Source organism: Arvicanthis niloticus, chromosome 1, assembly GCF_011762505.2.
Source record: "Arvicanthis niloticus isolate mArvNil1 chromosome 1, mArvNil1.pat.X, whole genome shotgun sequence".
Taxonomy (NCBI): domain Eukaryota; kingdom Metazoa; phylum Chordata; class Mammalia; order Rodentia; family Muridae; genus Arvicanthis; species Arvicanthis niloticus.
The window spans coordinates 17,107,387-17,160,652 of record NC_047658.1 but is presented as its reverse complement, the minus strand read 5'-3'; the positions used below and the strand labels follow the sequence as shown (position 1 = coordinate 17,160,652).

The 53,266-nt window shown below is 40.1% G+C and overlaps 1 protein-coding gene across 1 annotated transcript; it reads left to right on the top strand.

Moving 5' to 3' along the window:
* The first annotated feature begins 12,523 nt into the window (after nucleotides 1-12,523).
* LOC117693869 (uncharacterized) lies at nucleotides 12,524-51,217 on the top strand. The gene is made up of 8 exons (XM_076932662.1): nucleotides 12,524-12,845; nucleotides 16,501-16,568; nucleotides 18,043-18,193; nucleotides 32,902-33,139; nucleotides 33,618-33,744; nucleotides 34,428-34,523; nucleotides 46,385-46,494; nucleotides 46,912-51,217. The coding sequence occupies exons 4-8, from the start codon at nucleotides 33,125-33,127 to the stop codon at nucleotides 48,688-48,690; spliced, it is 2,127 nt and encodes a 708-aa protein (XP_076788777.1). The 5' UTR covers nucleotides 12,524-12,845; nucleotides 16,501-16,568; nucleotides 18,043-18,193; nucleotides 32,902-33,124; the 3' UTR covers nucleotides 48,691-51,217.
* The last annotated feature ends 2,049 nt before the right edge of the window (nucleotides 51,218-53,266 follow it).

Genomic DNA, 53,266 nt, shown 5'->3' with positions numbered 1-53,266 from the left:
ATTCATACCAAGACACTCTTCTACAGGAAGACGTCATTCCATGTCGATCTGGGTAGAAGTTGTCTTAGTTAGGGTTTCCATTGCTGTGAAGAGACACAATGAGGAATGCAACTTTTTAAGAGAACAAGATTTAATTAGAGCTGGCTTACACTTTCAGAGGTTCAGTCAATTATCATCATGGTAGAAGCAAGGTTGTGTCCAGGCAGACATGGTGGTGGAGGAGCCAAGAGTTCTACATCTTAATCCAAAGGAAGTGAGAGGAAGACTGCCTTCTGCAGGCAGCCAGTCAGGGCATAGAAGGTTTCAAAGCCCACGTACACCATCCCTGACCTCAAGCTGTACTGCACAGCAATAGTGATTTACAAAAAACTGAATTGTATTTGTACAGAAGCACACATGTCGATCAAGAGAATCAAATGGAAGTCCCAGAAATAAACCCATATATGTAGGTACACTTGATTTTTGATAAACAAGGCAAAACTATACAGTGGGAAAAGAAAGCATCTTCAAAAAACGTTGCTAGTCTCACTGAATATCTACATATAGAAGAATGAAAATAGATCCATATTTATCACCCTGCACAAAACTCAAGTCCAAGTGGATCAAGGACTCAATAAAAATGTATATATTAAATCTCATAGAGTGTAAAGTGGGAAATACCTTTGAACACATTGGTAAAGGAGACAATTTCCTGAACAGAACACCAGTGGTTCAGTCTCTAAGATCAACAATTGATAAATCAGACCTCATGAAATTGCAAAATTTTGGAATGCAAAGGACACTGTCAATAGGACAAAATGGCACCCTACAGATTGAGAAAGGATCCTTACCAACCCTACATCTGACGGAGGGCTAATATCCAAATTTTACCAAGAATTCAAGAAGTTAGACACCAACAACTCAAATAACCCAATTAAAAATGGGATACAATGCTAAACACAGAATTCTCAACAGAGGAATCTTGAGTGGCCAAGAAGCACTTAAAGAAATGTTCAAAGCCTAGTGGAGCCCTAACATGTTAGTGATCCCAGGATAATGGGATGGCCAAAGGGATCATTTAGTCTGAGTCTATGTGACAATTTTTGTGTGTTCTATGGATAGAGAAGTGGAGCTGCACAATTCACTTCTGACAAAGAAAAATTGAATTTCAACACTGGACACCTTGCCAAAGACCAGCCTCAGTTTGAAGAGAGTTGCTGAGGAAGAGGTGTCTGGGAGTGGCTACTGGTAGTCAAAGTGGGTCCAGGTTGCTGGCCTATGTACTGCTTGAGACAGCTGTCCAGATTGCACTCTCTATGTTCTGCTTTCTCTGGAGATCTCCAGCTAGCTCTCTCTTTCTCTATTTTCTGCTCAAGACAGTTCTCCAAGCAGTTCACTCTTGCTCTTCTAAAAGATTCTCTAGTTATCTCAACATCACTAGCAGATAACAAGCCCACTCTTTTCTTTTACATATCAATCTAGTCATTTAATCCAGGTTCCCATTTGATTTTCATATGAATCTGCATCCATTGAGCACAGTCCTCTAATTATTAGGAAACAGCATGCACACATTTTCTTTTAATGCTGCAAAAGAATTCAGACATCATCCTGCCTCGGTTAAGCCCTGATAGTAAATTAGCTGGGTGGGACCTCATTCTGAAATTACCATTTCTACCACACCTGGGTTTAACCTTGCTCTGTCCTAGGCTAGCCCAGAACTCAGCAATCTGTTTTTGTAAGTATAAACAAAACAATTTAGCTGGGTGGGCTCTCCTGTGAGCTCCACTCCCTTAGTCTCTTTATCTCCTCCCTTATCTTTTGGCTCAGCTTGGCTGCTTTTGCCCCTTTAGATTCATGAAACCTCTCATATAGTTCATATTGTATCCTTATTTTTGAAAAAATTATATATTTTTGAACACTTTTTTATTGGATATTTTATTTACATTTCAGATGTTATCCCCTTACCCTATACCTGTCCTGTGCCCAGGAACCCCCATCCCATCCCCCCTCCTTCTGCTTCTAAGAGGATGTGCCCCCACCCACCCCCTCCTACCTCCCCACCCTCAAATTCCCCCACTCTCAGTGTCTAGCCTTCATGGGAACAAGGATCTCCTCTCCCACCTATGCCCGACAAGGCCATCCTCCCCTACATATACACCTGGAGCCATGGGTCCCTCCCTATGTGCTCCCAGGCTGGTGGTTTAGACCCCGGGGAGCTCTGGGTGGTTGGTATTGTTGCTCTCCTCATGGGGCCCAAAAACCTTTTCAGCTCATCCAGTCTTCTCTCTAACTCCTCCACTGGGAACCCCTTGATCAGTTCAATGGTTAGCTGTGAGCATCCACCTCTAAATATGTCAGACTCTGGCAGATCTCTAAGGAGACAGCTATATCAGGCTCCTGTCAGCATGCACTTCCTGACATCACATGTTTTTAAGAGTTCTTTTCCACAGCCTTAAGTGCTGTCTAGAAGCATTTACCATTTTGTAGAGACATTAGCCACACCTTGGCCTTCCAGACAGGGACTCTGTCTGATTATCATGGAGTCATTAACATTAACAGGGAGGACAGTTATTGATGGAGGAATGTCAAATATGTACATTATGCTAAAAGAAAAAAAAGCTCTTATGCCCTCAGCAGCCATCAATATTGGTGGAGGTCTTTGTCAGCTGTCCCTGTCCCAGGGGCAGGAACCACATCATTCTGTCCCTACCAAGGCCATGCAGGACTCAGCAACACCCAGTTATTTATAACATTGGTGTTTCTTTTTTTTGCTGTTTGAGACAGGATTTCTCTGTATAGGCCTGGCTGTCCTGGAACTCACTCTGTAGACCAGGCTGGGATAACATTGGGTTTTTATCTTGACGTTGTGTTGCAACTGTGCAGTGGTTCTTCCTTCTTGGAAGAAAAAAGTATGATGTAACTTCATTTTGATTTTTGAGGAGCCCACAGCTAAGAGAATAGGTATATTAAAGAAACACTGAGTCTTTAAAGTGTTGAAATTTTTGAAATAAAGACCTTTAAAAGTTGGACTGTGTTATATTATGATAAAATATTATCATATATATTATATATTATATATTATATATATAATATATAATATATATAATATATAATATATATAATATATATTATATATTATATAATATATATCATAATATATAATATATATATCATAATATATATAATATATTATGATAAAACATAAAATATTGAGAATAATGTAAAAAGCAAAGGTTAACATTTGGTAATGGTATATTGGCTGAGTTGACAAGATGTCAATTATAATATATGCATACACACACACACACACACACACACATACATATGAAATGACAAAACTGATCATTCTCTCAGAAGGAAAAACCACAATTCAAAATGCATACATCAGATTGCACTACAGGAAAATGTGTAGTGTAATTCCCTGCATAATAATCGATGTGGACATATGGGCAGGTAGTTCTGAGAAGCATTAGAAAGATGGCTGAACATGAGTTTAGACAGCTCTCTTAGTTAGGGTTTTACTGCTGTGAACAGAAACCATGACCAAGGTAAGTCTTAGAAAGGACAACATTTAATTGGGGCTGGCTTACAGGTTCAGGGGTTTCAGTCCATTAGCATAAAGGCAGGAAAATGGCAACATCCAGACAGGCATGGAGCTGGAGGTGCTGAGATTTCTAAATCTTCATCTTAATGCTGCTAGTTGAATACCTGCCTCCAGGCAGGTAGTATAAGGGTCTTAAAGCTCACACCCACAGTGACACACCTACGCCAACAGGGCCAAACCTTCTAATAGTGGCACTATTAGAATACTATTAGAATAACAGTAATACTCCCTGGGCTGAGCATATATAAACCATCATAATCCACTCCCTGGCACCCATAGGCTTGTTCGAATATATGGATCTATGGGAGCCATACCTAAACATAGCATAAGGCAGAATACATTTAGTCTAACGTCAAAAGTCCCCATAGTCTAAAACAGTCTCAAAAACGTTAAAACTCCAAAGTTGAAAGCCTCTTCTGAGATTCATCTAATCATGTGTAATTCCCAAAGCAAGATATGAAAACAGGCTAGGCAGTGGTGGCACACGCCTTTAATCCCAGCACTTGGGAGGCAGAGGCAGGCGGATTTCTGAGTTCGAGGCCAGCCTGGTCTACAGAGTGAGTTCCAGGACAGCCAGGGCTACACAGAGAAACCCTGTCTCAAAATAAATAAATAAATAAATAAATAAATAAATAAAGACATTTAATTGGGGCTGGCTTGCAGGTTCAGAGGTTCAGTCCATTATCATCAAGGCAGGAACATTTACCAACATCCAAGTGTGCACAGGAGATTCAGGGACTTGTCTTCAGTAGGTGTGATGGTTTGTACATGCTTGGTCCAGGAAGTTGCACTATTGGAAGTTGTGGCCCTATTGGAGTAGGTGTCTTACTGTGGGTGTGGGCTATAAGACCCTCATCCTAGCTGCCTGGAAGCCAGTATTCTGCTAGCAGTCTTCAGATGAAGATGTAGAATTCTCAGCTGCACCTGCACCATGGCTGCCTCCACATAAAACCATATATGCTGAATCTAATAGAAGAGACTGTGGGAAGTATCTTCAAACACATTGGCAGAGGAGAAAATTATTTGAACAGACCATCAATGGCTCAGGCTCTAAGATCAACGATTGACATATGGGAACTCATGGAACTGATAAGTTTCTGTAAAGCAAAGGAGACTGTCAACATGACACAATGTCAACCTACAGATTGAGAAAACATCTTCACTAACCCTACATGTGATAGAGGGACAATATCCAAAATAGATAAAGAACTCAATATGTTAGACTCCAAAACCACAAATAACCCAATTAAAAATAGGGTACAGAGCTAAACAGAATTCTCAACAGAGGAATCTACGATGGCCTGAGAAGAAGCTCTTAAACACACGTTCAACATCCTTAGTCAACAGGGAAGTACAAGTCAAAACCACTCTGAGACTCTACCTTACACCAATCATACTGGCTAAGACCAAAAACTCAAATGACAGTACATGCTGGCTAGGATGTAGAGAAATTCCTTTGCTGGTGGAATTGCTAACCAGTACAACTCCCCTCTGCCAATTAATCTGGTGGTTCCTCAGAAGATTGGAAATAATTCTACCTGAAGAACCAGCCATGTGGCTCCTAGGGCTCTACCCAAAAGATGCTCCACCATAACACCAGGTCACATCACATGCTCTACTACAATCATAGCAGCCTTATTTGTAATAACCAGAAGCTGGAAACTACCTCCATGTCTGTCAGCTGAAGAATGGACACAGAAAATGTGGTTCAGTTACACAATAGAATAGTATTCACCTAGTAAAAATGAGGACATCATGAATTTTGCAGGCAAATGGATAGAACTAGAAAACATCATCCTGAGTGAGGTAACCCCGACCCAAAAGGATATTCATGGTATGTATTCACCAATAAGTGCATACTAGCCAAAACGTGCAGAGTACCCAGGATGCAACCCACAGATCATAAGTTTAATAAGAAGGAAGTCCCAAGTAAGGATGCTTGAATCTCACTTAGAAGGGGGAACAAAATAATCATAGGAGGTGGAGGGAGGGTGGGACCTGTGTGGAAGAGGTGAGGGGGGAGGGAAAATGGTGGCAGGATCAGATATGGGAAAGGGGGAGATAAGAGAGAAACCCAGAGGGTCAGGAGAATGAATGGAAATATGCAGCTGTGGGGATAGGAGACATGGGGAATCTCTAAAGTTCCAGAGGCTCCCAGGAATCAATGGGGATGACCTTAGGTGAAATGCCCAACAGTGGGGACATGGAACCTGGAGAGACTACCTTCAGTAGATAGACAGGGCCTCTAGTGGATGTATGAGGTCACTAACCTATCTTCAAAAATTTTGACCCAGAATTGTTCCAGACTAAAAGAAAAGAGTGACACAAATGGAGCAGAGATTCAATGAAAGGCTGTTCAGTGACCGCCCCCAAATGGTATTTATCCCATGGGCAGGTGCTAAATGCTGACACTGTTACTAATGCCATGTTGTGCTTGCAGACTCTGACAGCAGCTGACTGAAACAGATGCAGACACTTACAGCCAACCATTAGACTGAGTTAGGGAACCCTTGTAGAAGAGTTATTTTCACTTAGATCCAGATTTTAAAAGGGGCTTTACAACTTAAAAAGCTATAATTAAGAAATATCCTTCACAGTACTGAACTGTTGCAGGTTTAGTTAATTCCATGCATACCCAATTTGGCTACCAAGAATAACCATCACAAAAGCCAGGACAGAAGAGCTGAGAAAGATTCCTTTCCTGTTGCAGGAAAGGAGAACCTGTGAGTTATTTCTAAAGCAATGCTTTTAAATTTTTTAAAAAATATTTATGTTTATTCTTTAATCCTTTTTTTTTTACAATCCAGACCTCATCCCTCGTTAGGTCTGACAGTCCCACCCCTCACAACAACCCCCTCCCCCCGCCGGCCGTTCCCCATCTCATAAGTTCTTCTATCATCCCCACCCCACCCCCATCTCCAAGAGGATGTCTCCACCCACCCAACCCCTACCCAACCAGGTCTCCCCACTCCTGGGGTCTCAAGTCTCTTGAGGGTTAGGTGCATCTTATCTCACTGAGGCCAGACAAGGAGGTCTTCTGTGTATGTGTGTTGGGCAGCTTCATATCAGCTGGTGTATGCTGCCTAGTTGGTTGCTCAGTGTCTGGTAGCCTCAGTCCTGTTACCCCTGCCCCAATATCTGATCATGTTCCCCCTTCCCCTCCTTGTCCCGTCCCACCCAGTTTCCTCCCTCCCTCTGCACCCCCCCCCACCATGATTGCTTTCTTCTCCCTCCCACCTGGGTATGAGGCATCCTCACTTGGGCCCTTTGGCTTGGATACTTTTGTGAGTCCTGTGGGTTGTGTCCTGGGTATTCTGTACTTTTTTGGCTAATAGCCACTTATTAGTGAGTACATACCATGCATGTCCTTTTGGGACTGAGTTACCTCATCCAGGATATTTTCTAGTTCCATTCATTTGCCTACAAAACTCATGATGTCTTCATTCTTAATAGTTGAGTAGTATTCTATTGTGTAAATAAACCACATTTTCTGTATCCATTCTTCCTTTGTGGGACATCTGGGTTGTTTCCTGCTTCTGGATAACACAAATAAGCCTGATATGAACATAGTGGACCTCCTGCCTCTGTGATATGGTTGGGCATCTTTTGGGTTTATGCCCAAAAGTGGTATAGCTAGGTCTTCAGGTAGATCTATTTTCAATTTTCTGAGGAACCTGCAGATTGATTTCTAGAGTAGTTGCACCAGTTTTCAATCCCACCAGCAATGGAGGAGTGTTCCTCTTTCTCCAGATCCTTGCCAGCATGTGCTGTCACCTGAGGTTTTGATTTTAGCCATTTTGATTGTTGTAAGGTGGAATCTCAGGGTTGTTTTGATTTGCATTTCCCTGATCACTAAGGACTCTGAACATTTCTTTTCTTTTCTTTTTTTTTTTTTTATCTTTTCGAGACAGGGTTTCTCTGTGTAACCCTGGCTGTCCTGTACTCACTCTGTAGACCAGGCTGGCCTCGAACTCAGAAATCCACCTGCCTCTGCCTCCCAAGTGCTGGGATTAAAGGAGTGCGCCACTACTACCTGTCCTGTTTTCATATCTTGCTTTGGGAATTACACATGAATCCCATTTCCTTGTCCTTGGTCAATGTCAGATTCCTGCCAAGTGGCCCCTAAAGCTTTCCACACTAATATCCTGTCCAGGTCAGCTGGAAAATCAAGTGGGACCCTTAGACCCTGTGGAGAGGACTGAGATGCATAAGAAAATAAAAAGGCACAGCACGTCAAAAAGTCTGATAAAGCTGACAAAATTTTTATTGTTCACACCAGTTATATACTCTAAAAACAGGATATGGGGAGGGACAGGAAAGGAAAGAGGGCTTTGCAGGTGAAGGAAGCGAGCTGCAGATGTGGGGTCTAACTAAGTTATTCTCACAAAGCCTTTCCGTTATCAAGGGTTCTAAAAACATCTATCTAGCAGGATGTTGTCTAAATCTAGAGATCAGGAGGAAGGGTTACTAAGGTGGGTTGCTATGAGGCCTTGTTTGAAGTTCTGAGAACTGTCAAGTGAATCATGGAAGGTAAGCAGAAAGAAGAATAGTAGATAGGAGAGCCAAGGATGAGTGTTTGCCAAGAGTAAGGCCTTTCCATGGCTTCCCACAATATCCAAAACATATAAAGAAACTAGATATTAAACAAGCAACTGATTCAACTGAAAAAAAAAAAAAAAACAGGGTAAGATCAAATTTCCAAATAGAAGAGTTCTAACAAAGTGAAACTCAGCTGGGCAGTGGTGGCACACACCTTTAATCCCAGCACTTGGGAGGCAGAGGCAGGCGGATTTCTGAGTTCGAGGCCAGCCTGGTCTACAGGACAGCCAGGATTACACAGAGAAACCCTGTGTGGAAAAACCACACAAAAAAAGGTGAAACTCAAATGGCAGAGAAACACCTAAAACATTTTTAGCCATTAGGGCAAGGCAAAACAAAACAACTTTGAGATTCCATCTTATGCCCATAAAAATAGTTAAGATTAATAACACAAGTGACAGTTACTGCTGCTGAAGACGTTGAATGAGGTAAAGACTCCTCTACTGCTGATGGGAGGCTTTTTGTTATATAGCCAGTTTGGAAATCAATATGGCAATTCCTAAGAATACTAGGGATCAATTTACTCAAAGCCTATATCACTCTTGGGTGCCCCGCCCTATCTCAAGGCTGTTCAAACATGTTCATCCTGTCTTTATTCATAATAGCAAGAAACTAGGAACAACCTGGATGGCCTTCAATTAAAAAAGAGATAAACAATATTATTAATATTATAATTATTATATAATATTATTAATAGTTGAGATAGTGTCCTGATAAGGGTAAAGGGAAATAATCAGAAAATAGAAAGCCAAAGATGAGGTACCTGGGTTCGGCTGAAGCCGCAGCCTGTTCCTCCCAGAGAAACACGCTGTGACAACAAACGGGAAAGATCCTGAGCTGTCTGATCCTAGTCCTGATGAATCAGGGCTTAACGTTCAAAAGAAATAAAAGAGTGTGAAAGAGAAATCAAATAAATAACAACAAAAAACAAAATGAAAAACTCAAAACCACAAATAAATAAATAAATAAATACCCAAATGATAAAACCATGGGAAAAGGGATTGAACGGATAATTTTCAGAAGACATACTTTCAATAAATATCTGTACTGTTATAATCTCCTAACATGTAAGGGAAATGCAGTGGCTGCGGCAGCGGAGCCATGGTGGGTGGTGATGCCACCTCTGCGGTGGAGAAGCTAGTTTCTGCGCGGAGCAGTTTCGTTCCAACTCAGAGAGTGAGAAAGAAGCAATGGAAAGCGCGCATGGAGTTCACCCTGCGCCACCTGCCTGACTACGGAGACCCAACCGTGTACTCATATAGCTACAGTGTACTCATATAATAAACTTTATTTATTTATTTATTTATTTTGGTTTTTCGAGACAGGGTTTCTCTGTGTAGTCCTGGCTGTCCTGGAACTCACTTTGTAGACCAGGCTGGCCTCGAACTCAGAAATCCACCTGCCTCTTCCTCCCAAGGGCTGGGATTAAAGGCGTGCGCCACCACCGCCCGGCTAAACTTTATTTTTTTAAAGATTTATATTTATTTCATGTATAGAGTACACTGTAGCTATCTTCAGACACACCAGAAAAGAGCATCAGATCCCATTACAGATGGCTGTGAGCCACCATGTGGTTGCTGGGAATTGAACTCGGGACCACTGGAAGAGCAGTCAGTGCTCTTAACCACTGAGCCATCTCTCCAATCCAAGGTCATATCTTTATGTGGCTTTAGCTCCAGTTCCCAGTGACCATTGATTTGATCCCTTGGACAAGCTTCTCCAGGCAATGAAAGACGGCCTGTCACAGAGGGTAATGGCAAGGTGGTGACTGTTGGGAGGGCAGAGCTCGGTGCTCACTGAACTGAAGCGTCTTCTTCTCAGATGCAGAAGGCTTCATCCATTCTAATCATCTGTGCAGATTAGTGAGGCTTAAAAACAAAATGCACTTTCCATAGATCGATTTTATTTTCTGTCTACAACCCCCAATAAAACAGCTTTTCCATGAATAAAAAATATAAGGGAAATGCAAATTAAACTGCTTTAAATTTCCATCTCATCCTGGTCAGAATGCCTCTCAAAAAAGGACAAGTTCTGCTTAGAATGTGAAGAAGAGGGAGCCCTTATTCACTGTTGGAGGGATACTTAGGTTGTGGCAATCCTAATGAAGTCAGTCAGGATTTTGTTGTTTTTTGGTTGCTTGTTTAGATGTGTTTCTGAGATAGGGATTCAGTATGAAGCCTCAGTGGTGGTTTCTAAAATTAGTAAAACCAGATCTATCTATCTACCGTGTGATCTAGCTAATCACATCTAGATATACATACACTCTGGGAATCCACATCATAGGAAAGAGATACTAACATACCCATGCTTACCACCACTCTTTCCACTATTTTCACAAAAGCAAACCAATGGAATCAGTCTATATGTTCATCAATACAGACAGATGTATAATGAAACTCTAGCATAACTTCAATGGAATTTTTTATTGGATCATCAAAAAGGAAACTTATAGAAAGATGGAATAAATTGGAAAATACGAGTGAGGTAATTGAGGATTAGAAAGACAATCACAACATGTCCTCTCTCACGTATAGATTCTAACTTCTGATCGTATGCATGTGCAGCTTCAGCTTCTGCTTCTCTTTAGTGACTCATCAGAGACTCACCGTCTATGAGGCAAGTGCTCCATCTTCTTGGTGAATGAGCTGGGGTTCAGGCTGCAAGATGGATGGGCACTGTGCCATGTTTACGGACTACAATGGTCACAGTAAGGAAAGAAACTCTGGAGAACACGGTGGTGCCTGAGATGCAATAAATGGGTATAGTTATCAATAACGATATGCTCACAAGTAAGAGATAAAAGAGGAAAATTGACATTAGTATAATGCTTTCACATAGTTTATTATAATTGTGACAGTGGTGACTGATAGCTGAGCCTAGTCTCTTGGGATTCCTGATCTCTATCTTTGACCATGAATCTGAGTTCCCTAAATCACCACTCCTGTACTCTGTTCTCAGTGGGAAGATCTAGGACCATCTGTGAACTGGCCATGATGACACATTGCTGTGTAATCCTAGCATTTGAGTGGTATAGACAGGAAGGTCAGAGTAAGTTCAAGGCCAGCTTGGTCTACATGGTTCTAGACCTTCCAGGGCTAGAATATATTTACCCTGTAGACACCTGTCATTACCATTGGCTTTAGCCTCATACTTTACATTAGGTCTACTGATTCATTTACAGCGCTGGATGCATTCCCCCTTCTCCCCATTTACCATGATTTCTATTGTCCACCTAGTTCTACACTGTTTCTATTATGCAACTTAAAAAGGAACGTTTACTTCTCAGTAAGAGGAGAGTTCTATCCTCTGGGGACCGTGAGATACACCCAGTCAGAAGTACTTGACGGTTCTTCTCATATTTTCACTCTAACTGTTCCATATGGATTCACTTTCCTGTTTCCTGATAACCGTTCCTAGTTTTCAATCTTTGAAAAATGAGAAAAGGTCAGGTGTGGTGGTAAACAAGTTTAATCCTAGCACGCAGAAGACCGAGGCCGTGGGATTTCTGAGAGTGCAAAGCCAGAATGATCTACATGGCCAGTTAGTTCCAAGCCTATCAGGCCCACAAAGTGAGACAATCGCAAAAATAAACGAGAACTCTTTTAAGGTTGGGTGGAAGTAAGCAGAAGAGGCGAAGAAAAGGAGAGACATCGGCTAAGAGCAGTTGCTACTCGTGCAGGTGTCCTGATTTCCATTCACAGCACCCAGATGAGGACTCAACATCATCTGTAACTCCAATCCCAGGGCTCCTACACTTTCTTCTGATCCCCACAGGCACTAGGCATGCATGGGGTGCACGATTGTACATGTAGGCAAAACACATGAAATCAAAATTTAAAAATAACTAGAAAAGGTAGGTTTAGGACGATACAATGTCACAGTCTCCTAGAAATAGTTACAAATACCTATAGTAAACAACTCCCCCGGCCTTGGCCTTGTGAGACCGCCTTGGACTTTCAGTGCATCACTTTCCACTGGCCTTGCCTGGTTGTAAGGAACTGAGGCACTTTGATGGTGGCTTCCTTATCCTTGGAGCGAGAGTGAGGCCGTGGCACTTTCTGAAAGAGCAGGAAGCACTAGATGAGCCATAGTAAGTATTGGCAAGATTTACCTCAGCCACTGGTAGCGCACAAGTGCGCTGTCCCACAAGTGGGAGGCGTCTAGACTGTGGTAATCGGGACAGAACAACCGGAAGTGACCTAGGAGGACACACCCTCTTGGATCTCAGCGTAGTTTGCTGCTAAGACAGCGTGTGCTCTGAGTCTGGACCATTGGAATTGTGGGTGTCTGCGGGCGGGCGGAGTTTGTTCCTGGCTCTGTGAGGCGCAGCGTGAGGTGAGTGGCGGTCAGGCTGGCAGGACACGGTGCTCTCGGGCTGCGGGTTGTGCTGCAGGTGGGGATCAGCCTTGGTGTCATTCTTCTCCGGCGGGGTTTCCCGTCCGGTGTGTCACTTCCCAGTGTGCACTGCTGTGGGATTTCGCCGCGCTGTTCGCGAACGTTGTGTGTTCAGGACACAGTTTGGGCAGGACTCAGTGAATGGGCGCTGCGGGATCCGAGCCTGGCGCCAAAGTGCGGTGCTTGTGAGGGCGACCGCGCTGCTTTCTGGTCCCTTAGTGTTTGAGTAGCTGGTAACTGGCCTGCGAGAGGAGAAAAACTCCAAAGAGTAAGTGAAAACTGGAAAATAAATTTATGTACATTTCCGCCCAAACTGGGACCAAACGTATCAATGCCAGCCTAAGCAGTATTAGCAATAGATTGCCTTTACTGAATAGAAGGAACTGCATGAACCCCAGGAAATAGGGGTAAGCTATTTAGTGTGGTCACAGTCATCCTAGCTGGGATTTAAGCCTTAGTGTTCGCCCCAGACAGCAGGTGTTCTGATCACTTCCCTTCCCTGTGTCATACTTCCTATATGAAGCTGGGGCTGAAAACAAAAAGGATTTTTTTTTTTTTAGAAAACTAAACCGAATTCAGTTTCTATTGCCAGTTTACATAACTATTAGGGTCCATTGCAGATGTGTGGCTAAGTCAACAGTCTGATCGGTGCTTGTGACCTGTGGGTGTAGTAAGGACAGGTGATTGGCAGAAGGGAGCAGAGAGGTGTTCTAAAGAGGTTTTAGGTCAGAAGCCTAGGTTTCTGCATCCAAACAGGCAAGGGCTAGCCTCAACCAGTATGCCTCCAGTAGAGACCAGTGAGGATGAAAGGCAGAAGGGGAGCTGGGATGTGGATGAGCAGTGTTGGGCTCCCAGTATCCACACTCAGACTGTGGCTTTGAGCTGCCAGGAACTGCAGTTCCTAGGAATCCACTGCTCCCTTCTGGCCTCCTGGTGCACACACAGACAGGAAAAACATCCCTATAAAATTATTATTATTATTATTTGGAATAGAAAGAATGGGCCTTTAAAAAAAAAGTTTTTTTAAAGTGAGCTACTTTTCCAACTAACATCCGCTCCCCCTCACTCCCCAACCTTTGGATAAAAAGGGAGGAAAAGCAGAGGATGAGATTCCATGCATTAAGCAGGAACAGAGTTAAAGTGACCTAGTGGCACCATTTTGTCCTTGGTACACAGGTCTGAGGTTAAGTTTAGAAATCAAGGATTATGTATTATAGTAGTTCAGCAGGTTGTGGTGCCACACACTGCCCTGTAATCTTAGCACTCTGCATGCAGAGGCTGGAGGATTACTGCATTATGGAGGTCGGGCTGGGCATGAAGTAGGTTAGGAGTCAACAGAGTAGAAGTAAGAGCCAAAGTGCAGAAGACATACATAATGCCTTTTAGTAAAAGCAGATGCGTGTGTGTGTTTCATTTTCAAGGTTTATTCTTATTTTACATATATGAGTATTGGACTGGTTATATATAAGTACACCAAGTGTGTGCCTCGTGCCCAGAGAAGCCAGAAGAGGAGATCTGAGACCCTGGAATTAGAGTTACAGGAGGTTGTGAGGCACATGTGAGTGCTGACCCTGGACCTCTACAAGGTCACCAAATGCTCTTAACCTGTGAGCCATCGTTTATGACTGACTTTGTTTTGTTCTCTTACTACAACAATTTTGCCAAGCATATGATGAGGGGATAGACATCATTTAGTTCAGGCCTGGTAGAGCCCAAGTTTGTCAAATTTCATATTGCCTGCCAGCCTCATGTCTATGAATGAAAATAGATTAGCTCAGGAGAACATGGTCATGCATGCCTTTGACATGTATTGTCCTTGATTTTAAAAGTTATTGAGGGTTGGTCTTATGCACTGTGTATTCAGATGCTGATTTCCGTGCCCTGAGATCTGCTTAAACCCCAGCCATAGGCAATGTCGTGAATTATTAAGAATCTCTTATATCAATGTGGTGTAAAGAATGTTCCCCAATTAACCCAAAAGAACTGAACAGCAAATGACTAGGCAGGTTAAAGAGGAAGATTAGACTTCCAGTCCCAGCCAGGGGTCCCAGGGAAAAGAGCAGGGGAAGGAGCTCACCATGAGGCAGGCGAGGGTACCAGAGAAGAAGGCCATGAGGTAGAGGAAGGAGGAGATTGTTGCTGTGAGTTCAGGCTGGAGGAGGATTTGCCAAGGGGGTTCTCCATGGGGACTCCCAGCTACACCAAGGAGCCAAGGAGAGACAGAATGCAAGTGACTCGGAGAGTATGGCTGGGAAGTAGCTCGGTAGCATCAAGGCTTAAAAGTTTTGCTCAGTTATTGTGATCAAAGCTTATTTAATAAATCAATAGGTCTCTGTCTCAGTTATTTGGGAGCTACTCAGGTAGAAAACCTTCCACTTTTAAATGTAATCGTATAAAAAGTCTTTGGTTTTGAAACTCCCAGTGACGGCGTGGCATGTGGTATGTGGTGCTTTCTTTGCCAAAGCAGACTGTTCACCTAACTCAATGAGTATGATGTTCAGTCTTCAGGTGTGGAGTTGACACGGTAGAGTCAGAGAGGAGATGACACCAAACATCTAATAATGGTGCAATTAAGTTTTCAGATGCCTTTTTAGTTGCTATTATTTTACATTCAGTTACCTAAGAAATTACTGTGTCCAAAAATCTGAGTTAATACAGGTTTATTTTCTTGCCTTCACTCTGAGTAAGGAGAAGCCTAGCGCTGCTGCAGGAGAGCACGAAGGCTCTCGTTATAGTTCTGCCTAAATCTCTCTTAAATGCTGGATTTTTGTTGTTGTTGTTACCTACACAGAGGTTGTTTTGTTTTTCTTCCTCCTACTGTGGGCTGCTATCCTTTTTTGACAGGCTCTTGGGATGCAAAGCTGGACGTTGGTGTAGAGGCCTACTCCTTTATGTTGTCCGTGCTTCCTATGACACAATGTTGGGATAGTTTGTCTTTAAACATTTTTAGGGCCTTTTAAAGTTAGGTTTCCACTTTTATTTCTAACTCGGAGAATTGGTTATTGGAGAATTCTAGTGTCTACTGGAATAATATTGATTCCTTAAAGTTCTATGGGTCTTTATCATTTGTAGTAATTGAAAACTTTTCAGTTGTGTGCCTCTTGTGCTTGTGGATGGATGAGAGGAGGGGACATTGCAGGATGACATACAGCCTTGCAGGCAGCAGGGAAGTTCAGCCTCCTTGAACTGAACATCGATCAGGCACGCAACAGCATATTGACTAATTGCTATACAAAAGTTGTTTTTTCTTTGGTAAAAGAAGTTCCTCATACCAAATCCCATAATATAATCTATATGTTTCCTGAAGGAAAACATCACAGCCCTGAAACTTGTGTACTGCTCCAGGTGTGCCAGGAGTGTCGTGTTACCAAAGTCAGGCAAAGGCTGTAAAGATCCTCCAGAAAGACAACTCTGTGGTAACAGAAACAACCACTGTTTCCTACAATGAATCTTTAAGGTCAAAGTACTTCTGGAAAACAGTGGTTCATTCTAATGTCTATTCTAGATGCAGTGAAAAGCCTCTATCTCATTCTGACGATTACTTTAGATATAACAATCCTACTAGAATTCCTACTATAAAAAATGGAATATAAATCTCTCCATGCAGTGTGCATGCATCCTGCATTCTGCAGACTGAGATACATTGGATACACCTTTGATTCTATGAGCAACCTTCCCTCAGTGGATGTAGTCTACAGGAAATTAGAAAAACGTGAGCCTCTCCTTCAAATATTAAGGCAATGGTTGAGTAGTTACTATCTGATCTCTACAGAAAATGAAGACAAACTAAGTCCATGTGGTGTCTGAATGATGTGCAAAGTCACTTCTCAGTATTGGGCAGTGCATTCTTGGTGCAATTGAATTAATGAAGTCCTGTTTTGCAAAGAAGACTTAAACATGAGAAAATTTTTATCTTTTTATAGATGCTAAAGTGCCACCAAGGACAGTGATGTTGGCAGATGGAGGATGGTCATCTACCTTAACACCAAAGGTATTTTACAATACTGACATCTCATGTTTTGGTATCAATGTCACTTTCTGTTTTTCATGTCTCTTACCTTAGTGGTCTTGACAGTGAATTCAGGAGAAGCAGTGTTGTTGTGAAAAGGAAACTTGTGAAGGTTCTAACCATGAATCTCACTGCAGTGGTACAGCATATAGTGTTTTAGACTGGGACATAGAAACCAAACAGAATACCTCAGTGGAGACAGTGGTGGAACCTGGAATGATTTCCTGCTTCTGGATCCTAAGCATCTAGATTTTTCAGCCAGATTGAGAAATAGTTTCATTAATCCCAGCACTTGGGAGGCAGGGGCAGGCAGATTTCTGAGTTCAAGGCTAGCCTCATCTACAGAGTGTGTTCCAGGACAGCCAGAGCTACACAGAGAAACCCTGTCTCGAAAAACCAAAAAAAAAAAAAGTTTCAGCTGTTGCTAAGCCACAGATTTTGTTAGTTATTCTCAGTAGTAGTATTCAAATACTCCAGGGAGAAAGAAAGTAAGGAAATGTTTCTTGGGCTTCTGAACTAGCTATGTTCAGGCTCCATTTGAAATGCTAATCTGCATGTGTAATATATGGCAGGGCAAGTCTCCTGCACAGGTCCACAGTGTAGCCCTTCCTCTTGCTTACAAATCAAGGTCTCTACATGCCAAAATGGAGACCCTTAGGCCCGGCCTGCCTCTAGAACCTTGTGGTGAAATGCATCTGCTCTCATTCAGGGAATGGTGAGCTCATGCTGGCTCCCTGCTTTCCAGGCTCTGGTGTAGTAGCAGGTGTTGGGAGTTTGTTGTTGGCTTCAAATCCAGACTGTTATCAGAAAGGTGAACATTTGAGAAACAGTTTCTTGCAAACATCCAAACAGAAGGGTAAGGGTAGATGCCCAGTTCTCAGGTAAATGTGTGCACTGTGCACAGGGATTGGACAGGTTGACTGTTCTTACAGGGATGCTTCTGTTTCAGAACCCCATGCCTTTGCTGCTGCTGTTTTCTTAGTTTCTTTTTAACCAAGCTTTGTTTCTGTTTTCTCAAATGCCTGTCAATGTCAACTCTTTTTTTTTTTTTTTTTTAAGATTTCATTTATTTATTTTTTTATATATCTGATGAGTACACTGCAGCTGTCTTCAGACACACCAGAAGAGGGCATCGGATTCCATGGTTGTGAGCCACCTTGTGGTTGCTGGGAATTGAACTCAGGATCTTTGGAAGAAAGTCAGTGCTCTTAACTGCTGAACCATCTCTCCAGCCCCTAGTGTCATCTCTCCTGTGAAAAAGGTGTTTCCTGTTTGCCTGTCTCTGTCTGTTTTCCATTTTGTATTCATTAGGATAAATTCTTCCCAGCATGCGTAACCTGCAGTGTTTATAAAGTTTTGATTTTATAAGTAAACACAGCGTACTGATAATAGATTTGGGACATCATTATGAGCAAGAGTGAGTTAGGATCCTTTTTTTTTTTTTTTTTGGTTCTAGGTTTCTATTGGACTTGATAGTCATGTCTGAGAAAGAGGCACAAAGCAGTGGTGTAATTCCTTGACAAGAATGATGTTTGAAGCAGTAGTATCAGAAGACTTCTTCCCTCCCATACTAAGAGGAAATATTTAAATGTGTTATAAACTTGAAGGTCAGAAATGTATGAGTCTTATCTAGTCTCAAGTTTTCTTACTTTGTTCTCATTGCCAATCGTCTTGACCTTGTGTGACTTGACACAGGGAGACCTTTAGATTGTTCTAGTTGTTAGCAGCCAATGTCACACTGACCGAGCGTGCGAGCGAGCGATGCCCTTCCTTCGTGCTGACACTGGCTAGCACTCTCTCCAATCTAGCAACAGCTGATGCTGGTTTCTTGCTGTGACTGACTGTCTCCATCATGATTTTTTTCCTCTTTAGCAGTAGTAGCAGCTTTAAGGAATTTCCAGAGAAATGTGCAAAAAGTACCACACTTAATATCATCAAGATATTATATTTTTTGCAAAGCTAAAAAGTAGGACAGTCAGGAAAAAATACTGGAATATGATCATGAAAATCATTCTCCTTTTCACCAAAACAGTTTATTAAAATCACAAATGGTAGAACAGAGTATCTATACCCAATACTTTCCCTTATTTTCTCATGAGCTTTCTGTTCTGCTGCTTTTCATAATGGTTATTACCTCTTTACATAACCAAGTTTATGTTTAATCATTATTTGATCAACTTCTGCTACTTTCTTATTTGTAGTATTCTACTGAGAACAGAAAGTGTATGTCAAAATTCCATTTTATTTACATGCATGTTCGAGGAGAGTACGTACATTTTTACATTTTTACCACTCTAGTTGGCAACATGAACCTGGGGTTTGGGAACCTAATAATGAAGCAGACTAAGGTGTCAGACAATAGACATCTTTATTCAGGGAATAAGACAGTTTATATTTTGGGGGTTGGCACTTATGAGCAGAGTCCATAGAATAACGACACAAGTCAATAAGTATCAAATGAATGCTGCATGCCTAGATTGGGCAGATTTACCATTAAACTACACTATTCCCCGGCTATGAGAGCTCTTAACAACTTGCAGTTTCCTAGGTCAAGGTCTTCTTCGTCTTCTCTCTCTCCACCAACTGCCCTCTAGCTTCGACCAACTGCCAACTCCGCGCCGCCCTCCTTCTTCTCCTCCTCGGCTCCCTCGTCTTCCTCTTTTCCTCTCTCTGGCTCCTCCCACTCCTCTTCTACTGCTCAATCACTGGCTGTAGCCTTTATTTAACAAATTTGATTGGACAGAAGGTTTACAAGATTCACTCCTCCTTCGCAGCCCCTCCCAGGAGTGGAGTTACCATGACAACAAGAGGCTAGGGCTATCCACCACATTTCCCCCTTTTTGTCCAATAATAAAAAAATTTTTTTTTCTTTTCACATATTAATTGAACACTAGCTATTTTACCATGTTGTGTTTGTTAAAGTACAAGATAAACCTAACACCCAGTCCATCATTTTTGTTAACTAAATAGAACCTTTGCCATCTCTCTCAATTAAAAAACTTAGTTCTGAACCTGGCTTATGTCCTGTCTTCAAAATGAATAGCATCTGAAAATCATCTTCTCAAAGTAAATAGCCTGGGTTGGCTGTGAGATTATAAATCTTCAACCCCATCAGAAATCCAGAATGACTCAGTTAAATAAAGATATGGGAAGCACAAAGCGTGGCTTCTAAAACTCAACCAATTTAAATAAACCACTGAACATCTAGACAGTTCCTTATTTCAAAATGTTGGAGCATCTGGTCTTCAGCCTTCTGGCCCAGGATCATCTGACAGACCTAGTAATGCAGAATTACTAAGGGCTGATTACTCTGTCTTGGCAGATATAATCAGTCGACTATTCTGCAAGTGTGTTTCTTTTTTGCACACTATTTTGTCTGTAGATTAAAAGAGGCAATTCTTGCCTAGTGGCTGTCATACCACAACTGGTGTAACTCCAAAGATGCTCAATTTCTTCTTAGAATCCAAGACTGGGAAGCTGTCAGGATCAGATAGGTCTCCAATAAAATAAATGTTTATATCAGAATGTTTGTAATGTCAATTCTATGGATTTCTGACGTTTTTGAAAATCAACTATGTAAGGCAATCTGAACAGTTGTCTGTTAATTCCTTTCCACTATTTTTTTTTTTTTTTTAAAAAGGACTGGGTCTAAGCCTTGTATTTCTAAATAAGATATATAGGTACAATGCCTACATGAGAGTAATATATTAATATAAATTCCATATCAATGTAAGAGATTATAGTTTCAACCTTGTAATTATTATAAAGATTTCTTACCAATGTAAGATATACCTATTTTTTTTTTAACTGGGTCTAAGCCTTGTATTTCTGTATGAGTTATACAGGCACAATGCCTATATAAGAGTAAAATATTAATCCCACTTAATTTCTGAGATTTAGCTCTCTAATTCCCTTCCTGTCTGAAGCTACATTTGTAAAGTATTCCTTAAATTACAACACATGTATAATTTACAAAGTAACCAGAACCATCCACCCCAACCTAAGGAACTGGGGCGATGATCTCCTTTTGTCTGTTTCCAGCTGAATTGGGGCAAAGAATTCCCATCTGGGGGCCCAAAGGGAAACAGGAAAATTGGCTTAGTCAAAGGAGAGCTAGCTGGCATCATTTGCCTTGAAGTCACTGTGTACTGAGAAAGTTCATAGCAAAGCTGACACCATAACTGTTACAGTCAGAAAGGTGGGACAGGCAAGCTAGATGTTCTGGAAAAGTTCTGGAAGCAAGTCCTTAAAAGAAGCGGCTTCGATGCAGTTGCAGTAGAATCAAGCACGAAGCTGGAATAGGAGGTCCTAGAGACTCAGAATCCTCGAGTATAAATCATGCTAGGGCTGAGTTTCTCTTCTTTCATCCTGTAACATATAAAACTTAAGAGCAACAGGTAGTTTTCTAAAAACATTCACGTGGAATATGTAGGGCACACAGCTTTGTCAATGAAGATCAATAAAGAAAGGCCACTGCCCTCTTCAGGTTAGTTTGATTACTTAATCAAACTATATATAACTTAAATACATGCCCTCATAAAGGATGGCATGTATTAAGTCATGAGAAATTATTACCCAATTAAATGTTCTTGGCTTTGTATTGACATTTTAGTCCCAGCCAGTTAAGTTTATGTAAGAGACATAACACCATATATACATCACCCATTTGGTTGGTTGAGTTAGTCTCCCTTTTCTTCTTTGTCGACTAGTGCTTCAGGGGGTCTCCCTTTGTCATTTCTGATCTTTATCATTTTGGAAGGAACCCACAGCTTTTCTTTTCCTGTGGAAACATAAACATAACCTCTCCCCCAGCGTAATACATTTCCCACTTTCCATTCTGACGTCATAATATCCTTAATATAAACAGGTTGATTTAGTTCAGAAGTTTTTTCCACAGTCCAATGTCTCTCAGCAGCTGTGGAGTTTTGTTCATTAGCATTTAAAAAATTTAGAGTTAATAAAGCACTATGTAATCTATCTTTGGGGGTTCTTATTGATCCCTTTTGCCTATTAAGCATCTCCTTTAGAGTTCGATTGGATCTCTCCACAACTGCTTGTCCCGTAGGATTATGTGATATGCCTGTAACATGTTTTATATTATAATATGTAAAAAACTTCTCCATTTTATTAGAGGTATATGCTGGACCATTGTCTGTTTTAATTTGTATGGGTATTCCCATAATGGCCATGACTTCTAACAAATGTGTAATTACAGAATCAGCCTTTTCTGATGCTAATGCAGTTGCCCATTGAAATCCTGAATATGTGTCTATAGTATGGTGCACATATTTCAGTTTGCCAAACTCTGTAAAATGAAAGACATCCATTTGCCAAATGTCATTTCTTTGAGTACCCTTAGGGTTAGTTCCTGTAGGCAAAGGAGTTTGGTTATATAATGAGCAAGTAGGGCACTGCCTCACAATTTCCTTGGCTTGTTGCCAAGTAATAGAGAACCCTTTCTTTAAACCTTTGCTATTAACATGATGTTTTTTATGAAATTCTGAAGCCTCTAGCACGCTTCCTATCAATAGCTGGTCGATATCATTATTACCTTGTGCTAGAGGGCCTGGCAGACCTGTATGGGATCTTATGTGTGTTATATATATGGGGTTACTTCTATTTCTAATAATTTGTTGTAGTTGAAAAAATAATGAGGTCAATTCAGAATTATCTTGAATAAGTTCAGCAGTCTCTATGTGTAAAACAACCCTTTCGGCATATTGAGAGTCAGTTACTATATTAAGGGATTCTTGAAAATCTGACAATACCATGATTATTGCGTATAATTCAGATTTTTGAACTGACTTATAGGGACTCTCAGCCGCCTTACTTATGTCTTCTAATTTATATCCTGCCTTTCCTGATTTACTAGCATCAGTGTAAAATGTAGGGGCTCCAGATATCGGAGTTCCTTTTAAAATACGAGGGATAATCCAATTAGTTCTTTTTATGAACTGAAGCCGCTTGCTTTTAGGATATTTGTTGGTAATCTCTCCCAAAAAGTTACTACATGCTCTTTGCCAATGTTCATCTTGTGCCCATAACGAGGTAATTTCTGCATTAGTAAAAGGTACTACAATTTCAGCCGGGTCCATTCCAACTAATTGTCTAAGTCTCATTTTTCCTTTCAGTATTAATTCAGAAACCTTCTCAATGTAGGTTTTTAATTTTTTACTCTGTTTATGGGCTAAAAATATCCACTCTAGAATATAATCTTCTCTCTGCATAAGAATTCCAGTAGGAGAGTGAGTAGAAGGTAAAATAACTAAGATGCAGGCCATTTTTGGATCAATACGATCTAGATGAGTATCCTGCAGTTTTCTTTCTACCAAGGCTAACTCCTTCTCAGCATCAGGAGTCAATTTCCTAGGACTATTTAAATCTTTATCACCTTGTAAGGTTTGAAATAAATTACTTAGTTCTTGAGTGGTCAAGCCAATTGCTGGTCGCAGCCAGTTTATATCTCCAAGTAGCTTCTGAAAATCATTTAGTGTTCTTAATTGGTTTCTTCTAATTTGTACCTTTTGTGGCTTAACCGTTTGTAGACTTATCTTATACCCTAGATAATTAATAGAATCTCCTCTTTGTATTTTTTCGGGGGCTATTTGCAATCCCCAGCAAGGCAAAATTTTCTTTACTTCATCAAACATTTTTTCCAAGATATTAATATCTGAATCAGCCAACAAAATATCATCCATATAATGATAAATAATTGATTTGGGAAACCTTTTGCGAATTATCTCCAATGGCTGTTGTACAAAGTATTGACACAAGGTAGGACTATTTACCATTCCTTGTGGTAAGACTTTCCAATGATATCTCTTTACTGGGCAACCTTTATTAAAGGTAGGTACTGAGAAAGCAAACCTTTCCCTATCACATTCATGTAGAGGAATTGTGAAGAAACAATCTTTCAGATCAATCACTATAATGGGCCAATCCTTAGGCAACAAGGAAGGCAATGGGATACCAGGCTGCAAAGAACCTATAGGCTGAATAATCTTATTAATTGCTCTGAGATCTGTCAACATCCTCCATTTGCCAGATTTCTTTTTAATGACAAATACTGGAGAATTCCAAGGACTGGTAGACTCTTCAATATGCTGAGCCTCCAGTTGTTCCTGGACCAGCTGTTCTAATACCTGTAATTTTTCTTTTGTCATAGACCACTGCTCAATCCAAATGGGTTGATTAGACAACCACTTTAGTGATAATGTTGTTGGTGTCTTGGTAGCAATGGCTCTTTGGGGTAGAACTAAATTGTCGGCCTCTACCATATGTTGTTTATGAACAGCTTGGACAGTGTGAGACTGCCTTAAATAACGTTTCTTAACAAATTTTAAATTTTTATTAGGAGCCTGATGAATTTCATGATTAAACATTGACACTGAGGGGATATTAATCTGGGTTTTCCACTGTTGTAATAGATCTCTTCCCCATAAGTTAATGGCTATATCAGCCACGTATGGCCTCAATTTTCCTAGCTGACCTTCTGGTCCTATACATTTAAGCCATCTGGTGCTTTGTTTTATTTTGGATAAAGTTCCAAGTCCTTGAAACTGGATGTCTACTTCATGAAGTGGCCAACTTTCAGGCCAAGAATTTGGAGAAATAACAGTGACATCTGCTCCAGTGTCAACCATCCCCTCAATCTCAATATTATTCACTAGTATTCTTAGTTTTGGTCTTTGATCTTCTATAGAAGTTTGCCAAAATATTTGCTTTTGACTCCCTGTGAGGCCTTCTGAATTATCTATAAAACCTTCCTCAGCCTTATCTGGTCTTACAAAATTTGTTTTTGAAGCAGTGACATTTAATTTTCCTGGGAAAGAGAACTCTTTTTGTCTGGCATTGGGGCCTGCAAGAGGCCCCCTGGAAGTTTTTTGGCAGGGTATTGCCCCATTTGTCTGTTGTTGCTCTACATTCCCTGGTCAGATGTCGGCCTTTGCCACATCTTTGACATATTCCAGAAGGCCTAGGCCCCCATTTCCTATTATTTTGATTTGTTCTGTAGTCATTTCTGAGATGACCCCATTTACCACAATTAAAACATTTGAAATCTTGGGTCATCTCTAGGTTTCTAGTTGCAGTTTTTCCTATTACTGACATATCAGCTGAGTGAGATCCAACATCAGCTGTGTATCTAATCCATTCATCTATTGATGCTGACCTTGCCCTCAGTGGTCTGATTACTTCCTTGCACTCAGCAGTTGCATTTTCAAAGGCTAAAGACTCAATTATTGCCTTTCTTGCTACTGAATCTGATATACTCCTTTCGACAGCTGAGGTTAGCCTTTGTAAAAAGTCAGGGAAGGTTTCTTTTGGCCTTTGTATGACTTGAGTAAATGGTTCAAGTCTCTTCCCGGATTCTGCAACTTTGTCCCAGGCATTTAAGGCTGACAATCTACACAATGCCAGAGTTTCTTCATCATATACAGCCTGCACCTCTATTTCAGCAAAACGACCTTCACCAAGCAGTTGGTCTATGGAAATCTCTCTTCCTCTGGCTCTATTTTGTCGTGCTATCTCCCTCGCCTCATCTCTCCACCATGCAACCCATTGTAAATTTGCGGCAGGTTCTAATATAGCTCTTGCCATATCTTTCCAGTCTTGGGGGATTATTCTATTTTTAATAGCCCAAGAAGTCAGAATTTGTTTAACAAATGGTGAGTGCATACCAAAATTATTGACACTCTCCTTAAATTTTCTCAGATCTAACACATCCACAGGTTGCCATTCAAATTCCTCATAACCCTGTGGGTAAACAACATTTGGAGGTCTTTGTTGTACCGTAACCGGATAGACCAAGGTGTGTTTTCTAATAACTCTTGGTTGACTTTCTCTATTTACTTCTGTCTTAACCTCAGTATTTTCCTCAGCTGAAAATTTAAATTCCTCCCTTAAGGTTTGTATACATGCTTCATATGTTTTTTTATATTGTAATTGTTTCCATTCCTCATTATTTTCTATCTGTTTTTCCATCTGATCTGTGAGCTGTTGTATGCTCTGTTCGATCATCTTTTCTAGCTCCTGTCTCCCAGTTTCATTTTCATCTTTCTGTCTCTTATTCTGATCTATAATTTCTTGTGTCTTCAATTCATTATTTTTTATCTGTTTCTCCATCTGATCTATTAACTGCTCTATCTTCTGTTCAATTATCCTTTTAATCTCCTGTCTCCCACTTTCATTTTCATCTTTTTGTTCCTGTAACTTCTGTTCTAAGCCCTGCTTCCATTCCTCATTATTTTCTATCTGTTTCCAAATTTCATTTCTATCCTGTACCAAAAGTTCTATTGTTTCTTGTAATCTCTTTTCCAAGGCAAAGAATTTTTTATCTAGAGCTTTGTCTTTTGAGAAGACATAGTATATCAAAAAAATAAATATAGCAATACTGATAAATAATAAAGTGTTCCCTAAGTTGATTTCTGTCAAACCATTTGAAATTTCATCATATAAAGCCCAAAAGATATCCATTGTTTTTGTCATCTTTATCAAAATATGTTTTTTTTTTATATTAAAAAATTATCTGGTTTGGAGCCCTCAATTCACTGTTTCTACCTGAAAACTACCTCGCAGGCAGCTGTTTTCTAGGATCAGCAGTCCCTCGTTACAATTCGTTACTCTAACCTTTCTATTTATCTGTTTGGCTCTCTTGACTCAGAGCAGCCTGCAATTTACTCCTCGCAACCTTAAAACCTTTTACATCTATTTATCTGTGTCTATTCACCTTTTTTTAATTTAATTTTTTAATTTAAGTGACCTACTGGTCTGGCTACAATAACTTTTGTTTCACTGTTGAATTTTCGGAAGACCCTTCTTTCAGTTTTCACAGGGCAGTGAGCAAGCCCAGCTGTAAACTGAGTGCTGCTCCTGACCTAGGCTGTTGGGGAAGTTTTTGTACTTTGTAACTTTTCTTTTGTTCTTTTGTCTCAAGTTAGTTGAGTTCTAAATAATACGTTGGGCGCCAATTTGTTGCGGTAAATCTCTTGCCCATAGGGAGTCCATAGAATAACGACACAAGTCAATAAGTATCAAATGAATGCTGCATGCCTAGACTTATGAGCAGAGTTTACTTAAGTTGAAGCTACACATAGTTACAAGGTCATGGTTACATGAATTATGGCTGTGTACAGTCACACTGGAAAGGCCATATTGTTCAAGTTGTATACGGTCAAGAGGGCAAGGTTACATTAGGTCAAGCTGTGTATCAGTGGTTCTTAACTTTTCTAATGCTGTTACAAGTTAATACAGTTCCATGTGCTCATGTAGGGGTATCTGCATGTGGGCAGACCCACCTGGAGACAGAGCAATAGTGTCTTAATTCCTACGCCCATCGGAAATAGTGTTTTCCAATGGACTTAGGCAGACTCACAATCCACAGAATGAGAACTGCTGTTCGTGAACTTTGGGCTGAGCTGTTAAGTTGCTGTTATTAGATCTCTCCAGTTGTTTTATGTAGGCACTTAGTGCTATGAACTTTCTCCCCTTAGCCTTGCTTTCACTGTCTTCCAGAAGTTTTAGTATGTTGTGTTTTCATGTTCATTGAATTCTAGAAAGTCTTTAATTTTCTTCCTTTATTTGTGTCATGTCTGTCTGTCTGTCTTCCTTCCTTTCTTCCTCCCTCCCTACCTTCCTTCCTTCCTTCCTATTTTTATACAATGCATCCCAACCATAGTTTCCACTCTCTTCATGGCTCACAGTCTCCTCCCCCTATTCCACCCCTCTTGTTATCCTTCAGAAAAGAGCATGCCTCCCAGATACATCAGATGAACATGGCAAGAGAAGACACAATAGGACTAGGCAGAAGCCTTCATATCAAAGCTGGATGAGGCAGCCCAGTAGTAGGAAAAGTATCCCAACAGCAGGCCGCAGTCAGACCCCCTGCCTCCACCCCCAACACACATAATACACTTCCTACACTAGGAGTCCCACAAGAGCACCAAGGTAAACAACCATACATATATGCAGAGAAATGAGTATAGTAGTGTAGACCTATGTAGGCCCCGTAATTACCTCGTCAGTCTCTGTGGGCCCCTATTAGCCCAGGTTAGTTGTTTCTGTGGGCCTGTTCTCCTGATGTCCTCAACTCCTATGGCTCTGTCAATTCTTCCTCCCTCTTTTCTACAGGGTTCCCTGAGTATTGCCTAATGTCTGACCATGGGTGTCTGCCTCTGCTTCCATCTGCTGTTGGAGGAAACCTTTTTGATGAAATTTGAGCTGTGCACTGATCTATGAGTATAGCAGAATATTATTAATAATAGTTTCATTGATTTGGATTTGCTTTTTCCAGTCGTGTTTGGTTCTATCCTAGGTCTCTGGGCTAGGTCTCTGTCCACTCTCTAGTTACTAGCTATCTAGGAAATGTCCTACATGGGCTTCCTCTTATGGCATGAGCCTCAAGATCAGTCATTGGCCACTCCCACAAGTTTAATGCCTCCAGTGCCCCAGCACATCTTTCAGGTCAGACAGATTTTGGGTTGAAAGCTTTGTGACTGGATTGGTGTCCCAGTCCCACCACTGGTAGTCTTGCTTGGTTTCAGAAGATGGCTTGTTAATGTTCCATATCCCCACTACTAGGAGTCTTCACTAGGGTTACCCTCATAGATTCTAGGGAGTTTTCATAGCGTTAGGCATCTATCTCAACCCCAAATGTGCCCCCCTCCGCCCACTTTTAGTAGTCTCCATGTACTCTCTCCCTCTATCACTCTCCCTATACCTAATCCCTCCTGTTGTCATCCACACCCACCCCCAATCCACCTGCAAAATCTATTCTATTTCCCCTTTCCAGGGAAATCCAGAGAGATGTCTCAGGCATTAAAAGGTTAGGCTTAAAACCAAAATACGCTTAACTCATTGTTTAATTCAATAGAGAGTTGTTCAGTTTTCATGAGTTAGTAAGCTTTCTGTTGTTTCTGTTATTTTTTTTTCCCAACTTTAATCCATGGTGGTATAATAGGATACAGGAGTATTTCAATATTTTTGTATTCTAAAGATTTACTTTGTACCTGAGTATGTGGTTAATTTTGGAGAAAGTTCAGTGAAGTGCCAAGAAGTTACTTTTTTTTTTTTTTTTTTTGTTTAGGTGGAATGAGCTGTAAATGTCTGTTATGCCCATTTGGTTTATAAAATCTGGTAGCCCAAGTATTTCTCTATGTTGGTTTTGTCTGGATGACCATATTCACCTTCTGGCCTTTAGAGTCATTGTTGAAAAGTTGGGTTTAATTCGAATAGGTCTGCCTACTTGGTCTTTTTTCCTTGTAGCATTTAATATTCTTTCTTTTTCTGTATGTTTAGTGTTTGATTATTATGTAGCAAGTTTATTTTTCTTTTCTGGTCCAATCTATTTGGTGTTCTATATGCTTTTTTCTTTAATATTTTCTTTTTCTATAATATTTTATAGGAATCCCTTTAGGGTGGGAAACTTCTGTCGTTTTGTTAATTTTAGGAAGGAACATGTGCAAGTATAGGTGAGTAAACAAAAGGGCGCACCATGTAACATGGTGACACTATAAAATCCCATGTGACATATGGTGACACACTATAACATTCATGTGACATATGGTGACACACTATAACATCCATGTGACATACAGTGACACACTATAACATCCACAATGAGATGTTTTTGTTTCCTTTTGTTGTTTTTTATTTTGTATTTGGTTTTGGAAGGGAGGTTGCAAGGGAAGATGGTGTATTTGAAGAGCTGGGAAAATGAATGGGATTGGGATATTTGATGTAAAATTTACAAAGAATCAATAAAAAGTTTAAAAAATTATTTCTTGGGTCTTTGAACTGGAATTCTTCTCTTTTCTTTATTCTTATTCTTGAGTTTGGTCTTTTCATTGTGTGTCAGATTTCCTGGCTATTTTGTGTCAGGAATAACATTTGCTTTGACTGATAGATCCATTTGTTCTATAGTATCTTCAATGCCTGAGATTCTTTCTTCTTTCTCTTGTCTTTTGTTGGTGAAGGTTGCCTCTGTAGTTCCTGTTTGCATCCTAATGTTTTCTTTTCTAGAATTCACTCAGTTTTTGTTTTCGTTATTGATTCTATTTTTATTTTCTAGTATTGAACAGTTTTGTTTCCTTCAACTGCTCTTCCTCATCCCCCCACCCCCACCCCCACCCCTGCTTTCATGAAAGGATAATGTTAAACCTGAGATTGTCTGTCAGAGAAAACCCAGTTCCACTATTTTGAGCCAAATTTGAAGCAAGCTTTATTAAATGCTGACCAAGATGGACTTTGGTCTAGACCACTCCCTTTATTACCCAGCTGAATGGCCCCCAGACACCTGTTGTAGGGGCTTTTATGGACTAAACCATTTGACCACCATGTTTTCCCATGAGACTGTTTTGCTTTGTTTGTTTTGTTTTTAAAGAACTACAACTCCCAGCATTTCATGATGTTACTTGGTCCTTGAGTGGGTGGGCTTACAGGTTAATTTTGGGCATTACAATTTATTCATTTCCTCCAATTGTTTGTGTTTTCCTGGATTTCTTTAAGGGATTTATTTATTTCTTTTTTAAGGAGCTCTATTATGTTCTGATAGTTGGGTCTAAGATCTTTCTTGTGCTTCTGCTATGTTGGAATATTCAGGGCCTGTTGTAGTAGGATCTCTGGGCTTGTTATGGGTCTGATTACATTGGTCCAGCACAACTTAAAGCACCAGGACAACTTTATTGTAATCAAGCTACTACTGATCCATCAATGTGCAGAACAGAGTAGGGATCTAAATTGGGACTTTGAGCCTGAATGTTACAGAGCTTTTTTAAGCTTGCAAACCATAAACATCTGTGTCAAATTGCACTCCACCAATCAGCATTTAGGGATACAGGACTCTCTTAGGAACATATCTTTGTGGTACACTTACCATGCTTCTGTTGTTTGGTTTATTCATCTGTAGCAAGGCGATTTGCCTAGCATTCATGTCTCATCCACCCAGGCTGTCCGTTATCTACATACATCTCTAGTTCTGCCAAGCAGGATGTCAGTTACCCAGGGAGGCCTTGGGAACTTATTTGACTCATACTCAAAAATGGAAGTTTTATTTAAAACGGCTTATGTTTAATTTTTTTTACAAGCTTTGGTAGAGACATATTGCCTTGGCTGTTATTGATTGTGTTTTTAAGCTAGCATCTGGTTTGGGGGGTTTATGGGCCGAGGTGCTGATTTCTGGGTTTGTTTTTGTTGCGAGGGTGTTTTGTTTCTTGGTTTCTGTCTCCTGTCTGGAGTTCCAGAGAGTGCATTGCTTTGTGTTGCCTATTTTACTGGCCTGCTCAGCTGGTGTGTCATTGGGAGTGATTGTTTTTGTTGGAGGCTGGGGAAGGAAGAGCCCAGGGGCAATGATTTGTTGGAGTACTAGGGGTGACCATGAGGATTATTAGATTTGGAGAAACAGGATGGAGAAGGTTTTTGATCAGCCTACCTGGTCATGTGGCAGGCATGGCCTATGGTTGAGCAGGGCGTGTTAGCTTAAGTTGAGTGCTGGGGCACATTGAGGAGCAAAGAGAAAGGCCAGGGTGTGTAGCATGGGATAGTCTTTCCATGTTCAGATATTTTCCTCAGTTTCTTTCTTCAGAGACTTGAAGGTCTTGTCATACAGATTGTCAGTTGCTTGGTTAGAGTTACACCAAGGTATTTTATATTATTTTTGGCTATTGTAAAGGGTGTTGTTTCCCTAACATTTTTCTCAGCCTGCTTATTATTTGTATATGGGAGGGCTACTGAGTTTTTATTTAATTTTGTATCCAACCACTTTGCTGAAAGTCTTTATCAACTGTTGGAGTTCTGGTTGAATTTTTGGAGTCACTCATGGTATAGTATGATATCATCTATGAGTAGCGATATTTTGATTTCTTCCTCTCCCATTTGTATTCCCTTGATCACCTTTCGTTGTCTTGTTGCTCTAGCTAGAGCTTCAAGTACTATGTTGAATAGACAATAGGTAGCTGTGTCTTCTCTTTCAAAAACTGTACTTCCCAAAATTGGAAAATCTAAATGAAATGGATGATTTTCTCAATAGATACCACTTACCAAAGTTAAATCAAGATCAAGTAACAGTCCAATAACTAAACAGCCCTGTAACTTCTAAAGAAATAAAAGCAGTCATCAAAAGTCTCAAAATGAAAAAAGCTCAGGGACAGATGGTTTTAGCTCAGAATTCTACCAGACCTTTTAAGAAAAGTTAATACTTCTCAAATTATTCCACAAAATAGAAACAGAAGGAACATTGCCGAACTGATTTTATGAGGCCACAGTTACCCTAGTACTCAAACCACACAAAGACTCCACAAGAAAAGGGCACTACAGACCAATTTTCCTTATGAACATTGATGTGAAAATATTCAGCAAAATACTTCAGAAACCGAATTTAAGAACACATTAAGAACATCATCCACCATGATCAAGTAGGCTTCTAGTCCCAAGGTATCTAGGTTGCATTGCCAGTATGAGAAATACTTTTAGCTGTTCTATTGTGTGGTGTCCACCAGAGAAGTCTACTGTGACACCGGTTAAGCCAATAGAAAGTCTCTATTAACCGTCTGATGACTCCGCTCGGTGTTTGGGATCCAAGTGTATTCTGACCCTTTTTCAGACACAAAAATCACATCCTCTGTTGACACCTTAGTTAGAAGAAACAGTTTAACAGAAGCAGAACTACACAAGCCAAAAATGAAAGTTACATGTAGTCTTCCCAGAACTAAGGACTGTGATGGATTAGGTCTTTGGTTTTGTGTTTGGCAGGTGGTGCTGTGATTGTGCTGTGTTTAATGGCCTGAATGGTGCTTCCACTGTGGCATCAGTTGTGTTAAGGTCTGCGATTAGGGAGGCTATTGTGGCTAGCCTGCAGATTCTGGCCATTATCCCAGGTAGAGGAATAGATTTGGTTTTAATTAAGCATCTCAGACAAATAGAAAATGAGGAAAGGGTCATTAGGGCTTCTGATGGACCATGTGCTCAGCCTCCATTTTAAATGCCAACAAGCCTGTGTTAGGTTAAAGCTGTCACATTGCATGCAGCCACATTGCCAGGTATAGAGAGACATCCATCATGTGCTGGAAGAAGAGGCCACCTCAGTGTAGGAAAAGAGAAACGTAAATTTTATCTCTCTGCAGGCATTCATGGTTTCTGAGTGCCTGCTGTGGCACAGGGTATCAAGTGGATAGGCAAACTAAATATTTCCTTTAGACTGGTAACAATTGGACCAGCCTCCTACCTTTGGTCCTAGTAAAGGCCAGGTGCACCCCATATAGAGAAGTTTGTGATCTTGTATATGTGTAGATTATTAACCCTTTCCTCCTCAATTCCTTAATAGACCCTAAACAGACATTTCAAGATGCTGTGCCCTTGCCCATGTCTGAGCTTGTCCACACTTCTATCCTGATGTCCTTATGTGGGTGAAGAGGATCCCAACCTGGAGCCTGGAGCCAACACAGAAAGGCCTGTGGTCCTCACCACCTGTACAGCAGTGAAGGTCGCCAGTGTCACCCTGTGGACCCACCACACCCAGTTGAAGGAGGCTCCAGGAGATAACAGAGATGGGTTGTCACCAGGTCCTCCAACTCCTTAAAGATAGGACTAATATGGGACCTATAATTGTGGTTGTTCTTTTTAGTCTTTTTCATTATTCTGATAATTCTCAATATTAACCCTTTAAATTTTCTCACCTGTGTGCAGCCTTTTGTTTCTCCGTCTATTCTTTCTTTATCTTTATTTCTCTTTAGAATTGCATGACCTGAAATATTTGCAAACTTTCTGATATCAGAGGTGAATGTAGATACTGACAGCTACAGAGAAGGATGTGGCTGATTATTTATCACTGAGGAGATACTCCTGCTCCTGAACCATTCATCTGAGGGGTCTATTGGATCTTTCTAGACAAGTCAAAATGTCCTCTGTCTCAGATCATAACTTTAGAAATATGTGTTTTGATTACTGATAAGGGAACAAATTTCATAGTTACTTTAATTTCATTCTCTTAGTAATTTCTAAAACAATGGACATAAGAGGAAATGTTAATTTTCATTTCAGGGTCTGTTAACTTTCAACGATGTGGCCATAGAATTCTCCCAGGAGGAGTGGGAATGTCTGGACTCTGCTCAGCGGACTCTGTATAGAGATGTCATGTTGGAGATCTACAGCATCCTGGTCTCTGTGGGTGAGAATAGTTTTCTTTTGTGATTTCTACTTCATTCTACAATGTCTATCAAATGTGTTTACTATTTGTATCTTTCCATTGTCTGAGTCTCAGCTTTTACTTTCTCTTAGACAGTGGTGATTGTCTTGTTTATACAAACATTTGAAACCAGTCTACCTTGTGTTTACATTTGGTAAAATCCTTCAGTTTAGAAATATATTTACATGTATCTGACATTTAGTAGCACTTACTCTCTGTATCTGACTGTAAACATTGATTTTTCCAGCTTGGTCATTTTTTTTTAAAAAGATTTATTTATTTATTTTATGTATATGAGTACACTGTAGCTGTCTTTAGAAACAACAGAAGAGGGCATTGGATTTCATTAAAGATGGTTGTGAGCCACCATGTGATTGCTGGGAATTGAATTCAGGACTTCTAGAAGAACAGTCATTGCTCTTAACTGCTGAGCCATCTCTCCAGCTCTTCATGTGGTAATTTAAAGGAGAATGAATATATACAAATACTTAAGTGTATTCATTTCAGGAAAGTCTAAAATATGTGTCAGCAATTAACAATTATGAAGTCACTTGTGGTTCTTCCATTCTGTTTCCTCTTATCCATTGGGTACAACCCAGTGTGTGAAAAACAACTATAATGAACATAAAATAACAAAGATGTTGTATGTTTCTTCTAATACACAGGCCTTTCAGTATCAAAATCAGAGCTACTTACCTGTCTTGGACAAAATGAAGAACCCTCCATTGCAGGCATAAAGGAGTTAAAAGGTATAGAACCAGGTAATTTGGAAGGAAACAATGTCTCGTGGTGATTCTAATTCAAGTAGTAATCCTAACTTGTAGAGATATTAGCCCATCCCTTTATAGGAATGATACTTAGGTAATGTATCCAGAATGTAATACACAGTGGAATTACCTTGTTTTTATCTCATTGTATCCAAATAGTGTTGAGTTAAAACAGTATTACAGTTCCAATTTGTCAATGTTTGTGTGGTTATTGTGTGTTTTACTCATTTTGTATTTGTCTACGGTGGTCCAGTGCTGATTTGTTTTGGTTAGGTTTTTTTTTTTTATTTATATAATTTTTAGTTTTATTTTGTTTTATTTTGTTTTATTTTTTTATTTTTATTGTTTTTTGAGTGACAAACAGATGCACATTTATATGTTTACAAAAACCTAAATTGTCGGCCAATAGAAGTATCTAACTTCAAGTCACAATATCAACAAGGAATTGGGTTTTCTATGTGAAAATTTTGTTCCAAAGTGAAAATGTCACCTTGCCATCTGATGATCCCACCGATGACTAGGATCAAGCCTGAGAAACTGTGTCATGACTGAGAAGAAATGAGGTAAACCCTGGTCATCACCTAAGACACGAGTTGCATATCCAACTCCCACAATGGTGTCTCCTTGCCACAGTCACTAGCCTCCATCCCTAACACACAGCTACTGTTTGGCCAGCATATTACCGTTTATACAGCTAACTGCTGAGCAAAGTGGGGTCATTCCTTCATTAAGATGTTGTCCATAACAACACGACAACTTGCATCCAGGGTTAATATTGCTCCTCTTTTCATTTACGACTAAATTAAAAATTAGTCTAACACCTGGGTTCCATTTTACTCTCGGTTTTCTGATTCTGTGTTGGGAATCTGACTGGTTTGGAGAGGACTTCCAGTCAAGGAAGGAGCGACGTTTTTTCTCTGGCTAACATTTAAGTCTTAAAAACCGGAAAGACTTTTTGGCCTTGTAACTGGTCTAGAGATGAAACCCATTAGCAATGTAAAAAAAAAAAAAAAAACCCCAAAATTATTTGGTCTGAAAGTACATTGGGGGCTTTTGAAAATGGAGATTAGATTTGATGAAAGTTCTAGCAGCTTGCTTGTTTGATGAGAGTGGGTTCCTCTGGTGCCAACTGAAGCGATTACAGGCTTTGCTCTCAGTCCTTCAACGTGGCGTCTCATTCCACTTGGTGAGGCCTCCGCCGCCTTCCGAGCGAGGAGGAAGTTTATTTCCCTGTGACTTGCTATTTCAACATTCTAAGTTGAGGATAGAATTGTTTCAGCAAGATGGTTTTAAGAGGAAAGAGGACTTCACATCTAAGAAGTGTCTTTTATTCTGAAGACAAAGTCTCCGTGAGGCAGCCAGCAGAGAGCTAATGTTCTGAGACTGCGTTATTCTTTAGTGAACATGCCCATTACTCTTATTATTTTTTCGTCTTTTTAAAGCAACTCTGGACATTGCTTAGACATTTTATGCTAATTAGTAGAGCATTCTGTCAGACTTTCACCATGGACAGTTGAATAAAATCCCTAAGAATATCAGAGCAATGAAAAATTCAGATCTGGGTCATCTTTTAAGTATTTACTTTGGTTTCCCGAAGATGTGGTCTCACCATGTAGCCCTGGCTAGCCTCTTAGCTTCAAATCCATCATGAACGCTGCTGCCCTTTGAAGTATTTCTCCTCTGAAGGTGGCTGCTATGCTAAACTCTGTCACTAGAGGGTGCTCAAGGGATGTTGGGGAGATTTATTTTTCTTCTTGGTTCTGGTACGCTCTCTAGAGAGGCTTCTGTAGTTTTCAGTTTCTGCCAAATGTGGTTTCTCCACCTCCCTGCTTCTTTGGATAGCGGCTTCTCTGTGCTAGGCTTCTCTCGTGCAGGCTGACTGACAGCATTCAGCTTCCAGAAGCTTTGGCAGCCTCTTGTAAAGCTTTGTAGCGAGTCCAAGCACAGGATCTTACAGTGAAGCCTCTCTCTGGTATATTAGAAGACGGATTTCCAGAAAGTTCTACAGCATAATAGCACCTCAGCAACTTTGAGTTTGGTGAATCATGTCTGTATTTTCTTTAACAAGGCCTGCCTCTCAGCCCCAGAGGAGAGGAACATTATTTCAGGCCAAGGGTAGCATCAGTGATTTTTGTATTCTTTTAGAGTCTTTTTTCAAAAATTTATTTTATGTATATGAGTATGCCGTAGCTGTCTTCAGACACACCAGGAGAGGCCATCAGATCCCATTACAGATGGTTGTGAGCCACCATGTGGTTGCTGGGAATTGAATTCAGGACCTCTGGAAGAGCAGTCAGTGCTCTTAACTGCTGAGCCACCTCTCCAGCCTGAGTCTTCTTTTAGTTAAATTTAAAAAAATGCATTTTATTTGTGTGTGTTTGTGAGTGGATATGCGGAACTTGAGGGAATTGGTTCTCTTTTTCCACAATGTGGGTCCAGGGAATGGAATTCAGGCCCTCAGGCTCGGTAGTAAGAACATCTGTGGTGTCCAGGTTTACCGGCTTCTTACTGCTGGCGTGCCCAGGGAGTACGCCTGACTTAAGGCTTCATGGTCACTATTCTCCTATAGCTCTTTCCTCTGGATATCTGCCTGCTCTTCTCTCCTCTCTGTAAGGCTTCACTCTGCAGGCACCTCTCTAGGAGCCCTTGCTCGACCACTTTTAAATTTGTAATTGTGATCTGCTATCCATATTCCTTTATTTAATTTTCTCCATGAAAATGTTTACTTTCTATGATTCCCCATAATTTACATTTTTATTTTGTATATTGTCACCTTCTGACTAAAGGGTAAGTTCCATGAGGTAGGAATTAATGAAATGGTTTTTCAGCGTTTCATCCTCAGGAAGTAGTTAGGATGGTGCAAGTGTATAATGTCCCTCCCCTGGACTCTCAGGCTGAATTTGATCAGTACGCACATACTTTGTAATTTTTACTCCAGCTCCTGGGTGTGTGTATACGTCTCTACCTATGTGACTAGAAATATAAAGATGACAGAAGACGCCATCCTTAGCATGCTCTACATGCTGAATAAGCATCCTCATTGCTGGCTCTCCTTAAGAGGTGTTCCCAGCTTTAAAAATGAATGACTGTGGTGGATATTTATCACCTTTTGTTTCTGTTCAAAGAACATGTCAGTTAGTGACCTAATGACCTCTAACTCAAGCGAAGAGCCTAGAAAGTATCGGTTGGGGTGATACAAAGACCCAAAATGGGATTGGTGAATAAAGGTACCTGCTTCCAAGCCTGTTGCTCTGGGTTCAATCCATAGTACCCATGTGGTAGAAGGAGGGAACCCACTCTTGTAAGTTGTTCTTAGATCTGCCCAGGTGTGCCATGGCACATGGGGATGCACCACACACATACACACACACACATACACACACACACACATACACACACACACACACACACACACATACACACAGACACACAGAGACATACACACACAGACATACACAGACTTCATAGATGGCTCTACTATTTTCTATAGTACACCTAGAAGTGACATTCTTCAGGTCCTGCTTCTGTTAAGCTAAGGTTACCCCAGTTTCTGAATTTCTGAGCCTGTCAGTGTCACGTTTCTTTCCATTTTTTGCGAATTATATTTTTTATTCCCTTGCTGCTGCTGCTGCTGCTGCTGCTCCTTCTCCTTCTCCTTCTCCTTCTCCTTCTCCTTCTCCTTCTCCTTCTCCTTCTCCTCCTTCTCCTTCTTCTTTTCTTCTTCTTTGAAATCATTTTAACTGTTAAAAATAGCTCACTCTTACCTTGTCTCCAGGATGAACTGTTTCAATTAGGTTGCAGTGGGAAGACCCACTTTGTGGAATTTGGATAGAACATGAGCGGAACTGTTTCATGAGCTGGGTCTTAGGAGGCTCAGAGGTTCAGTCTATCGTCATCATGGTGAGGAGCATGGTAGGATCCAGGCAGGCATGGTGCTGGAGGAGATGAGAGTTCTACATCTCGATCAGCCATGAGGGGACTCTTTTCCTTACTTGGTTGAGCTGGAGCACAGGACCTCAGCTATGCACTTCCTCCAACAAGGCCACACCTCTAATTTTTAGTTTTATATAACACAATTTGTCTTATATTTTCTCCTCTCACCATCTTCCTGTTCACTTGCCCTCACCCACACTGACCTAGTGTCATGTTTTCTCTCTCATGACTACTCTTCCTCCTTCTCAAAAATGAAAATAAGACTGAAAAATCATAAAAGACCAAAGATTTAGATTTCTATTGGGCAAATGCACTTGCACATGGGGCATTCTCTGAAATGTGGTTGACACACCCAATGTCATTCCACTGATGAGTACTGGTTTTCCCTCTCACAGGTTCTATGAATATCAAATAGGGGCTTGGCTAGAGGTGGGAGTTTGTGCATATTTTCCTTTCTCTGAGCTTTGAATTTCTCAGTCTTGAGCTTGTACAGGTCTTGTGTATGCTGTCATAGTCTCATTAAAATGACTGGTTGCTTAAGTGGAAATAAACAGAAAGCTGATGAAAATTTATTTGAACAGGGGGCCAAAGTCCAGCTTTAGCAAGCAAAAGAATGTGGCAGTTTGGGCCATGCGATTCTGGCTTTAGAGTCAGTGATACAAAAGAGGCAGTCTGGAATCTCTCTTCATGGTTGGGAAAAGCTACTGAGGCCTGGTATGTGGTAGGGGTGTCCCTACATGGAGGCTCAGAGAGGCCTTTGCATGAAATTGTAAAGTTGAAGCCTGTATTGTGTTCGAGACTCCAAGATGTTGGAGAATCCAGAATTATGGAAGACTTGTGTGAGAGCTGCAGGCTTTGTGTGGAACCAGGCTAAGAGAGAGAAAAATGTGTTGCAGTCAACAAAGCTAAAAGATTTAGAATTCTAAATAGTGCTTTGTCATTAGATGTGAAAATGTATAATTTGGAGTTCTCCCTGTTGTTTTCATTCCTGTTTGGGTCCAATATTTCTTCATTATGATCCCTTTCCTCCCCTTTGGAATGGTAATATATATCCTGTGCCATTGATTGTTGAAAGTATGTGATCTGCATTTGATTTTTGATTTCAGAGCAGGTAGCGTTAAGAGATTGCCATGAGTCTCAGAAAAGACTTTGAACTTTTGACTTTTAAACATTGTCGAGACAGTCACAGATGATGGGGACTTTGGAAATTGGACTAACTGCCATTATGATAGCAAAAATTATGATTTTTTTTGTTATGATAGGGCTACAAGCCAATGGGGGCTAATGCTTGTGGTTTAAATAAGAATGGCCCCAAAGTCTCGTATCTTTGAATGCCTACAGTGATCTGAGGTAGTCTCAATTGAGGGCATGCCCTCATTAAAATGACTGGTTGCTGTGTCTATGAGAGATCTTGATGATTGATGTTGGAAGGCTCTTCCACTGAAATGGCAATATCCATGCCGCTGGCTACACCTGTTGAGATCTATGTTAGTGAAATTATGTGAAGTGGGAAAACCCACCATTAATCTGGTTCTTTTGATGTAGGAAGGTCTACTTTTAATTTGGACTACATGTGTTTTCTGGACTGGGTTTGAAAGCTTTATGAGTTTCTTAACTCTCAAGAACCCAATATAGGTTCCAAAATAGTAGAGCAAAACTGTTTGAAGATCCCCCTTTGTTCAGATATCCTGGGATATTGTGACTAAACAAGGTAGGTACCCTGGTTTTATTCTGCTGCTGTGGCAAGTACCATGACTATAAGCAGCTTAGGGGAATGAAAATTATATTTCAACTTGTACTTTCACATTATAGGCCTGTTGTTCAGAGAAGTTAAGGTAGGAAGTCTCTCTCAGATCCAAAGAACTATGCTGTAGGCTGACTGGCTGTCAGGCTTATACTTATATCTTTCTCATTGTAGCCCATAACCACTTGCTGAGGGAATGGAAGCACCTGTAGTTGGCTGGGCTGCTCTGTCCAATTATCAATCAAGGCACTTTTGTATCACAGATATGTTCTTAGACCAACCGCCAAAAAATTACTCCATTGAGATTCTTTTTTCTTCACTTGATTCCAGGCTTTGTCAAGTTGACAGTTAATGCAAACTAGGGCACAAGGTTCTAGGGAAATGGAGGGTGACTGCTAGATTGCCTGTCATTATGCCATAGCTTCCATAGACTGCCTGGACTTTTCCTCTGTGTCCTGCTCCTAAGATGCCTTTTCTCTGTTTGGCCTCTAATTACCATGAGAGCAGACTTCTTAATTGTATAATAGACACATGACAAAAGAGTACTGGAGACAGAAGAGAGCCATAGTATCCCAGCAACTCTCAAAGGATAGTGAAGGGACTTGTTTGTATCAGGAGGCCCTCCTAAGAATCAGCAAGGAAGCAGAGCTGGTGAGAGAACTTCCTCCTTGGGCCTGGACAGTGGTAAACACTTTGTTGAGTCTTTTATAAGATGCTCTTGAGGTTTGTGTGAAATATAAATTGTAGATGAGAGCTGATGGACGTATTTAATGTTTTGGAGTTGTTTTAATGAATCACCTCTGCACAAACTAAATTCTGTGAAATGGGGTCTTTACAGCAAGTTGAACTGAGGCCATATTGGATTATAGTGAAGTGATGGGCTGGCTGGTGGACAAAGGCACTACCAAACCTGATGACCTAAGTAGGAGAACCAACTCCTATAAGATTTCCTCTAACCGGCAGATGTTCACAGCTAACCATTGAACTGATCATGAGGTTACCAATGGAAGAGTTAGAGAAAAGACTGAAGGAGCTGAAAGGGTTTGCAGCCCCATGGGGAGAGCAACAATACCAACCCACCAGAGCTCCCAGGATCTAAATCACCAGTGCACATAAGGAGGGACCCATGGCTCCAGCTGTATATGTAGGGGAGGATAGCCTTGTCTGGCATAGGTGGGAGAGGAGGTCCTTGGTCCAGTGGAGGCTGGATGCCCCATTGAGGGTGGGGAGGTGGGAGTGGGTGGGTAGGTAGGGGCACATCCTCATAGAAGCAGGAGGAGGGGAAATGGAATAGGGGGTTCCTGGGTAGAAGGGAATGGGGAAAGGGGATCACATCTGAAATGTAAATAAAATATCCAATAAAAATAAATAATTAAAAATTAAAAATTAAAAAATTAAAAAAAAAAACCTACCTGAAGACCCAGCAATAACACTCTTGGGAATATACCCAAAAGATGCTACCATGCCATAGAGGCACATGTTCTGCTCTCTTCATAGGGGCCTTATTTAAAAAAAAAAAAAGATTTCCTCTAACTGCCATGTGCACACTGTGGCACGTGTACACACACAATACACCCCTTCACATGCACATACACTTTTTGTGCTTGGGAAATGGGTTTAGAAGATGCTTGTTCCACAGAATGGACAACTCCAAATCAGATTACCCAGAACCTGTATAAATGCCAGACCCAGTAGCACATGTCTGTAATCTCAGCACTATTCCTATGGACAAGAGAATCTCCAGAAGAATAGAATTATATGAATATCTAATAGGACCAAGGAAAGGGGAAAGCTGTCTTAACCACAAGGGTTACTCAAAGGTTATTTGAAAGACTTTATCTCTTGATGGAGATCATGAATTTGACCATCAGTTGTATGAAAGGAATCTAACACATTAAAGCAACACATGCCAGAAAATTGTTGACAACAAAGATTATAATTGAACAACACACAGTCAATATTAACTCTTTTTCTTAAAAAAAGGTTTGTTCTTACTTTGCTCATCTTTTGGATAATTTCTGTTAATATATTTGATTTTAGAAGTTTTATTAATTATACAGCCATGTTTTCATCTTGTATATCAATAATCACTCTTGGGATTGATAATTTGAAAAAAAAAACCATAAAAACAACATCATACTATCATATACTATTTCCTATTACAGAAATGCCTTTCATCCTTCCTCCTCCCCAACTCCCACACTGATTAAAGAAAATGGAGTTTGCATTGACAAGCTGAGTATTAATGTGTAATGTAGTCAGTAAACGTAAAAGCATAGTCTTGGGATTTTTAGTGTTGTGTCCCTGATGTCTCCCCAAGCCATCAGTTTATTCTTCCTCTTAGGTTGTATCCTCTTTATAGACTTGTCTTTTTCATATGCTTTATTAGTCTGGTAGTCTCCAGGATAGTGTCGTGGTTGGAGGCATTAGAAGCACATACCACCTAGGACTTCATTTCCTGGAAAGACAGAAATATTGCCTCTTCCTGATACTTGGAGTGTAGAGTGAAAAATTATAAAGGCCATTTTATGAAATATGTAGACTTTTTCTTTGCCCTTAGACCTGGGCAGAAAAATGCAAGTTCCAGAAAGCAGAACTGAATGTAAGATTTTCACTACCCCAGGACACATTCCAGGTGAAGGACACTGCCCCTGAATCAAGCCTCAAGCAGTAGGCCCACCTATGGGTGGGAGAGGCCCAAGGCAAGAAGACACATTCCTGACTACAGATAAAGATGCTGCCACCTAGGTGGGGCTATAGCCAGAAGATAGTTAATCTGAAATAGTTGGTAATGGCAGGATAGGACACAATGACATGATAAAAACCACATTTTTTGAGAAGAATGCAGGGTGATTTCCACATGACACTAACCATTCAGGGTGGGTTTCTCTGGGATGTTTCACTATTCTTATGTTATATATCCTTGGCAACCCTCCCCCCTCCCCACTCCCCTGGTTTGTGGTTTTTCCCTTTAAAACCCTCCACGGACTGGATGTTGAGGTCGAACCCCACTCCTGTGCGAGTGTGTGGTGAGACCCCTGGCTGCCAGGTTTCTTCCCTAATAAACCTCTGCTGATTGCATCCAGGTATGGTTTCTTGTGATCTTTGGGTGGTCGTGATTTCCTGAGACTTGAGGAAGGGTCTCCCGAGTATGGGGGTCTTCAGGAGGACATCTGGTTCTTTCCATTGATTCTTTTCTTTCTTTCTTTTTTTGTTCTTTTTTGAAGATTTATGTATTTATTTTATGTATATGAGTATGCCACCATTGCTCTCTTCAGACACACCAGAAGAGGGCACCAGACCCCAATACAGATGGTTGTGAACCAACTTGTGGTTGCTGGGACTTGAACTCAGGACCTTTGGAAGAGCAGTCGGTGCTCTTAACCGCTGAGACATCTCTCTAGCCCCACTGATTATTTTCTAATCTCTCTATTTTTAATTTATTTTAGACTGTGTCTTCTTTAGTGTAAAATGGTTTTGGGCAACAGAAAAGGTATCAGCCTTTAACATGAACAAATTTGAAACTGAGATAGCTAAATGTAGCCTAGTATGTGGTGATTCGTGTGACTGTGTAGTCCTCTTCTTACTTTTAAAATTTGTTGTTTAAATATTTGTCAGGATACTAATTCTGATGTCACACAGGAATCATAGTAGGATGGGAGTCTTGTCTGGGAACTCCCATTATTTTTGTAGTAGTGCTTATGCCTCAGATGTCATGTAACAGTCAATATTATTTTTGGCTTTTCATGAATTACAAAAATAGGGGAATTCCAAGGAATACTGAAATTCCTATATGTCCTCCTTCTCTCTCACCTTTGCAACTCACCTTGGTGATGGAACTAATCATTGATACTAAAAACATTTTTGTTCTTACTTTCAGTGAGGGCTCTGCCCTGCACTTTGGATGTCACTTGCAGGAGTTTTTGCAACCACCTAGGCTAGTAGAATAATAGGCTAGTCTAGGGTAAGAAAGAAGGCAGCTTTGTTGAACATAACTAAGAGCTGGTGTTGATTCAAACGTTGTTGGTCTGACCCTGAATAGTTTATTTTAGGCACACTTAAGCACAAAAAAATCTGGTGACCTTTTTGATAGAAATAACTATATCCTGTGTGCACAATAAATCTTTAGACATGACAACATCAAAGCTCTTTGTAAAGCACATGTGACATCCTCCATAAAGATGTGTTCTTTAGATTGACTTCATGTGATACCTCCCATAAAGATAGGTTATATATATTGACAAGCTCACAATAGGAGTCTGGGGAAGAATCCTTGGCTCTGGCCACACAGCACAAACTTCACCAGGTGTATCCACACTTTCTCCCACTCATAACAAGTTATGTGTTCCCCTCTACCTCCATTTAAAGGAACAATTCTAGGTGTTGAAGATTCCAGGTTTCCTTAATGCTGATCTCTGAACAGAAAGCTTTTTTTGTCTTTTACACCTTCTCCAGTAGGAACACACACACTATAAAACAAAAAACTCATAATTACTTCAATAGATGGAGAAATGGCCTCTGAAAAAATACAACATTCCTTCATGATAAATGTCTGGGAGATATTAGGGATATAAGCATCATATCTACACATTAGAAAATGTAGATTCAAATTCAATATCCTTCTAAATGGAGAGAACCTCAAACTGTCTCTCTAAAATCAGGAACCAACAAGGATGCCCATTCTGTCTATACCCATCTAATGTCAGGAACAAACAATGTTGTCCACTCTGCTCAGCACGGTCTTCTACACTGATGAAGTCTTAACTATTGATCTAAAGCAACTTCAGGGAGTTTAAGAGGATAGATACTGGGAAGGAACAAAAAAGTGAAATCCTTATTTTTAGATAGTGATTATATACAAAAAAATTTTAATGAGGTTTCTCATGCCTGGTACTGGGGTTATTGACAGTCTTTTATTTTGGGGACTACTGTCAACCCAGGTGACATATTTTCTTATATCTTGCATATGTACTGTGCAGAATTTCACACAAATATAAAATAAATAAAAGATATATAATAACATAACATTATATATTATATAATATAATAAATTGTGTATATATATATATATAAATAAAAAGATGAAATAAAAATATTTATTTGAGGGACTATCAGACAACCTCATTTTCATTCTGTATTGACTTCCCTACTTCCAGAAATGAAGTAGAGTTGTATGGAGAGTGTCTAGGATGACTTGTGGGCAGGAAAGGAAGGGGAAAGAGATATAGTTCTCTTTTAGTTAAAATCACATTAAAAATAATATATATTTACACATTAAACTTTTTTATATGTTTGTTGAAATTGTGTTCTGAATTGCAGTGTGGTTGAAGATTTTAATTTGTACACAGAGGGGCTTTTTTTGTTTTTAAAAAAATTCACGCCGGGCGGTGTGGTGGCGCATGCCTTTAATCCCAGCACTTGGGAGGCAGAGACAGGTGGATTTCTGAGTTCGAGGCCAGCCTGGTCTACATAGCGAGTTCCAGGACAGCCAGGGCTACACAGAAAAACCCTGTCTTGAAAAACAACAACAACAACAACAAAAACAAAAATTCACTTCATTTAAAAAAATGAACTCTCCTAAACATTACGATTATTTGGAGATTTTGAACCTTGTGTCATGGCATCCACTAACAACTGTGGCTTTGTAGCTCTCATTTGTTTCACACGTTATCTTTGTTTTCTTACTTACTCAGTGTTTTCAAATAGATTGTATACTTTGACATGTTCTGAAGTATATTGCTTAATCTGCAACTTTGAATCTATTCTAGAATAAGTATATGTTTTATTTATTCATTGTTTTTATTGTTTTCCTTGTGTGTTTAGAAAGCTATTTTGTGTCCAATCTGATAATTCACTTTTGACGTGGAGAGACCATTTTTATTATCGAATAATAGTTTCAGTTTTCACTGTGACACAATTCTGTATGAATTGTCTGTTGTACTACAGAATTAAGGCCGGCCCTTCCATTTGTTACAAATTATATGATATATCCCCATGTGATATCCTCTTGCATCCATCGTGTTCAGCACACTTGGTTCCTGACAGCAGAAGAGCTGAAGGTTGGCTGATATCATCTTTGCACAGTCCTTGTAGTGGTGTACCTTTTTGCATCATGTTTCTATATTATTTGCGTGGAAGTCCACAAAGTGAAATAATGATTTTCTTTCATTACTTCCAGCTTTGTCTTGCTTTCATAACAAGGAATTGTTCAAAATAGAGAGCAAACAAGAATCTGTCCAGAGAGAAGGATCAGGACAATTTGGAAGTAACAGCCTCAGAGAGTTACACGTAAGGACGTTCTGGGAATGTGGAGGTGACAGTGAAGAGCATGAGTTCTGTGAGGATGGAAATGATCTGTATGCAACACCCACTGCTGACATTCCTGACAGGGGAGATCAAGAAACTCAGTCTTCTCCTGACACAGCTCACTCTGGGCCACTTCCACAGTCACAGTGGGAGGCTCTGGTAGAAAAATGTTCACATCAGTTTTTGAAACATAACTTTATTCTTCATGGAAGTGTGGATACACTGAGAAGTAACATGGGGGGTACATATGAGTCTTTGAGATATGTTTTATGTAGTATGGGATTAAGCAGTATTTCAACATTTTGTGAAGAAGAGGGGATTAGTATCACAGAAAAACATACACAGTGTTGTGAGAGTGAGAAATATTTGACTGAAAATTCTTTACAACTTTCTCCACAGGTAAATCTACCTTTTGACAGGGACTGCAGTGTAGATCAACATAAGACTGTGTGTGTGAATCCCTTAGGACATGTAAGACATCATCGGATGGATACTTCTGAAAACCCCCAGAGATATCATGAAGATAATGAAGGCCTTACTACAAACTTTGCACTGCATAGTAACCACAACAATCAGTTTACAGAGTGTGCTTTCCAAGGTAATGACTCATGGGATACCTATAAACATGACGTAACTCCTAGTGATGGTCAGATAAGTAATTGTTTTCTGGAGAATTGTTACAATAATGATAGATGTAGGCATGTCTCTGGTCAGTGCACACAGTCACCTTTGCATCAGCAGGACTATAGCCAAGAGAAGCTGTCCACAAGCAATCAGCAGGATAAAATTTTAAATGAGTCCTCAAATTGTAGTCAGTGCACTAAAATTAGGGCTAGAGGAGAATTTAACAGACGGAGATCTGATAAGTACAGCAAAGTCTCAGTTGAGTCATCAAGAATTGATAGGGATAAGGTAAATGATTTTGGAGGAAAACCATGCCTGTTTATGGGAAGTGATAAATCCTTCAATTTCCATTTAAATATGACTCAAAATGACTCAAGACACACTAGGGAGAAACCTCAGAAAAACAAAATATATAGACTGGAGTTTATTCCTCCTTCGAAACCTGTTGGACATCCAAGATTCTTAGTTCAACAAAAATATAAGAAATCTGGGAAATGCTCCAGGAGTTCCTCAACCCTCACTAGACTTAAGATGCTTCAAACTGGAGAGACAACATGCAAATTTACAGACTGTGGAAAGTCCTTTTCTCAGTTCTCAGGCCACAGAGAGAATTACACTATCCATACTGGAGAAAAACCATATAAATGTAAAATATGTAAAAGGTCTTATACCACAGGTTCATATCTGCAAGCTCATCAGAGAATACACACTGGAGAGAAACCATACAAATGTAAAGAATGTGGCAAGTCCTTTACTCATGGCTACTCTCTTCAAATTCATCACAGGTTTCATACTGGAGAGAAACCTTACAAATGTACAGATTGTGGCAGGTCTTTTGCCGAGGGCTCATCTCTTAAATACCACCACAGAATCCATACTGGAGAGAAACCCTACAAATGTAAAGAATGTGGGAAGTCCTTTGCCAGACGGTCAAATTTTGAAGCCCATAGCAGAATTCATACTGGAGATAGACCTTACAAATGTACAGATTGTGGCAAGTCCTTTACCAGGAGCTCCTGTCTTAGAAAACATCACAAAACCCATACTGGAGAGAAAGCTTATAAATGTGAAGAATGTGGAAAGGCTTTTACCCAGGGTTCAACTCTTAAGACCCACTACAGAATCCATACTGGAGAGAAACCTTATAAATGTAATGAATGTGGCAAGTCTTTTGCTGAGGGCTCAACTCTTAAAACCCACCACAAAATCCATACTGGAGAGAAACCTTATAAATGTAAAGAATGTGGGAAGTCTTTTGCTGAGGCCTCAACTCTTAAAACCCACCACAGAATCCATACTGGAGAGAAACCTTACAAATGTAAAGAATGTGGGAAGTCTTTTACCATGGCCTCAGGTCTTCAAATTCATCACAGAATCCACACTGGAGAGAAACCTTACAAATGCACAGATTGTGGCAGGTCCTTTACCCAGAGCTCACATCTTCAAAGCCACTGCAGAATTCATACAGGAGAGAAACCTTACAAATGCAAAGAATGTGGCAAGTCTTTTGCTGAGGGCTCATCTCTCCAAAAACATCGCAGAATCCATTCATGAGAGAATCTTTAGAGATGTAAAGAATGTTCAAAATCCATTAACTGGTTCTCAAATCTTACAGATCATCCTGAAATGCATACTGGAAACAAAGTTTACAAATGTAAAGAATGTTTAAAATCCATTACCACAGGCTGTAAATTTAGAACACATTATAAAATTTAAGCATAAGACAAAAGTAAGGGTAATTACTGACACACTGTTCACCCAAGAAGTATGTTTTTTTAATATGAAGAATGGATGGAAGCCTTTAACCACTCACTGTTCAACTCTTTAATATTAGAGTCACACCAGTTAGCCTTATGCTGGTATAAATTTGAAAACATTTTACCCAGTGTGGGGATTTGAATATGCTTGGCCAAGGGAGTGTCACTATTACATGTGGCCTTGTTCTAGTAGGTGTGGCTTTGCTGGAGGAAGTATGTCACTGTGGGGGTGGGATTTGAGGCCCTCCTACTAGTCACAGAGCCAGTTTTCTACTGTTTTCCTTTCTGAACAAGATGTAGAACTCTCAGCTTCTCCTGTGCCATGCCTGCCTGGATGCTGCCATGCTTTCTTCCTTGATGGTTATGGCCTGAACCCTCTGAACCTCTAAGCCAGCTTTAAGTGTTATCCTTCATAAGAGTTACCTTGATCATGCTGGAATCTCTTCACAGCAGTGGAAACTCTAACTGAGACACCCCAAAATGCATCTTATATTCACTCTGGTGGTTTGACTGAAAATAGCATGCACAGACATATAAGGAGTGACATTATTAGATGGTGTGGCCTTGTTGGAGTAGGTGAGGTTTTCTTGGAAGAAGCATGTCACTGGGTTGGACCTTGAGGTTTCAGATGCTCAAATGAGGCCCACTGTCACTCTTTTCTCCTGCTGCCTGCTGATCCAAATGTAGAAATCTCAGCTACCTCTCTAGCACCATGTCTACCTGCATGCCATTATACTTCCCTCTATAAAGACAATTTACAAAACCTCTGAATCTCTAAGTCAGCCCAAATAAGATATTTTTCTTTATAGGAGTTACTGTAGTTATGATGACTCTCCACTGCAAAAGAAACCCTAACTAATATATTCACTAAGCAATTTCTTTGAAAATGAACTACATATGTACTAATATTTCATACAGAATTATTCTGAAATCAATTAGTTATGTTGGAGTTATGTTCATTTACTGCTGTCTTGGGATAATGAATGTCTATTTTATACTGTAAATGTATCATTAATGTTAGCCATTCCATGGGTGATAATTCCAACAAAACCATCTCATAAAATTGCAGTGGGGAATTATGGGCTTTTTATGGATGTGGAACAAAGAATGTGGAAGGTAAAAGTGGATGTTACAACACAAGTGATCTGATAGTGGAATTGTAAACAATTCCTGCAGGAAATGAATACAGAAGGAGGAGGAAGGAAGGTAATGTAATAGGAAGAGAACTGGTGTTAGTTTCAGGAAGCCCTCCTAAGAATCAGCAAAGAAGCAGAGTTGGTGAGAGAACTTCCTCCTTGGGTCTGGGCAGTGGTAAGCACTACATTTGTTGAGTCTTATAACATGCTCTTGAAGTTTGTGTGAAACATAAACTCTAAATGAGACAGCTTGTGAACAGAAGTGGAAGGGATATACCCATTACGGAAGTTACACATACCTTGACAGTAAATACCAGCTCTAATTAGACTTAAGACCTACTCAACCACAGGGGAAACATGCCTCGTACTAAAAACCTAGCTAACTACTCAGTGGTAGTGAAGTTATGATTATTGAAGGAGACTACAAGCATTAGTTTATTGAACCAGAAACATCCTTGCAAACATGTGTAAACATTTGTCTTTATACCTACAAATAAGTATAGTTTTCACCCCTCATCAAAAAACTACTGTTTGCAACATGTAGAGACCACTGCAGAAAAGCACAACCAGTCAGCACGCAGAGCTGTGAAACCAAGTATCAATGATACATGTATCTTACACTTGTATATCAAAGGCTTAGAGACCATTTCAGAAGAGGGAACAGAGAGAATAAGAGCCAGAGGATCAGGGAGTTTGTACTGACATTATGTTTTCTAACAACATCAAAAACTATACCCATAGAGTGTTATCAACATGTTCACCAAGGATGAGCCGAATAAGGACACCAGTGGACAGGGAAAAGACAAAGAGGTCTTAAGTTTATATAAATCACTATAAGTAACCGAAGAAATGTCCATGCTCAATAAAGTTTTTCTCTGAGATTCTTTAGGAACATTATCTTTTCTCATACAATATAAGTTTTCAAATAGTTAATGTAGATTACTGATAGTAGAACAAGATCTCTAGTTAACAGACATTTCCTTAACACAGTAAATGACTCATCTGACATCCACAATGGGAAACTTCTTTTTCATGTCAGGGTCAATCACCTTTCAAAAATGTGGACATAGACCTCTCCTAAGAGAAGTAACAATTCCTGGACTCTGCTCAGAGGGCTTTGTACAGGATCCCATGTTGGAGAACTACAGCAAACTGGTCTCTGTGAGTGAGGATATATTTCCATCATGATTCCCACTGCATCCTAGGGATGTTTTTCAGTTGGTATTATATTTGCAATAGGCTTGTGTCTATTCACAGCTCCCAGTTTTTCTTATATAGTGGTATCTTATATATAGCAAATATTTTATATTACTATATATTGTCCTGTTATTTAGCCCAGTACTAAATATACTAAAAAGTACAAAAGATACTACTTTTGCAGTTATTCAGTAGCAGTAATATATTAATCCAGTTTAATTTCCATAGTTGGATTTTTTGTCATGAGGTAATTTAAAGACAACTAAATGAACAAAGAAGTTTAAAAGTATTGGTTTCTGAGGTCTAAAACATCTGACAAGAAGTGATAATTAGGAAGTCATTAATGTATTTTCTATTTCTGTTATCCACTGGGTACAATTCTATGTTAAAAAGACAACAACATTCAATATAATGCAAAGAGTCTGAGGTTTCTTCTAATGCAGAGACTTTTCTGTATTGAAACCAGAGTTAGTCATCTGTCTTGAATAATACAAGCAATTGGATTGTGGACATAAAGGAAGCAGAGGGCACTGAAACAGGTAAGTGGGAAGAAATCAATGTTTAATGTAACCAGTCTAAAGCAAAAGAATCTAGGCAAGTGGTGAGGTTTAATCTATGTATTTGCTAGCTTAGAAAGATCTTTTCACTTAGAATCATATAATCAGGTTGTACTGTAGTACCCTATGGTGTAAAAGATTTTTGCCTTATTTTATCTGAATAGTATTAAATTGATACATTGGAGTAGCAGTCTGACAATTTGTGTGTAGATTATTAGTTATTATGTGTTAAACTACAAGTTTGCATTTGTTTTATACCAATACTAAATGGATTTGTTCTTCAACACTTTTATTTATTAAGAATTTTATTGTATATTTTAACATATTCATCCTTCTAGATTTTCTTAAGCAACCTTTTCTCAGATGTGAGTTTATGTTCTTCATCTCGTAAAAAACAATTAAAAATTATTTTAAAAAAATCAAGGGGTGGTGAGTCTGTGCCTTCCTCAGGGGCAGATCATCAGCTGGTCTGCCCCTCTGAAAACCCCACAGTCTGAAGGCTTCCCAGAAGATCTGCTGCACCCAGGGCAACAGGGTACATCATCAAGGTGTCTATCTCTTTGAAGACCCCACAGTCTGAAGACCTCACAGGAGATCTGCTACGGACAGGGCCACAGGTCTCCCAGGAGACCTGCAGCAACCCAGGGACACAGGAAGCAGGCTCCAGACAGAAACACCCAGGGCAGTAAATAGCAGAGATAACTAGATGGCAAGAGGCAAGTGAAGGACCATAAGCAATAGAAGCCAGTATACTTTTGCACCATCAGAACCCAGTTCTCCCACCACGCAGGGCTGAAATCAACCAAATAGAAGCAAAGAGAACAATACAAAGAATCAAAACCAAAAACTGGTTCTTTGAGAAAATCAACAAGATAGATAAACTCCTAGCAAAACTAACTAAAGGGCACAGAGACAGTATCCAAATTAACAAAATCAGAACTGAAAAGGGAGACATAACAACAGAAACTGAGGAAATTAAAAAAAAACTCATCAGATCCTACCACAAAAGTCTATATTCAACAAAACTGGAAAATCGAAATGAAATATATGATTTTCTAGACAGATACCATCTACCAAAGTTAAGTCATGAGCAGGTGAACTATCTAAGCAGGCTCATATCCCCTATGGAAATAGAAGATGTCAATAAAAATTTCCGAACCAGGAAAAAAAAAGCTCAGGGCTAGTGTAGGGCCATGAAAGGGGTCTTGGTTTTTGGTAGAAGCACTGGCTGGAAGTAGCCTGGAGACCCTGTAAGAGGCAGGCATCTATTCTGCCATGCTCCCAGAATCCAGGCTCCTAACATGTGGCATGGAACTCCATTAACTTGCACTGTTCAGTCAGTAGGGCAAGGCTCCTACCAGCCCCTCCACAGGTAGAGGGTGTGACTACATGCCTCAGCCTCAAAAGATTTACATACTAATGAGATACCTGAAGGCCAGAGGGTGTAGCCAATTAAGCATTCTTCCCCAGACCCTCCCTCACA

Coding starts and splice junctions, on each gene's coding strand:
- LOC117693869 (XM_076932662.1), top strand. Junction 33,745..34,427: donor CAGCATCCTGGTCTCTGTGG/GTGAGAATAGTT, acceptor TCTAATACACAG/GCCTTTCAGTATCAAAATCA. Junction 34,524..46,384: donor GTTAAAAGGTATAGAACCAG/GTAATTTGGAAG, acceptor CATTACTTCCAG/CTTTGTCTTGCTTTCATAAC.